This window comes from Octodon degus, unplaced genomic scaffold (assembly GCF_000260255.1).
Source record: "Octodon degus isolate 3935 unplaced genomic scaffold, OctDeg1.0 scaffold00053, whole genome shotgun sequence".
In the NCBI taxonomy this organism is placed as follows: Eukaryota; Metazoa; Chordata; class Mammalia; order Rodentia; family Octodontidae; genus Octodon; species Octodon degus.
Genome location: NW_004524629.1, coordinates 4,659,787 through 4,715,728, shown reverse-complemented (window position 1 = coordinate 4,715,728; position 55,942 = coordinate 4,659,787). Strand labels below are relative to the sequence as shown.

At 39.7% G+C, this 55,942-nt stretch overlaps 2 protein-coding genes across 4 annotated transcripts in view; one reads left to right on the top strand and one right to left on the bottom strand.

Moving 5' to 3' along the window:
- Nucleotides 1–15,797: 15,797 nt before the first annotated feature.
- Nucleotides 15,798–31,057, top strand: Ppp2cb (protein phosphatase 2 catalytic subunit beta). Its single transcript, XM_023717631.1, has 6 exons — nt 15,798–16,006; nt 19,448–19,621; nt 21,769–21,858; nt 21,947–22,108; nt 24,910–25,028; nt 30,374–31,057. Exons 1-6 carry the CDS (start codon nt 15,890–15,892, stop codon nt 30,444–30,446), a joined length of 735 nt encoding a protein of 244 aa, XP_023573399.1. The 5' UTR covers nt 15,798–15,889; the 3' UTR covers nt 30,447–31,057.
- A 2,219-nt stretch (nt 31,058–33,276) lies between these two features.
- The window catches only part of Ubxn8 (UBX domain protein 8), a 38,463-nt gene continuing 15,797 nt past the window's right edge, over nt 33,277–55,942 (bottom strand). For 2 of the 3 annotated variants that reach the window (XM_004633296.2, XM_023717624.1), the window contains 3 exons: nt 52,871–52,912; nt 47,972–48,046; nt 46,223–46,669 (listed from right to left, as the gene is read on the bottom strand). In XM_004633296.2, coding sequence (XP_004633353.1) covers nt 46,502–46,669; nt 47,972–48,046; nt 52,871–52,912 — 285 coding nt within the window. In that variant the 3' untranslated portion in view covers nt 46,223–46,501. Of the gene's footprint in view, nt 33,655–46,222; nt 46,670–47,971; nt 48,047–52,870; nt 52,913–55,942 lie in introns of those variants that run through there. The other variant, XM_023717623.1, reaches the window with a different exon arrangement.

Below are 55,942 nucleotides of genomic sequence, written 5' to 3'. Positions count from 1 at the left end.
TGGACATTCATCTGTATACCCCATTTTTTCTAAGTTCCGTTATTGAATATTATAGGTGTGTAAACTCAGCAAAATATTCTAAAAGAGTCCAGTAGCATTGGGTGTGATTTATTCTTAGTGTGTGTTGAAACTGCTTGACATACAGACACTTGATGTTGAAATGAAAGAAAAAATTCATATCTATATTAAAGGTGGGAGGGGATCCATTCTCACTTATGGAAGCATCATTTAACTGTAGAAAGACAGGTACTTTGCTTATATTAATTAATCTTACAAGATTTTAACTTCATCTAATAATTTCATCTGTTCCATCGTCTGTTTTCAGTGAATTGGCCTAGAGTGAGGCATACCACTAATGCGTTGTAGCCCGTGATTTATAGAGAAATAGAGGGCAGGAAAAGAATTTGTGTACTACCAAGAACAAATGCTATCGTGGTAGTGCTGCATGCTTGTAATCCCAGCTTTCTGTGAGACAGAGGCAGGAGGATCACAAGTTTTTTTTCTTTTTCTTTCTTTTCTTTTCTTTTCCTTCCTTTCTTTTTTTTTTTTTTTTTTTTTTGAGACAGTCTCATTATTGTAGTCCACACTGGCCTCAAACTTGTGCAGTAGTATGATCACAAGTTTGAGTCTACCCTGGGCAGCTTTCTGAAAGTAAAGTGTTGAGGGTATAGCTCAGTGCATAGGCCCTGTATTCAATCCCCAGTACCACACGTGTGCACACACACACACAAATAAGAAGAGGGATAATACAGCTTTTGGTTAATATGACTCTGGCAGTGGCCATTTATACAAAAACAGAACATCACTGATTGGGACATAGAGGAAGAATAGAATACACTTAAATATTCTGCATTTAGGAAAATAGAATACATTTAATGTTCTGCATTCCTAAACCATGGGGAAAATATTTTATTCTTCCTGTTATATCCACAAGTTTCTTTCTTTCTTTTTTTTTTTTTTTTTTTTATTTTATTTGTGTGTGTTTATTTATTTATGTGTGTGTGTGTGTGGCCAGCTCAGCCCACCAGGGGGCAGGGCTGGCTGGCATGTGGTGCTGGGGGATTGAAACGCTGTCTCTGTGCTTTGCTAAGCTTGTTCTAAGTAGGTGCTTTAGACCACTGAACCATCTCACCAGCCCCTATCCACAAGTTTCAAACATAAATTCTCTTTATTTTTTAATTCACAAAGATAAATTTTAATTTTATAAAACAGTGAGAAAAGCTTTTAATTTCTTTCTTTTTGTGATCCTGGAGATTGAAGCCAGGGTCTTTGCACTGAGCTGTGTGCCTTGCCCTTTTTGAGATGAGATAAGCTCACTAAGTTGCCCAGGCTGGCCTGGAATTTGTGATCCTTAGCCTTAGCCTCCCTGAGTGCTAAGATTTCAGGTATGTGCCCCCACACCCTGCTCCTCCTACCTCTTTCTGTGGTGGGGGCAGTGTTTGCATGTGTTAAACACACATTCTGCCACTGAGCTACATCTTTATACCAAGAATATTTCTTAGATGGTAAGAAGGGAAACAATTTTCATTAGATATAGCCATCTATTTGTAGCCACAATAGCTTACTCCCTAGATATATTTCTACCACATGGCGTTTACCATTGCACATTTCATAGAAGAGAAACCAAGCACTATTTAAGCTTGTGCCTCTGATTTATGGTACTTAATATTATGGTCTCAAGGTGCATCCATTTATCTATGGGTGTCTCAGATTTATCCAGTAGTTCTCCATTGTATATACATACCACATTTTCTTTATTCATCTCTGTGCCCACCAACAGATGCATGACTAAATCACATTTTTAAAAATTCATAAAAATCATATGCAGAAACAAGTTAATAGCCATTCTGAGACTGCTATAGAAGGGCCTTACTCCAGGGGTCCCCTAAACTGGTATCTGGTAAGTGGGACTTGGGGAGGAGTTCCACCATTCCTGTTGTAAAGGCTCCCTGTGCCCAAAATTGTTTATGTTTGGAATTTTGTTACAAACTGGGGTGGGGGGTTACAAGTACGACAGCTCCAATTACATATCTTGGGCACTGTGTCTCCTGTGCTTCCCTATAGACAGCCCTTCACTTGTGTCACAACTGGGGCATTCAGATTGTTCTGTGTGAAAGCCCTGGGACACTTAGAAGCTCATCATAGCTGGGTCCCTCAAGATTTCACTCATGTGTTTTTACCATTATCTATTTTGTTTTGTGTGTTTTCACTGTACTAAATGATAGCCACAAATATAACTGTACGCTTTGTTATGTGAGTCCTCTCATCAGTCACTGAAGCTGGCTGGGGTGGTCTTGGAAGAGCCCTATGGGTTTTTTACATTAAGAATTAAAAGTATCCTGTAAACTGCACACTTCTGCCAGTCCAATGCATTCTTTCCCAGAACATAAACAAATTGATTTTATAGGGTTTTGTTATTTATAGGATGTTTAAAAAACATTAGGAATCTGTTATTTTTTTCTCAGTACCAGAGGCCTAACTTGGAACCTCCTTTGTGCTTGATGCCCTGAGTTACACTTGCAACACCATGCTTAGCTGCCCACTTCCCTTGGGGGAGTGGAACAGTGCAATAAATATATTTTGGGAGTCAGGAAATGTTCCCACTGATTGGTCTGACAGCACTCTCCTCACACTGTATAGATAAAAGCTAATTAAAAAGTGCATTCACATGTGTTTTTTCTGTATCATTCCTTAACTTATCTTAAGTTTTGTAGAATTCTCGCTGGGTTAGAATGAATTGAATAATTATACTTCAGTGTTTTTAATTTTTGTTGTTAAAAGTAATGTAAATAAAAGTCATGTGGGGCTGGTGAGATGGCTCGGTGGTCTAAAGCACCTACTTAGAACAAGCTTAGCAAAGCACAGGGACCGGGGTTCAATCCCCCAGCACCACATGCCAGCCAGCCCCGCCCCCTGGTGGGCTGAGCTGCCCCCCCCCACAAATAAATAAATAAAATTTAAAAAAAAAAGTCATGTGAAGACAGTTTCTATTTTAGAGTTTAAATTCTCCATCAAACATTTTGTTTTATTTTAATTGAACTGCAATTGAAGGATTTTTTTTGGGGGGGCAGGCTCAGGATGCCTTCAGGGCAGGTCTGGTTTGGCTTGAGGATCTGGGGGTGGAACCGCAGCATCCTGAGCCAGACTGCTTTACTTAAGCAGGCACTTAACCAACTGCGCTAGTGGGCAGACCCCCTTGAACTGCAGTTAAACTTTGTAGTATAATCTGTGCTCTTCAGTTTAGCTATTAGTTTATGATGTGCTACATAATGTGGAATTTTTTTACAAAAAAAAAGTATTGGGAAGCTATCTTATGGAGAGAACTTAATTTCAGGTAAAAATATTGTTTCACTTCTGACTATAGTCATTGCTTGCTTGCTTGCTTTTTTCTTTTTCTTTTTCTTTTTTTTTTTTTTTTGCGGAACCGGGGATTGAACTCAGGCCCTCACACTTGTCAGGCAAGCACTTATTCTACTGAGCCATCTCCCCCGCTCCTATAGTCATTGCTGAGCCACTTGTTGGGCCACTCATCCTACCCTGTAGGAGAAGCTTGCTATTCTCTCAAATTCCATTCAGTTCCCATTGGAATTACACCTTGTAGAAACTCCTCTATTTAGATCACATTGAGTTGCCCCAGCCAAGGGGAAATTTATGTCTGTGCTGTCCAGTGTAACATGAATACTTCACTGAGGCCTCCAGGAAGGATTTATACAGTGGACAGATGACATTGGCATGAACTCTGGTTTCCTGCCTTTTGCCTTCTAGTATCTTCTGAAATCTAAGATATGTACCTGGTATAGAGCCTAGAGATGAATGATTTTGTGGCTGTGAAATGGTAGTCTGTTTACTGTGGGTGCAATCTGGTGCCCTAATCACTGTTGAGAAGCTGGACCAATCCAGTGCCACCTACTTCCAAGCTTCTTGTTAAGTGAGAAAGATAAACCCACAGTTAGTTTAAGGTTCCCCCTTCCAAATTAAAAAAAAAAAAAAATGATTTCAGTAATGGAGTAGTATCTTGTTTTGCCACACAACTTAAAAAGAAAAAAACTTAGAATTTCCATTGGGGAAAGAATAACTATTTCTAGATTGTACATGGGGAAGAAGGGACTTCACATTTCAGAGTTTCAGGCTCCTAGCTGCCTACTGTAAAGAAACTGTAAATTGTAAAGACCTGGAGGTTACACAATTAGATTAGAACTGTGAAAAGAACCTGTGCTTTCTGTAATACTTATGTACTTTAATTATGGGATAGTAAAAAAAAAAATCTAAGATTCCATGGTTCATAACTCTTGGGAAGAATATTTGATATCCTAGAAGTAAAAGCTGTAGACCCACACTTGGGAGTTTTGCCAAAGTAAGGACAGTTAGAGATTTAGCCGAAACCATACCTCACAAACATTTTAAAATCTGGATAGAACACCTCTATGAGAATAGAACTTGCTGTTGTCCCTGCTTCTTGGGAATCATTTCAAATTAGAAGTATAGAGATGCATTAACACAGAGATTATCAGTTGTAACCCCTTTATAGCATTTAAAATGTATTAGTAATCACAAAAGAGTACTTGCATATGTGGGTTACAATTTTTTTTATGTTTACCCAATTGCCATTCAAATCTGAAATTTTAAAAGTTTTTTTTTTTTTTTTTTTAATGGTAAATCCAAGTTTGAGCACTTTGGAAACTGCTGTTAATTTATGTATCTGTATGTTAAGTGACTAAATGTAGTTTTTAAATTTCAGAGTCATAAAATATTATGAGTGTTGAAACTATGAAAGCCAACCATTACAGTATGCACACAGCAGCACAGGAGATCGAACCCAGGACCTTCACACATTTCCATCCTTTTTGTTTTTGTTTTAAATATGAGGCGAGGTCTCACAGAGTTGCTCAAGCTTGGCTCAGACTTGTGATCTGCCTGTCTTAGCCTTCCAGAGTGCTGGAATTATAGACATAACAGAAAAAAATCCTGTTTTTATTTGGGATGGAAAGTTGATTTGGTTTGGAGTATTTGTTACTTGTTTGCAAGTTCAAACCCAGGTGCTCTTACCAGTGACTACAAACCCAGCCCTAGAAAGTACCTACATTTAGAAAATTAAAATTTTCTGTTAAAATACAGAAGAAAAAAAACTTCATTACATTTTAAGCCAGTTGGTTGGGTTTTTTTGTTTTGTTTTTTAAAGGTACATCTTTTCTTTAACAGTTAGCGAGTTTCTCAGAATATGGTCCTGGAGGTTGGACTGAGGGAGCTCTGAGCTATACCCTCAACCCTTCATTTTGAGTTGGAGTCTTGCTGCGTTGCCCAGGCTGTCCTCAAACTTGAAATTCTGCCTCAGCCTCTGTATATAGGGATTGCTGGTGTGTACCACCACACACAACTCTACGGATTTCTTCTACTCCTTCCTCTTCTCCTCCTCTTCCTTTTTTCTTCTTCCTCTTTTTCCCCCCTTCTCTTTCTTTTTGAGACAGTGTCTCACTGTAACCCAGGCTGGCCTCCAATTTGCAGTGATACTCCCCCCTCTGCCTCCACAGTGCTGGGTTACAGATGTTTGCCACCACATCCAACCACTTGACGTTTAGCAGATGTCAGTTACGCTATAAGTATTTTCTAGATCTTTTAATTCTGTGTACATTTTAATTTTCTTTAATTGAGTTAGGTTGTTTGAGGCTAGAGAGATTATCTTACCACTAGTGCCTGGCTTACTGCTAACACTGGACAAATGTTCATTACATGAATATAGAAATCTTATTCTTCCGGTGATTTTGATGTGTTAGGTGATTGCTCTGTATGGTGTATATCCAAGTGAATGGTTTATCACAATAATGTCTTTGCAGATACTATATATTAAATAATCTTTCCTGTTTTGGGGAATGCTTTCTTCAGTGCATTTTAAAATAGAATTAGCTTATTAAATTCTTGTAACTGGAAGATTATGTTTTAACTGTGTGATATTGTTTATTCCAACTTGAAAAATGAATTACTTGAGACTTGATAAACAAATGACAATTATTTTATTGGGGGATTTGGCAGTTGTTTCTTAAAGAGTCTTTTTCTTTAACCTGTGTTGTACTCATGTTTCTGTTTGACATGTCTGTGGAATACTTTACTCTTGATAGAAGACCCTAACAACATTGTGGAAGCTTTTTGGGGTAAAACCCCAGGATGTTTTTCCTTATTAAATAGGTGATAATTTAGTTTTATGGGTTGTCTTTTTGACATACAATGTTAAGCCCACTTCAGTAATATCCTCAATGGTTACTTGCTATTCTGTTCTCTGACATACTATATTTTTTAATTATCCAAAGGACAGTTGTAGTTCCCAGTTTCTCCTGTTTGTTTTTTGTGGTTCTGCAGATTGAATTTAGGACCTTGCACTTGCCAAGCAGGCACTTATGCTGCTGAACTATTCTCCCTGGCCCTCAGTTTTCTCACTTGAAAGCAAATGTACTTACATCCATATGTAATCTATTCATAGCCATACATACTTATTCATAGCATAAGTGTCTAAAAGTAGAGTTGCTTGCTCAGGCAATGTAACCATGTATCAGTTAAGAGTTATATTTGGGGGTGGGGGAGATGGCTTAGTAGAATAAGTGCTTGCCTGGCAAGCACAAGGGCCTGAGTTCAATCCCCGGTTCCACCAAAAAAAAAAAAAAAAGAGTTATATTTTGGAATATGGGACAGAAGATCCAGAATAGTACATAGCAGTTTGTATTTTTCTGCTACAGGACAATCCAGAATGTGGGAGTGATGTGGCAGCTCTGCAGAGTTACCAGGAAGCAAGGCAACTTCCTGTATTGACTGGTTGGTTTTTGTGGCTGCTGTAATAAATACTATAAACTGTGGTTTAAAACAATATAATCAGGGGCCGGGGAGATGGCTCAGTGGAATAAGCACTTCCCTGGCAAGCGGTAGGGCCAGAGTTCAATCCCTGCTTCCACCAAAAAAATGAAATAGTAATCTCTTGCAGTTTTGGAGATTAAAAGTCCAAATTCAAAGTGTTGACAGGACCAACTATTTCTTTCCTATATTGCTCATTCAAGGATTCCATCATTTTTCTATTCTCTATTTTTTATCATTGTCTTCTTTAGAAGCACTTAGTAACTGTTTCATTTTAAGTTTATCATTTCTTTTTTTATGCTTCAGAGATTATTTGTGATCTGATATCCTGTATACCTTTCTGCAGTTTATTCTTTACCTCACACGCCATTATTTCATAGATTTCATTTGTGTGAGTCCCTGTGAAGGCTCCAGAAGGGAAGCCATTCATGTCTTCCAGCATTCCTGGGCCACATCGTGCAGACTGGCTATGCATCATTTGCTCTGTGAGGGCCTGTCTCAGAGTTTCCTTTGCTTGACAATATGCACATGATTATGCTTAGTACCCACCAGGGTAATCGAGGACAAGCTTCCATGGAGATCCTTAATCATATCTTTTGTCATTTGGGATAATATTTGGAAATACATCTTTGGGGAACATATTTTCAGCCTTCTACATCTTCTGTTATTCAGGCATTGCTAGGGAGAAGCTCTTGGCTTTGTGACTGCTGCAGTTCCAGTTAACATTTGTACATGCCAAAATAGAATGGGAAATGATGGAGGGCTCACCCTTCGATAAAGAATTTTCTTCTTAACACTTCTTACATCTCACCAAATCTGTTGTTTGAGCTATGGGATTTATCATAGCATCCTAAGCTGACTAAAATAGGTGAGAAATGACCATTCTCTAGCTAGAAGTATGACTATGTGGAATACAGATAGTTTAATTATTGAAAAGATGAAAGGGGAATGTATATGGAGGTAGGCAGCTGGGGTCTTTGCCTCCTCTGATCATGTTACACTTTGTTACCTACCATAAATTACTTTCCAAAGAATATGTATGAATGTAATTCCCACTAGTAATATATGAAAGCAGCTTTTCTGACAATGGGTAATTTTCATTTTTGCCCTTCTTACTTGCGGAAGAGAGCATATTACTCCATGTGTGACCTGGCCAAGTTCAAGTATAATGCACAAATATATGGGGGAGGGGGAATAGCAAAACAAAGGAGCCAGTGGTAAACCCTGTGATTCTGAGCTATTTTCGAGTATTTGCAAAACCCAATGGGTTTTCATTATTAATATCTTCAAATCTAATTTTTAAGTCATTCCTTCTTTTGTTCGAGAAATAATGTAAATGGCTAATGGGGAAAAATGAAGAGTTAGCTAGGGACAGAATTCAATGTGGGATGACACAGCAAACAGGGAGCATGTCCAAAGCCTGAGTGCTCCCCTTTGTGAATGTAGTAAGCTCCTAGGAGAGCCTCAGAAGCGAATGCTGTTTGTAGGCATTTTGGGCCCCGCACTCCCTCTATGAGCTCTTGCCTCAGCTTCAAGACTCAGGCTCATTGGAGCAAACAGACCAATCTCAGGGATGGTACTGTGGGAGTCAATAAATGACCCATAATTTTGGAGTGAAGCCATTTAGCTCAGCCACAGTGAGAAGTCAGAGCATGGCAAGTGATTTATAGAAAGAAGAAAGTAGAGGTTGGAAAGCAATATACAAAGAATGCCATACAAAGTCTGAAAAATGTTGTAATATCCTTATTTCTGCCTAATAAAAGTGTCATGACTTAAAGAGTGTATTACCTTTAAACCCTTTTAACCTTTGTTTTATACAAATGATCAGAAATTGACTATTACTCAATTTGGACCTTATTAATTGGGAATTTAATCAGTTTAACTCACTTCTACCTTTCAGTGTCTTTAATGCAAATTTTAATATGCTTCCTTTGCTTTTTTTCTTTTTTGGTTTTCACTTTTCAATTCTGAATACTTGAGAGAAAATATGTATTTTCTATTTTTGTCAACAGCTCAGTGACAAATTGACTTATGTGAACTACTGGATGCAGTAATTACTGGTTTTTCCAATCAATGTTTCAAATATATCCAACCCTCTCCAAACAGCATTCCCCTATCATACAAGGGCCTTGTTTTGGTTACCGGGGGAGAAGGATATTTCAGACAGGCTTTGAATTCACAGTGATGTTTTTGCCTCAGCTTTCCTGAGTGCTGGAATTACAAGTGTGTGCCACCACTCCTAGCTCCAATATTTAAATTTTTCAAACAGTAAAGGGGATACACAAAATTCAAACTTTGCTGGGTACGGTAGCATATGCCTTTAATCCCAGAATATGTGGAGGCTGAGGCAGAAGGATCACTGCAAGTTGAAGGCCAGCCTGGGATACATAAACAAGGTCAAGGCCAGCCTGCACTATATAGTTAGACCCTATCTCAAAATAAATAAATTTATTTATTTATTTATTTATTACATGCCAAAGACATAGGAGAAGTAGGCTGCAGAAATACTATTTTAAATCCTAGTATAGTATCAACTCTAAATTACCTTGAATTATAGTCATGCATCACTCTTAGCAGTGGGAATATGTTCTGAGAAATGCATCAAGTGATTGCATCATGGTAATGTCATAGAGTACTTAAACCTAAGATGAACTAAAACACTGAAGGAAGTGATGCAGTCAAGGAATGCAGTATATAAAGATGTATGAAGTTGCTGCCAGCATAAAGCAGTGTACTATTTTACAATAAAACATTTTTGCAAGCATAATAGAAAAGAGTATACTCTAACAAAGTATAATATATTGACTACAAACCAGTGACAGTGTGTATCAGGTATTATGTACCATATTTAATTGCCTATGCTGTCCTGTTAAATCACTGGTAGCCCGGCTTTATGCTGCCATAACCACAAACACATGGGTAATGTGTAGTGTTATGACAGCTGAAGTGTCACTAGGTTGAGAGTAGGACTTTTAAGCTCCAATATCAGTTGGGAACTCTATTGTCTATGCATTCTGTTGCTGACCTAAAGTTAGAGACTATATGACTTGTATGTTCAACTGCAGCAGCAACAAAAAGACATTATTAGAGACAGTCATGTAACGTGATTAAAGAATAAGGGAAATCTCAGTGAATGATGATCAGTACTTTATTCATCAGTGGCAAGAGCTGGGATTTTTTTGGGGGGAGGTGGTGCTAGGAATCCAACTCAGGACCTTGCAGTGCCAGGCAGACACTGCTGCACTGTGCCACCGAGCTAACTCCCCAGCCCAGGAGCTGGTATTTTAAATATGTCCATCTACCTAAAATTAATTTGTAAATGCACTGTAGTGTCAAAGTCCCAATAAGGTTTTCATAGAACTTGAGAAGGCTTCGTGAAAAACTATCCAGGTAGTTAATACCCATGGAAGGAGAAATGTGGTATCAGTTTATTTTCTACTCTCACTCTTTGCTCTTTTTCCACCAGTCAGTGTTCACTCCTTAGGGCAGGACGAATGACACAGATTTCCAGAATTTGCCATCTGCCCTGTCTCAGTTACTATTCTCCTCATTGCTGAGACAAACACCCGACATTCAAAATGAAGGAAGGAAAGGTTTATTTAGCTCACAGTTACAGGAGGTTTCAGTTCATACTGAGCTGGCTCCAAGGCAGAGTAGAGTAGTACATGGCAGAGAGCCACCTTTCATGGCTACAGCTAAGAGTTGGAGAGGGAGAGAGGCAGTGCTCTGACAGCTTGCTAACAACTCATCTCTCCTTACATTGTAATGCAGATTACCTGCCTCAGGGCAGGTGCAACATCCACACCCACATTAATCACAAACTCCAGAAGCCACCCCATGACTGCTTGAGGCTTTGGTGGGGACACCTATACACAAACTATAACATGTCCTTTGACATTTACCAGGAAGCCAGAGCCCACATACTACCACATGAAAAAGCACCCCTGCATATAGTGAAGGTTCAGAATGAGTACCCAGCAAGCTCAGCTTCGGCTTGCAGTGTAGCCAGCTCAGGGCCCCAGGCAAGGTCCCCATTAGCAATTAGCTCTTCTAGGAAAAGGACTTTAAGGGAACTTGTGATGATGTAGTTTGTGTACAAAACGGTTTCATCCAGAAACTTACATGAATCTTTATAGTAGCAAAGCAGAGGTGACATTAATTTTGAATTAATGAGAAAAGTAATAAATAACACTGAGGTTTAAAAAAAAAAAAAACTCATTATGCCACCCAGTACGTGCCTGCTGGATTACAGACTTGTTAAATGTGAAAAACAAAACTTAAGGGTTAAAAATATGGGATATAGAAGTGCATTTCTGGTGTTTTGTTTTGTTTTGTTTTGTTTTGTTTTGTTTTGTGGAACGGGAGATTGAGCTCAGGACCTTGTGCTTGCCAGGCAAGGACTTATTCTACTGAGCTATCTCCCCGGCCCCTAGAAGTGCATTTCTGACCTTTGTGTAAGGGATACTTCTTAAAACAAGGCCCAAACAGCACAGATCCTAACAAGAGTGATAAACTTGGATACTTTAAAATGTAGAACCTGACTCAAGAGTCTAAGTGCAATCTATTTCAGCAGTCTTAAGTGCCTGCTTGGCAAGCACAAAGATCCAAGTTCGGTCCCCAGCACCACATGCTTCACTGCCCTGGAATCCTGGGTGTGGCGTGCCGGCCCTGAAACCAGGCATGGTGGCTCACACCTGTAATCCCAGTGCTGGGGAGGCTGAGACAGGATCACTGAGTCTGAGCTGTGTATTGAGACCCTGTACCAAATAAATAAAAGATTTTTTTAAAAAGGCATCTTTTAAAAAATGTAGAAACAACCCCCCAAGGGACCAGTGAGCTAGCTCCGCAGTCTAAAGCACCTACTTAGGCAGGCTTAGGCAGCACAGGGAGGAAGGTTTTGATTCTGGCACACACCACACAAGCCATACCCCCAGGGTGGGGTGAGCTGGCCACCAAAAAAAGACCCCCCCCCATGTCCCAGATAGAGAAAGTATAAAAAATTAGACTAAATTTGTGAGTAGGCATTTCACACATGAAGGAGGCAGGCAGGGAACAGTAAACTTAAAAAACTTTTAAAAAATTTATCAGGTGCAAATTAAAATACTGTTTGTATCACAACTAATGGATGAAAATGTTACATTATTAGCATACAGAGCAGTAGAAATTGATACTGTAGATATGGAAACTCAAAATTCATGTTTTTAAATGTTCTAGATTATCAAATCACTAAAGGAGCAGAGAAGCATCTGCCCCTAAAATTGCATTCTCTATTCAGCCTTAACTTGTCCTATAACAGGTTCTGCTTTATCCTTCATACTGAACGTCATCTGAGTCTATGTCACTTCTGCTATTGATATAGGGGAAAATATGAAACTTCCAACCTGAAAGGTACCAGGGACAAGTTCGTGTTCTCTAAAACCAAACAAGGAATTTTAGGAACAAACGGAGGTTATGAGGAGAGTATATTTATTGGGGGATAGAAAGTCCCTGTCCAAGAGAGAGACAGGAAGGAGGCCCTCGAGCGGGTGATCCCTTGGAAGCTGTCTCTTCCAGGGACTTTTATAGAATAAAACCATGCTGTGAGGTGAGTCTAAGGTGGTGAAGAACATGGGAACTCACCTAGGTGAGCATGTGGTGGTGGGACAAAGCTATGGTCAACCAAGGAGAGTAAAGGCACCATTGCTCAGGTAAAGTTGATTAAATCCAGTACCAAATGAGGAAGCAAGTCACATAGCAAACCGGCATGAATATGGGACAGGGTCTCTTCCTGTTAGGGATTGGGTTAGTGATTCATTTGGACTCTTTCAAGGTGATTGATACCCATTTAGAATATCAATCTCTGATGCCCATCTCTATGGAAGTATGTAGCTGTGTTTCCTCTTTTGTCTTGAGGTCTGGCCCATAAGGGAGTGTCTGTCTCTTCCAAGTTGCAAAGTCACCTTGTCTTCCATATTGTCTCCTTGAGGGCCTGGCCCTGTCTGACTGCCTATAATTTCTAATTCAGCTGTCTACAACACTATCACATCATCTGGTTGTTTCTTCTCCATTTGCATGTCTCTTTTGTCCCTGTTGCTAGCTCTTCAGTGATCTTAAATTTATCATAGACCTGGAAATACAATACATAGTTCATTGGAGTTTTGTATGTGACAAATAATCCCAAAATAGGATTTACAAGACGCTCTCACAAGTTGATGAGGGGTGGGGCACAGACACTCTCATCATATATGTTTTGTTATCTCAGAGGCCTTTTAAATTTTCCCTGAGTCTGGGCTCTTTTTCTCCTCTTAGGTAAAATTACTAGATATGTTAGCTGTTAATGACCTTGTATTTTTTTTTCCATAATTTTATTGAGAAACAAATAGCAATGAGACAGTTTCAAACCAAATTGGTAGGGCAGTTTCAATAATTAACACATTGCATACATTCTTCTTAGTGGTTAGTTGCTGTACAAGATGCGGACTTAATATCCTATTTACAAACACCATTAGAACAAATCGCTCTATTCGTTAAGAGAATGTAACTATATCTGTCCTAACCACTTTGAATATACATATACAAAATGGACATTCATCTGTATCCCCTTTTTTTGTTAAGTTCCATCATTTAAATATTATAGGTGTGTAAAATGACCTTGTATTTAGTCAATACATTTAACTTGACAGCATTTATACATAAATTCTGTATGTCAGGGCCTCCTAGTGGTGTATTCTAAACCTAATTGTAAAAATAAAAGATGGAATAAAAAGATTGAGAGTTGGGAGCAAGTGTGTAACTCAGTGTGTGCCTAGCACATATGAAATCCTGCACTAGGCTTCATGAAAAAAGGATGAAATTTGAAGCTTGGTTTAAAATTAGTATAAGAATGTGTAAGATCCAGTCCTAGCCCAGGCCCAGTGAGTGTGTGGGTGAGCTTCCAGCTACCCTGTGCTGGCGGGACCTGCTGCCCCAGCCCAGGCGCAGAGTGGGTGAGACCCTCTTCCACCTCCTTGGGATGCCCCCCACTACTCCGCAGCACGTCCCCCACCCCACACCGAGTAGGAATTTCTGCTGCGTTCTGGGAACTCCCAGATCCAGTCCTAGCCCAGGCCTGGTGAATGTGTGGGAGAACTTCCTGCTACCCTTGCCGGCGGGACCTACTGGTCCCAGCCCAGGCGCAGCATGGGTGAGACCCTCTTCTACCCCCTTGGGACGCCCACTACCACTCCGTAGCACACCCCGCCCACCGAGTAGGAATTTCTGCCGCGTTCCGGGAACCCCCAGATCCAGTCCTAGCTCAGACCCAGTGAATGTGTGGGAGAGCTGCTTCTCCCCCTTACTCCACCTTGTCCCCTCCAGACTCAGCTCAGGCCTGTCATACAGGCCTGAGGTGTGAAACCCTGCAGCTGCAATCCCTGCAGAGAGTGTAGGGGACAGAACCACCCAGCTAGTCCAGGAGCAGAACATCTTGCCAGAGGGGCACAACAGGTTCACTGGCAAGGGCAGCAGCAGGAAGGAGTTGAGCACAGCAGCCAGATCCAAGCCAGGCACAGCTGGATAAATCCAAACTTTGTAGATCTGCACCTGAACTTCAGTAGGTGCTAAGGTTATAACTGCACGAAAGCTCTACAACAAAGGTCAGAAGACAGTGCTACACAAAATGACAACGAGAAGGAGCAAAATGTAATCTCAGAACCCAAGCCCACCCATAATAAGTGCAGAGGACACTAACACAGAACAAATTGGGAATCACACAGCTGAAATCAGTGAATCAACAGCTTCTGAAATAAACAGCTGCAGAAAGGTATAGAGGACCTCAGATTGGAAATGAAATAAGAAATCCCTGAATTAATAACATCTGTAGTAAAGAATCAAATGCAGAAACATGGAGGAAACCCAATGCCCACCAAGAATGTGTTTGTACAAGTATTTGGATAATTGTAAATTATATTTCATTGACTTTTGAAACTTTAAGATTGTTGTTTCTTTTCTTCCTCCTTTCTCTTTTCTTTTTTTTTTTTTTTTTTTGCGGAACTGGGGATTGAACTCAAACCCTTGCGCTTGCCAGGGAAGTCTTTTGGTCTTTGTGAGAGAGGGTTTCACAGGCTAGTCTTAAACTTACTTGTAAGGGGCCGGGAAGATGGCTCAGTAGAGTAAGCACTTCCCCAGCAAGTGCAAGGGTCTGAGTTCAATTCCCGGTTCCACAAAAAAAAAAAAAAAAAAATTAAACTTACTTGTGGCCTGTAATCCTCCTGCCTCAGTCTCCCAAATGCTGGGATTAAAGGTGTGCACTGCCATACATAGTAGATTATTTTTAAAATACAGCTTTATTGAGGTAAAATTTCTATACTATGTGGTATACTCATTTAGAATGCACAGTGCAGTAGCTTTTAGTAGTACATTTACCTGTTTATATGTCCATCACAATCTTAGAATGTTTTCATTATCCCTAAGAGAAATCCTGAATTCCCCATTCCCTGTAGTCTTCTACCTTTATAGATGTGCTTGTTCCAAAATTATAGCATATAATAATAGCACTTCATTTCTTTATTGCTGTATACTATTTCATTGATTATCCATTTAATATATGGTAGATATGAGTAGTTTCTACTTTTTGACTTTTAGGAATAATGTTGCTGTGAACATTGTAAACGGATTTCCATTTCCCTTAAATATATACCTGAGTAGAATTAATGGGGTAATTTTGTTTTAACTTTTTGAGAAAACTGCCAAATTGTTTTCAGTAGCAGCTGCAGCCTTTCATATTCCCAGCAGCATATAAGACAGGCTCTCCATGTCTTTGCAATATTTATCAGTCTTTTTTAATAGCTGTACTAGTAAAGTGATATTGTATGGTTATTTTATGCTTTTATTAAGGCATGCTTCCAAATGCTTAACCCTAGATTTTCTTTTAGTAAGAAACAAACGTTACCTTTAAATTTGTAATAAATTTGTTTAATTGTTGTTTTTGTTTTTCTAACAGGCTAAGGAAATTTTAACAAAAGAATCAAATGTACAAGAGGTTCGTTGTCCTGTGACTGTCTGTGGAGATGTACATGGCCAATTCCATGACCTTATGGAGCTCTTTAGAATTGGTGGAAAATCACCAGATACAAACTATCTATTCATGGGTGACTATGTAGACAGAGGTTATTATTCTGTGGAGACTGTGACTCTTCTCGTATCATTAAAGGTATGATTAATGAAATTCATGTTTTTTGTTTTTTGTGGTTTGTTTTTTTTTTTTCAGACTTTGAACTAGACAAAAGTTAAGAATGATAGTATTGGGCTGATGAGATGGCTCAATGGTCTAAAGCACCTACTTAGAACAAGCTTAGTCAAAGCACAGGGACCGCGGTTCGATCCCCCAGCACCACATGCCTGCCAGCCCCGCCCTCTGGTGGGCTGAGCTGGCCACACACACACACACACACACACACACAAATAAATAAATAAATAAATAAAATTTAAAAAAAAAAGTGATAGTATTGGGGCTGGGGAGATAGCTTAGTGGAATAAGCGCTTCCCTGCAAGCGTAAGGGCCTGAGTTCAATCCTCTGTTCAGCAAAAAAAAAAAAGAATGATAGTATTACATGTCATGTGCCCATTCAATTCATAGCTCCTTAATTAATAGCTGCCTTTATATCTTTTAAAAAGAGATAGAAGAAAATTATGCCTTAAGTTTCTACTTCTGGTAAGTATATTATTCTTTCAGGTTGTCTGTAACTAAAGTTTGAGAATTTTTGACTTATTCTTCATAGTAAGTCTAGAAGTCTTAACTTTTTGTTTTGAAAAGCATTCCTGCTTTTCTATTTTTTTAAAATTTTATTTATTTGTGTGTGTGTGTGTGTGTGGCTAGCTTAGCCCACCAGGGGGTGGGGCAGACTGGCATGTGGTGCTGGGGGATTGAACCACAGTCCCTGTGCTTTTGCGAAGCTTGTTCTAAGTAGGTGCTTTAGACCACTGAGCCATCTCACCAGCCCTTCTATTTTTATTGTCCTACACAATTTATCACTTCACACGTTACTGCAATAACTTGGTAACTTGTATTTCTGCATCTTGAGATTTGATCTTTTAAATTACCTTGAATGTGCAGTTAGATGAAATCTCTTAATCAACACTTACTAGCACTTTTTTATTACCCTGCTTCCAAATTCTTTGGTGAATCTATGTTCCCTGTGGAATCAAATTTAAACTCCTTGCTGCTCTATCATCTAACCTGAATTTACATACCAGAAGTTGGTAACAAACTCTGTACCTCAGGTCAGATAGGTTTTTTTATTCAATGTTTTTTATTTTTTTATTTTTTGGCGGAACTGGGGATTGAACATGGGCCCTTGCACTTGCCAGGCAAACGCTTATTCTACTGAGCTATCTCCCTAGCCCCTAATCAGTGTTTTTTAAACTTCATTTATTTCCTTATCTAATTTCCATACAAGATTACTGTCATTACTTTCTTATCCCTTCTCCATAGGCTAGCTGTCTCTTTTCTTCTGTGAAGAATTCATATTTTCGCCATACTCCTTTTACCACAAAATTACTATAAAGAAGCTGAGCAGGATGGGGCACACCTGTAATATTAACACTCTGGGAAACTGAGGCAAGAGAATTATAAGTTTGAACTCAAAGTGAGCAACTTACTGAAACTGCCTCAAAATAAAAAGAGTCACAGATGAAGTTCAGTGCAAAGACCCAGAGTCAATCCTCAGTACCTAAAAAAAAGAGATTACTGTGTTGAAACTTCTCACATGTCCCTTATGTATGCATGTTATCCTACTGACTTATTACCTTATATTGTCACATTTCTGCTGAATGAAATAAATCTCTAAACAGTAGAGATCATATTCTTGTGTGGACCCAGCATTATCTTTGTAGCATGGTTTAGTGTCATGCATGTAAAGGGTGTTTAGCAAAAAGACATAATCAAAATATGCATTTGTAACTTTTTTTTTTTTAAATATGGCCAGTCTTTTTTTTTTTATTTTAACATTTATTTATTTTGTGTGTGTGTGTGTGTGTGTGTGTGTGTGGCCAGCTCAGCCCACCAGGGGGCGGGGCTGGCTGGCATGTGGTGCTGGGGATTGAACCGTGGTCCCTGTGCTTTGCTAAGCTTGTTCCAAGTAGGTGCTTTAGACCACTGAGCCATCTCACCAGCCCTGTAACTTCTTGATTAATTTATAGAATCTGTTGGGGTTTTTTCTTCTCAGGGAACACATACCTAACTACAAGTTGAGTATCTTTTTTTTTTTTTTTTTTTTTTTTTTTTTTTTTTTTTTTGGTACAGGGTCTCACTACACAGCTTGGACTCATAGTGATACTCCTGTTTTCAGCCTCCCCAGCGCTGGGATGACAGGTGTGCGCCACCATACCTGGACTCAGTCTGGCTCAGCTTGGGACCCTGCTTGCCTAAGCAGGCATTTAGTCTGCTAATCAATCTCACTGACCCTCCCTTTATTTTTTTGAGACAGGATCTTGCTGTGTAATTCAAGCTCGCCTTGAACTCACTATATTGTGCAGGCTGGCCTTGAACTCTTGGCAGTCCTCCTGCCTCAAACTCCCAAATGACTGGGATTATAGGTATACACCACCCTTCCTGCCTTGAGTATCCCTTACTTGAAATGCTTTGGCAGATTGTTGGGATTTTGGATTTTAGAATATTTGCATATATTTATACATGAACTATCTTGGGAATGGGACCCAAGTCTAAACACAGACTTCATTTGTTTCATATACACCTTATATAGGTAGTCTAAAGGTAATTTTATACAATTTTTTAATAATATAGTTCAGAATTTTATTTTATTTTTTTTTCTTTTTTTTGCGGAACCAGGGATTGAACTCAGGCCCTTGCGCCTGCCAGGGAATCACTTATTCCACTGAGCCATCTCCCTGGCCCCATAGTTCAGAAATTTTAACAGAATTTCTTGGTGTGGAATTTTCCATTTTTGGTATCATGTCACCACTTTAAAAATTTTTAGACCAGAGGATATAGCTAAGCTGTACAGTGCACAAGACCCTGGGTTCCATTTCTAGTACCACTAAAGGGGAAAAAGGTTCCATTTTGGATTAAAATTGATCAAACTATGGTATGCCACATTGTATGGTTTTCTGTTTTCGCGTAGAAAAGAAACTGTTCATACATTTGAAATTTTGCTCAGATTTGGCTGGGTCCAAAACTCAGTCTTCTGTGGGAAAAAGAGTTGTAAAAGTAAGAAATTAATTTATAAAGGAGCTTATTTTAGGTTGAAACGTCTTTCCAGTATCCGTTCAGCATTAAGAGGTCAGTGTGTTCTTGAAAGATTTAGAAGACTAGTAGTAGTTCAATGAAGAAAAAGATGATCGATACAAAGAATCAGCTCCAAGTTTATTATAGTAACATAGGTAAGTGTCAACTAGAGGTTCTGATAAGGGAGATATAAACATACTAAAGAAAGATGACCATAAAAAAATTTCAAAGGTTAATCAATAGGCCCTGGTTATTAATGAGAAAGTTTTTTTCCTCTAGAAACCAAAAAAAAGCCATTCAATATTTTAGAAGACAAAGAGCCATTTAAAGGAGGGTCAGAGTTAATGTTCTTAACATCATACAGTGAGAATATGATTGAACTGTGGGTTTCTCTTCCTTTTCTTCCAGGTGCGTTATCCAGAACGCATTACCATACTGAGAGGAAATCATGAAAGCCGACAAATTACCCAAGTATACGGTTTTTATGATGAATGTCTACGAAAATACGGAAATGCCAATGTTTGGAAATATTTTACAGATCTCTTTGATTATCTTCCACTTACAGCTTTAGTAGATGGACAGGTATCTATGTGTGTGATTATATCTTGGTGGCAGCAAGACTAAATGCAGAAAAGATTTACTATTAGTAACGTATGTTCTAGATTTATATTACCCGTGTATGTGCATCTTGGCCTCTTTTCCCCCCTCTTTTCAAATTTCTAAGCAGGGATTTTAGCCAAAAAATATGCTGTCATATACTTCTATTATAGATAAATATTATAAGTAAATGCTTAAGACCATAATATACAATATTAATAAAGCTAAATGTTTCTTAAAACTATTTGCACATATACTGTACACAGGGTGTTAATTACCATGAATAACTTTATTTCTATTTTCATGGTAATTGAAAGCAATATATTGTACATTAAACCTTTGCTAAGAAGTGAGTGCTTTGCTCCACCCAAAGTATTGCAGACATAAAATAGAACATGAAAAAGTAGAAAAGCAAAATACAGTCTGGGAGTGGTGGCTCATGCCTGCAATCCCAGCACTGAGGAGGCTGAGGCAGGAGAATCATTGCTAGTTTGAGACTGCTCTGGGCTACAAAGTGAGTTCAAGGCCAGCCTGAACTGAATAGCAAGACCCTGACACAAAAAGACAAACCCCAAAACTTTCCTATTCTAATTTCTGGAGGTTTCTGTATGAACTGATGTAAATTTAAATTTAAAACTTCTTTAAGTCTTGAATGTCCATAGTTGTCAAGGCTGTAATGCACAGCTCTTTTGGCCTTTGGAGGGGACTGTAATTTGGCTGTGACCCTCTGTATAATTCTGATCTACATTTTCACTGCTATGATTTTGGACACTGCAACACTATCCAAAGGATAGTATTTAGAAGATAATAAATATGTAATGCTTTGTGTATGCTTGCTAAAATGAAGTATTGATGATGTGTCTGTTATACTTACCTATATTTATTATAGATAAATATTATAAGCAAATGCTTATAAAGCCCTAGATTTTAATCCCCAGAACTTTTTTTAAAAAGCTCTGAGAGCTTTATGTATTTTTCTCCTCCTGTCAGCACCCTCCACTTTCTTACTTGTAATGAGCCATTGAGCTTTATGATTGCAGTATTTACAAGAAACAAAAAAGCAAATACACACCATTATTGACCTGTTATTATTTACAAAATGTTATTGTTAGAAGAGTTTGTATAGCTCCAAAACAAATAGGTCTATAGAATATTTGAACATGACAGGCTTACCTAATGGATTTAATGTTTGGTATATTGATATCCAGGTAACCAGGTCTAATGTTTAATAGGCTAGTTTCTCCAGACCTTTAAGGAACATGAGAAAAGATAGAATGCTGTACTGCTCACACTTAGTTCCATTCCCAGATAAGCAAAAAACAAACCCAGCTGTGTGCCTAGTATAATTTTAGTATCAAGTCATATGGCAAGTACCGAAAAATAAAATCTGACCAAGATCACTGAAAAAATTACTGTATTTATTTAAAACTCAAATTATTTTTTTAAAAAACTCAATTATTAAGATAAATATGTAATAGCATTCATGAGTTAAAGAAATTCATTAATGAACTATTAGAAACCCTTCTCAGCAAAATCAGGAGAAAAATGTTCATTCAAACTTGCTTTATGGGGCTGGGGAAATAGCTCAGTGGTGTAAGTGCCTGCCTGGCAAATGCAAAGTCATGAATTCAATCCTGCTACCTCAAAAAAAAAAAAAAAAAAACCCAACTGACAAAAGACAAACTTGGATATGAAGCTGGGCATGGTACCACCTGTCTGTAATCCTAGCACTCAGGAGGCTAAGGCCAGAGGATTGATGCAAGTTTGAGCCCCACCTGGGCTACAGAGTGAGTTCTCAACTAGCCTGAACTGTATAGGAAAACCCTGTCTCAAGCCTGACATTCATAAGACCCTACATTAAATCTCCAACATCACACACAGGAGAACAAACAAAACATCTAGTAAAACAATAAAGTAAAAAGGCAGAAGGAATGCTGTATATGAAGTGTTAATAATTTTAGCAGCACTTGGGAGGCTGAGGCAGGAAAGTAACTGTGAGTTTGAGGCCAGTGGGCTCCATAAACTTTGAAAAGAACAGCTATTAGGACCAACATATGTAACCATTATTTAGCTTTAATTGACTTTTAGTAATTAGAAAAGCAAATATAATTTCTTTTTAAATTCCTAAACAGATATTCTGCCTCCATGGTGGCCTCTCTCCATCCATAGATACACTGGATCACATAAGAGCCCTGGATCGTTTACAAGAAGTTCCACATGAGGTAAACTTTGTTTAAAAAAGAAAAAACAGTGTAACTCATGTGAGGAAGTTCAACATCACTGTCACTGATACTTTATTGTCTTGATCAGGGTCCAATGTGCGATCTCTTATGGTCAGACCCAGATGATCGTGGTGGATGGGGTATTTCACCACGTGGTGCTGGCTACACATTTGGACAAGATATTTCTGAAACATTTAACCATGCCAACGGTCTCACACTGGTTTCTCGTGCCCACCAGCTAGTAATGGAGGTAGGTACCTTTCATGACGAATGTTCTTCATTTCAAATAGTATATATGTGTTTGTGATGTGGAATATAGGACACATTGCTTCTCATTACCAAGTGAAAGGAAGAAAATTTGTATCAGGGAAAGTATTAGCCAGAGCAAAATTGTAACTCATTTTTTAAATAAAAATTTATAAAAATAGTACCCTAGAATTCTCTTCTTTCAAAGTCTTGAATATAAATATCTTATTATATTTGCTTTATGACTTCCTGCCTCCAACTTTCTTCTGAATGTCATTTATAAACAAACACCTCCTTACCTTCAAATTTCCACTTGTATTTTGTTAATGGTGTTTTCTTATGTAGCCAGGAAATCTTCATTGGTATAATTTTACTATCTAAACACTTAGTCAAATAATGCTAATTAATGTCACTAATACTCTGTTAAGCAAAATTCCGTTTTTGCCTATACATAATCTTAGATTGAATTATATTCACTCTCCTTTAATAAATAGTCCTATTTTATTTTGTGCTTTTTTGTTTAAATTATTTTTAAATTTTTTTATTTTAATGAGAAAAAAGATAAAATAACAATAAAACAGTTTCAAAAACAGGTTAGTAGGACAGTTCCAGTAATTAATACATTGCATATTGTTTTCTTGTTTATTTTTTTAAAATTATTTACAAACCCATCTCACAGTAGGGGCTGGTGAGATGGCTCAGTGGTCTAAAGCACCTACTTAGAACAAGCTTAGCAAAGCACAGGGACCGCAGTTCAATCCCCCAGCACCACATGCCTGCCAGCCCCGCCCCCTGGTGGGCTGAGCTGGCCACACACACACACACACACACATATAAATAAATAAAATTTAAAAAAAAAAATTAAATGAATGTAACAGTAAAAATTGTCCAAAATAAAAATGAAGAAGAAAGAATTTACAAATCAGTCATATAGTTAGAATTCTCAAAGTGTAGAAAGGGGTAGGCAATAAATATTTAAAGATTTAAAATTTCTGAATATAGTTGAAATTATAGCACTACATTTCCAAGAAAAATGAACTGTTTGCACAAGAAATTTGAATAAAATTATATCAAGATACACAAAAATGAAATTGTCCAAAATTTGTTTTGTGCTATCTTGACATTTTGAAATAATATAAGCAATTTATTTTATAGAAATAGCCCTCAATTAAGATTTAATGGGTGTACTCCTGTAATCCCAGCACTCCAGAGGCTGAGACAGGGTTATTGTGAATTTGAGACCAGCCTAGGTTACAGAGTGAGCTCCAGGCCCATCTGAATTGCTGCATAGTGAGACCCTCTCTCAAAAAAGAAAAAAGATTTAACTGATGCTTTCCTTAATAGGATTCGGAGTATGCATTTTGGCAGGCATACCACAGAATGATATTATGTTCTCAGTGCATCTTATCAAGGGTTATGAAATCTGCATGTCCTAGTACAGGTGGATTAACTGATTACTGCCTTTCTCCCCTGTAATGTTACTGTTTTGTAACTACTCCAGATTTTTTTTTTTTTTCCCAGTACCAGGGATTGAACTCAGGACCTTGAGTTTGCCAGGCAAGCGCTTACTCTACTGAGCTATCTCCCTGATCTGTTTTGTAACTACTAAAGGAATGAAAATAGAGCATAATCCTTCCAAAACAGTAAGAAGTTACTTCATGTTAAAAAGAAAAATTTTACCAGCTCAATAGAAGCAAGAAAAAGGGGCATGATAGAGAAATAAGACAACACAAATTTATATGGTAAAAATAAATTGTATCAGTCATAAGAAATATAAATGGGGACTGGGAAGGTAGCTCAGCAGCAGTACCTGCTTGGTAAGTAGCATAAGGTTCTAAGTTCAGTCCCCAGAACAAAAGCAAAAAGAAAAGAGAAGAAATGTAAATAAATGGTAAATTTTTGTGTGTGTATGATTGACCCCCAAGTTGGATAAGTCAGAGTTCAACTATTATTTGGAACATATGTAGAACATAATGACACCACAAATTAGAGACAAACAATTGAATATAGTACTGGTGTAATAAGTTTATCCAAAATATAACCAATGTGAATCAGAATGAAACTCAAGGAGAAGGTACCATTACAAGCAAAATTTCATCATTGTTGATGAAAACTGGCCCCAGTCTTTAGGAAGAGAGTATTCTGAGTTTACTCATAATAGTTTGAAACTATATAAAGCAAAAGTTGACACAGTTTAAGAGGGAAAATTGAATTATTGTGGAAGAAATTTCGACATATACTTCAGCTATGATCTCAGAAGTTTAGCACAACTGCACAATAACAAGTTCTGTGTAACAAAGCCCTATGCCCAGTAGTTACAGCATTCTGTGCAGATGGATGCACTGTGAAAGATGGAGACCATATGATCTGTATATAAAACATATGTAAAATAACGTAATTTTATAATAAAAATGTGTTATTAATGCTGCAGGGATACAATTGGTGTCATGATTGGAATGTGGTTGCCATAGATGGCTATGTATCTGTAAGAGGTATTTGGCTTTTTATGGTCAAGATCCTAATTTTAATGGGAGAATGGAAAAAAGGAAAGGAAAAGAAAAAAACGTGTGTATATATATATAAATACTAATTACTGTTCATTGAAAAGAAAGGTTTTTGTGTGCTAATATTATTTAGACAATAAATGCCAATATCTTGTATTCTGAGTAACTGATTTAAAGATGACGGTATACAATGTCTTAACCATTGTTACCTTCTATTATCTTTTTTTGAAATTTTGAGGGGTTTTTTCCTCTAAAATAAAAAATATATAATTTTATAATAAAAAATGTTTTTATGCTTCAGGGATACAATTGGTGTCATGATCGGAATGTGGTTACCATATTTAGTGCACCCAATTACTGCTACCGTTGTGGAAACCAGGCTGCTATCATGGAATTGGATGATACCTTAAAATATTCTTTGTAAGTAACTAAGTTGTAATTGTATATAATCAATTTCCCATACAGTTTCTAAAATTTTAGTTTATTAGTACACATGTATAATGTTTATATTCCCTGTGTGGAATTGGTACATGTACAGAACACATCACAAGTCCTTATTTTCATCTCTTATCCTTCCCTTCCTCCCTCATTCCCTTTGTTCCTTCCCTCCTCCCCTCCTAAGCTCTTGATCCCCTTCCCCTCCCCCTCTGAGAACAATCCATCTCGCTACTTCCTATTATCTGTCTTTTACTTTGGTGTTTATTTTTACTTTGCATTTTTCATATAAGAGGGCCAATGTGATATTTAAGCTTGTGCATCTGATTTGTTTCACTTAATATTAAGGTCTGAAGATGCACATATTTTCTTACAAGTAACTCACATCAATCTTTTATAGCAGAATAATACTATTATAGCAGAATAGTACTATGGGGTATAAATAACATTTCTTTCAATTCATCTTTTGATGGTCACTTCTGATATTGAGGTATTGTGAATTGTTTTGCTGTAAACATAGGTATGCATGTCTCTCTTAATGTGATGTCTATAAATCTTTGGGGAAGATACCTAGAAGGGGAGTATAGCTGGGTCAAAGAGAATTTCTAGTTGTAGGCTTCCATATTGATTTCCTCAGTTAGTGGTTGTTATCAGTTTAACCCCCAACAGTGGAGAAAGATTCCTTTTCTCCCCATAACCTCTCCAGCATTTATTATTTGATTTCCTGATGACGGTCATTCTTTCTGGAGCATGGTAGAATCTGTTGTTTTGTAATGGTCAGCAAAGTTGAGCATTTTCATGTATTTGTACTTCATCTGAGAACTGTCTATTCATTTTGTTTGCCCATTTTTTGATTGGATCTTTTATTTGGAGGATCTCTTTTTTGTAATTCTCTCTGTATACTAAATATGAGTCCTCTGAGGAATCACTGGCAAAATTTTTTTTGTGTTCTGTAGACTCTGTTCGTTTGTTGTGCAGAAGCTTTTTCATTGAATATGATCTCATTTTTTGATTCTCAGAAATATTTCCTGTACAAATAAGGTTCTTTCAGAAAGTCCTTGTATATGCCTAAGACTGCAAGAATTATAGAAGTGCTTATTTGGTAATCATAAATTTCTTTAGGTGCTCTTTATCGTGAAAATATTTTTTCATCATTTTGAAAGAGATTTTTCAGAATATATCAGCTTGAGTTGGAAATTATTGAGTGACTTGCTGCTTTTCTCTGACTGCTTCTTTTTTTTTTTTTTTTTTGTATTTTAGGGAAGCATCTACAGGGTGTTCAGGTGGACTCTTAGTGATCCGCCTGTTTACAGCCTCCCAAGAGCTGGGATTAAAGGTGTGCCCCACCAACCTTAGTCTCAATTGCCTGTCTCAGTGGGCCCCCGGGGGCAGGGCCAAGGGCTTGAATTCCTGAAGAGGTTCTTTTGTAATCATGACTGTTTGAGAGTCTGTAGCCCTACTTAATCTGTATGTTAAATTTTTCTTACCTTATTTAGAAAGTTTTCATTTCAGTAAGCAGGTTTTTTGTTTTGTTTTTTGTATGTATTTAGTACAGTGTTTCACTACACAGATAGGACTTGTAGGGATCCTTCTGTTTTCAGCCTCCCAAGCACTGGGATTATAGGTGTGCGCCACCACGCCCAATCTCAGTCACCATCTCAGGCGACCTGTGGGTGGGTCCTGTGGGTAGAGCTGGCATGGCACACTGGGGATCAAACCCTGTCCCTGTGTCTGCCTAAGTAGGCGCTGTAATCTGCTGAGCTAGCTGGCTGGCCCTAGCAAGCAGGTTTTTTGTTTGATTGGGTTTTTTGTTTTTATTTTTTTTAAGACATGATCTCATTATGTAGTATAGGCTCACCTTGAACTTACAATAATTCCTCACCCAAGTGCTGGAATTACAAGTGTGCCGTATGCCCAGTGAGTAAACAGTTTTTTATTGTCTTTGTGCTGTTTTTCCTCACTAATTCCTGTTAATCTTTTCATTATCTAGTTGTTGAATCATTTTTCCTTGTTTTAAAGATGTCTCTTATTAAGTAGTTCCTGACAACAGCACTTTCAGATCTGACTCACATTGATCGCTTCTGGGCTGGGGAGATGGCTCAGTAGACTAAACACTTGATTGGCAAGTGCAAGGGCCTGAGTTCAATCCCCAGTTCCACAAAAAAAAAAAAAAGCATTGATCACTTCTGCTGCCATACTTTCAATAGATTTTTTTTTTTTTAATCTCCTGATTTTTCGATTTGGAGCCTTTCAAAGGACTATAGCCCTTTGCTTATCATGCATGTTCTATATTGTTTTGTCTAGCTCTTTTTTTGTTGTTGTTAATGTGTTCTTTAGACTTGCTGATTTTAGTTGGCCCAACATTTTGTAACTTAATATCTTCTGTGATCTTACCAATTTCCTTACTAACCTGAGGCTTTTAGTTTCCTTTCCTCAGATGCCCTATAAATTAGTTAATGTCTACTCTTCAGGGGTGGTCTCTGGGTATGACTGACTGCTGACCTTTGCCTTTGTCCCAGGATCCAACCACCTATGTTGACTTGAGATATGTTGATTCTCCCATAATGGACCACAGTATTGTTAATGACCCATGGGCAATCTAGATATTGCTATCTCAAGAAAATCAGTTAATTGTAGCAGCTGTAAAACTTTTGCTATTATAATAAAATTATAGCATGAAACACATGCTGATTATTTGTAAAGTACCACTCTTGTCCCTAGAAAAGAGATCTGTAATTATAGTGTGAACACTATAACAAACCATATATTGACCTGCTGCTGACCTACAGAAAATATTTAGTAAATGGACACTTTACCTCTGTCAGCACAGTATTCAACAGGAGTAGCATAAAGTTAACTATCTGGAGATTCATAAAGTTTAGTATGCAAAATTTACTATGTTGGTAAAGGTGGAGGGGTGGGGACCTGGAGAATGAGGGGAACGAAATTTGCAAAATTAACTGATGGGATATGAGGAGAGAAAAGGAAGACAGTCCTAGTAAAGGGTGAAAGCAAATGAATAGTGATAGAGAACTTACTGGAAAGCATGAACAAGGAAAAGAAAAAAAGATAAACAGCAAAAATAAAGAGAAAAATTGTAAGAGAAAGTGATAAAAAGGAAAAAAAACTAAAAGAAGAATAAAAAGATTAGGCCAAGGAAAAAATTCTGGGTTCTGAATGAGTGGTTGCTTTCTATGATCTGTGGTCTTGAGAACCAGCCAGTCAGAATTTTCTGTGCCTGGCTTTAGGGCCTGTGCATCCTAGGAGTGCACTAGATTTCCTCTATTCATGCCCCTCAAACTGTGTGACTGTTCAAGCCAAGGCAAGTCCTTGTTCCCATTGGTCAATAGCTCTCTGTTCTTGGCTGGGTGTAGGCTGGGTGAGGATTCATGTGGGCTCTTGGACTTAATTTTGACAGTTGTGAGAGCTGGGTGCTCCTTCTCTCCCTGGATGTCCTCTTTGTGCAGGTCAGATCCCCAGTCTTTGCCTCTGCTGTGCCAGGCTGTGCTGCCCTGGAGCCTGAAACACCATTCTCTCGTCCAGGGCCAGCTGGGGGTGGGACTGCCCCCCCTCCAAGGGTATCCACCAGGTCTGCGTTCCTAATAAGAGTTTTAGGAGAGAAGTTTTCAGCTGCTGGGTTGTGAAAGAAGTGTGGCATACTCTATCCACAACAAAAATAACCATTTACCTGGGAAAAAGATTTTTTAAAGGGTTTGGAGGAATGTCTCAGGGACTTGTAACAAATGAAGAGATAATTATTCACTAAAAACCTTCTGAATTTCAGTGATAACATTTGGAGGCTATTGCCTGAGGTACTTACCCTTACTGCTGTGTCCATCTTACAGAAACTGTTCCAGCTACTCTGTCCTGGCCAGGTGTGGTTAGGAAGCATGGGGTTTCCACAGTTCCCAGTCTAGGCCATACTTTTTATCCCAGAGATGAAACACATCCCAGTTGCCCTGGTCCTGGGTTACAAGAAGCTGTACTCTTGCTAGGTGATTAAGTGACCAAGGAACGCCTTCTTACCTCAGCCTCTAGGGTGGATGCTGTCCCCTAAAAATTCAGGACAGGGTGATAACGCTGAGTTCCCAGGTGCTCTTGCCATAGCATATTCTGTGGATTAGATGTCTCAGAAGTAGGCTATGCCTATCCCAAGCAGTGGCACAGAAGTTCTGCTCAAAGAGTAGAGAGAGAGACTAGAAAAGTTCCTCAGCTCTGACTTACTTAGAATAGAGAGTAGAGATTTCTTAGTCTGAGTACTTCATTGAAAACAGTGGCTATCATGGTGGAGACCAGTTATGAGTGTTCTCATGGTTCCCATGATACTTGTAGTGACAAGCAAAAGTATGGAGCAACAAGAAGTTAACAAATGAAACCAGGGAAAGAGTCAGCCAAGATAAGCCTCTTGGGGTCACAGTGAACACTGGGTAGCAAGCAGCTGTGTGCACGTACTAGCTGTACTTACTCAGGTGCAGACTCAAAACCTTAATGTGGTGTTACTTTGAGTTTCTGATTTGTTTCTTGGTACTGGGAATTGAACTCAGAACCTTGTGCTTGCCAGGCATGCACTATGCCACTGAGCTATCTCCCCAACTCCCTTGGTGGTGAGAATAGATTTTTGCACATTTAATCAAGATGAGGTCGCACTGCATTAGGGTTGGCCTTAAATTTTTTTTTTAATTTTTTTTTTAACGTTTATTTATTGGGGGGGGCAGCTTAGCCCACCAGGGGGCGGGGCTGGCTGGCATGTGGTGCTGGGGGATCGAACCGCGGTCCCTATGCTTTGCCAAGCTTGTTCCAAGTAGGTGCTTTAGACCACTGAGCCATCTCTCCAACCCCAAATTTTGTATGACTAGTATCCTCACCAGAAAAAAAGGTAGCATAGATGTATGAGAGAGACATCTCATAAATAAAAACACTAAGCAGCATTCATAAGTGAAATTTCTCCTAGAGTGGTGTGTCTACAAACCAAGACTGTTTGATCTACCAAAAAAGCCAGGAAGAATCAAGAATTTTTCCCTAGGGCCTACAAAGACATCAAGACCAAGCTAACACCTTTCAGACTCATAGCTAACCCTAACGGAATTTTTTTTTTTCTTTTTTGCCAGACTCTGGAGTAGACCTGTTTCCTGCATAGCTTAGTGAAGTGCTGAGGGGTTAGGCCCACCCTTAGTAATTTGCCTAGGATCATCCCAGCCTAAGATAATAGAGTAAATAAAGTAGCATTGGGAAGCCTAAAACCACTGTTTCTATTCAGTGTCTTTTTTTAATTATTTGTTTACTTCTGAAGTCAAATATTTTAATGAGTTCCTTCCATTTGCCATTTACAGTCTTCAGTTTGACCCAGCACCTCGTCGTGGAGAGCCTCATGTTACTCGACGCACCCCAGACTACTTCCTGTAAATTCCTCCTGGGAAAAACTGCCTTTGTATGTGAAAGTATACCTGGCTTTTTAAAATATATTTAAAAATTTAAAGACGCGACAGTAATCTTATGTTTCTATAACAAATTGTGATGTCTTGGCATTAAACCACATCATGGACCAAAATGTGCCATACTAATGATGAGCATTTAGCACAATTTGAGACTGAAATTTAGCACAGTATGTTCTTCTAGATTGGTCAACCTAACAGTTTGCCTGCTGTATTTGTAGTAACTATTTTCCTCTGGACTATTCCAGCAAAAAGGTAACTAACTACTTTATCTCCTTTTGTGCTTATTTGGAAATTTTAGTTATAGTGTTTAACAAGCATGGATTAATACAGTTGGAATTTTATTTTTAAGAAAAATTCACAAGTTGAATTCCATTTAATCCATTACCCTTTATGTTATTGAAATGTTTAATTAACTGAAGAAAAGATCCTTCCTGGGAGTATGTTGTCATAACATTAAAGAAATGGCCCTTCATTTCCATTACTGTTTTGTTGAGCTACATGTTTCTGTATATTTGTCATGACAGTGCTTGCATCCTATTTGGTGTACTGAGCAAATAAACTTTTCATTTTAAACCAAAATGTTGATTTAACTGTGATGTGCATAAAATGGGAACTTCATTATTTTAAACTTTGTATAAAATCTCAACACAGATGAGCATGGTAGCACACATGTGTAGCCTCAGCATTCTGGAGGCTGAATCAGGAGAGTCACCATGAGTTTGAGGACAGCCTCAGCTATGTAGTGAGTTCAAGAATAGTCTGTACTACATGTGAGACCTTGTCTCAAAAGCAAAACAAAATATCCCTTATAACATATAGAAAGTGATTTAAATATAATGCTCTTAGGCTGGAGATGTAGCTGATCAGTGGAGCACTTGCCTAGCACACGGGTGAGGCCCTGGGTTCAACACCAAGCACAGCCCCTAAAAATGTAATTTTTTTCCTGATACCTACCATTGAACTCCGAGGCATTCTGCCACTGATCTACACCCTAGCCCTAAGCCTTTTTTTTTTTTTTTTCCTGAAATAGGATCTTGCTAAGTTGACTGGGCTTATCTTGAACTTGCCATCCAAGTTCATTTTCAGAGGGGAAAGGAATCCAAATATTAGGTGATAATTGTTAGACCATTAAAAGGCCATTTTTGTTTTTAGACATTTCATTAGGTGATTTGTGTTAATTTATGATTTTAAGCATAAAATATAGTTTGTCATAAATCACTTAGATTTATGGAACTAGAAAGGAAAATATTTTTTTAGTTAATACATGTTTGCAGTACATACTGATTACATTCATTATGGAGAAATGGTACATGTATATAACACATTGAGAAGAATTTTAAAGCTAAATAGTATCTCTTTTATCTAGGTGTGGTGGTGCTCACCTATAATCCCAGCACTCAGAACGCTGAGCAGGAAGGTCACTGCAAGTTCCAGCCCAACTCGGGGTACATAGCAAATTGAAGGCCAGTCTGAATTAGATAGACCCTAGCTGAATCAGTCAATAAAGTCTACTTTTGATTTAGAAACAAAAATAGATCTCTGAGAGGTTAGTAAGAGTAGTAGTGAAAGTATTATTCAAATGTATAAATTTCATGTTTTAAGAGTAGACTAGCCGTGATGGCACATAACCTGTAACTTCAGCATTTGGGAGGCTGAGGCAAGAGGATCTCTAGTTTAAGGCCAGCCTGGGCTACAAAGTGAGCTCAAGGCCAGGCTAAACTACATAATGAAACCAAGTCTCAAGAAAGTGTAGATTAATTGTGCAGGGTGACAGACCAGAGAGATAGTTCACCAGCATAGCGCAAGGCCCTAAGTTCCCAGTACAAAAAAAAAAGGTGTTGAGGGTAGAAGTGGAAAATATAAAGGGAAAAAAGAAATTTTTTAAAGAGAATATTAGAAATAATATAAATGCTATATTTCTTACAGATGAGTTCTGTTCTGAGAAGATGTTTTGTAGGTCAAATTCATTTCTAATTCCACCATAGTCTTACAGATTTTTGACCCGAATATTGCCTTGGGTTTCCTAGCAGTCCTCTTCACATCACCACTGCTTTTTTTTTCTTGCTTCTGGATATCTTCACCTCTGACTAAGCACCGTGTTCATGTATACCATTCCACTGGACAGTGAGCACACAGCAGCACAACCCTTGACTGTTCAGACATGTGAACTACTTCACAGTTTGTTCACATCTACAAGTGTTTGTAATGCAAAGTGCTCTGAAAGTTTGCACCTTGAATATTCCTAAATCAGCTTGCTGTATGTCAAAATCAGAATCAGAGGGCTGGCCAAATAGCTCAACAGATTAAAGCACTTGCAGGCAGGTACAGGGGCTGGACCTTTAATACCTGGGCCTGCAACAAATGAGACTGGGCATTGTGGCACACACCTGTAATCCCAGCTGTTGGACAGCTGTAAACAGGTGGATCACTACGAGTCTGATCTAGTAGTGAGACCCTGAACACCCTGTAGACCTTCCCTAAAATACAAAAAAAAAATCGGAATCAGTATAAATGGACTAATTTTTCTTGTTAAAAGACAGATATACACTTGACAGGTACCAAAAGCAAAGGGTTTATTGGGTATTAAAAGACCAAAAAGATACTAAGCAGCAAAAGAAATCTCCAGGGGCTGGTGAGATGGCTAAAGTGGTCTAAAGTACCTACTTAGAACAAGCTTAGCAAATCAGAGGGACCACGGTTCAATCCCCCAGCACCACAAGCCAGCCAGCCCCACCCCCTGGTGGGCTGAGCTGACCACACACACACACACACACATATAAATTTAAAAAAAAAAATCTCCATATATGTAATATTAAGTACACTGGAAAAAATTTAAGGAGAGTATCAATACATGTAAAACTGAGTTAACTCATTTCTAAACCCATATGTACCTACCAAAATATAGTGTTTGCTATAGTTTTGATACATACCCCCATATTCATGTATTGGGAGCAAGTCCCAGATTAGCTGTTGAGTGGTAGAACTTTTAGGAGGTGAGATGTGGAAGTTGCCCTGATGCATAGGTTGTACCGTTGTTTCAGAAGAGGTTTGTTTTCATGTTTATGAGTAGTCTTGCTTTTTCAAGCTCTCTTCCTCTTCAGCCTTCAGAGATGATGCAGACAGCAGGCCTCACCAGATGCCTGTCACAGTTTCTTGGGTTTTTCTGACCTCCAGAACTGTGGAAGATAGGTTTTTTATGAGTTACCTTGGCTCTGGTACTCTGTTATAGTAACAGCACAGACAAAACTATTCCTGAAAGTGGGGTTTCTGTAACACTTAATGATGTGAAAATGCTTTTGAACTGGGTAACAGGCTAGACATGTCTTGAGCCTAGAAAAGGCTCAAGAAAATCAGCATTAAGCTGTAATCTGATAAGAGCTCAGAAGAACTGTAGGGAAACCTAGAATTTAGAGATTACTTGAGTGGCAATGTTAGGAAAAATAAAGCCAATAAAGGTCATGTGGATGAGTTCAGATGGAAACGAACAAGGTATTGGAAACTAAAGGAAAGGCTGTCTTTATTACAAAAGGCTAAGTTGTCTTAATGCTTATGGGTTTTATATAAGAGAAAAATTAAGAGCAGTAAACCCTGTGTGCAGGCCAGCACTACCACCCACTGAGTTGTACACCCCGTCGCATTCTTCAGTCTTTGACTTCTTACATGGTTCATACGGCTTTGGCTAGGATGACTGGTGTTTCCTATTAGTTTGGGGGTAATGGTGGAGATACTTATCCCTTACTGCTGTGTGTCAGTCACATTACTAGGACACAGTACTCACACTGTAACTTAGAAGAGGCTTACTAGACTCAGTTTCCAGCATGTTCAGTCTAAAATTGCCAGCTGCAAGGCAGAAACAGCATGGTGTGAGGACCTGGCATACAGCAGCTGCAGGGAGGAGAGGAGCTGCGGACAGGCATGCTCTCCAAGCTGGGTGTGGTACATACCTGAAATCCCAGCACTTGGCGCTGGGGTGTGCTCAGTGGCACAAATGCCTGCCTGTCAAGCACATGGTTCTGAGTTTGAGTCCCAGTACCAAAAAAGGAATTCCAGAACTCGGGAGGCTCAGGCAGGATTGCCAAGAGTTCAAGGCCAGCCTGAATTACATAGCAAGACCCTCCCTCAAAAAACAAAGTACTACTTAGAATATTCCCTCAGTACCTCACCTCCAAACAGCACATTTATTTACCTACTGAACTCGATGATACACTGATAGAGCACGACCTATGATCCAGTCACCTTACATACGCAAGAGACTTCTTTTTTGTCTCTTTTGAGACAGGATGTCACTATGCAGTTCAGCCTGGCCTTGAGCTCACTTTGTATTCCAGGCCAGTCGCAAATTCACAAGATCCTCCTGCCTCAGCCTCCCTAGTTCTGGGATTACTGCATGCCACCATGCCTGGCCATAAAGTTAAATTTTTTAAATTGAGCTATGTGCTTCCCGTAGGAAACAGTATAGATCTAAAAATGTCCACCAAAAGTCTCCAGTGAGCAGGGCCTGGTGGTATACCCCTATAATCCCAGCATTTTGGAGGCTGAGGCAGGAGGATCTTGTGAGTTTGAGACCATCCTGGAATACAAAGTGAGCTCAAGGTCAGCCTGAACTGCATAATGAGATTCTGTCTCAAAAAGACAAAAATAATAATTTTGTTTGTGTTTTGGTAGATCTCTGTGTTGGCCAGGTTGGTCTGGTCTTAAAACACCTGGAAGTCAAGTGAGCTTCCTTGCTTTGGCCTCCCAAGTAGTTAAACTGTAGGTGCATACCACTGCACCTGACCTAACAGTCTTTGCTTTTATCTCAGGATATGTAGATTATTTATATTACTGTGATTATTGGTATAGTTAGATTTTAATGTGTCATTTTTATGTCTTATATCCATTTCTGTTTTTCTGAAATTTGGGTTAATTCAATCGTTTTTATTCTGTTTATCTCATGGCAGGTTAGGTATAACTTTTTTCAAAATGTATTTTAGTACAGGGTCTGCAGAGTCTCACTATGTAGATTGGACTCATAGTGATCCTCCTGTTTTCAGCCTCCCAAGTGCTGGGATTACAGGCATGCGCCACCACGCCCAATCTCAATCACTGTCTCAGCAAGCCCCAGGATCGGGGCCAGCATGGCAGGCCAGGGATTGAGCCCCCGTCCCTGTGCCTGTCTAAGCAAGCAGGTGCTTTAGTCCACTGAGCTATTTGGCCGGCCCTAGGTATAACTTTGTTACTTTAGTAGTTCTTTAGAATTTATGATTCACATTTTTAACAACATAGTGATATTATATACCTTTCCACATATGGCATAAGATCCTTACAATGGTATACTTCCCAACTTCATGCTTTTGTAGTCATATGTTTTTGTTGTACATGTATTATAAGCTTCATGGAATATTACTTTTGTTCACACAGATTTATCTTTTCATGAGCGTGTACTGTGGAGACCTGCACCCAAGGCCTCAAGCTTATTAGGGAAGTGCTCTACCACTGAGCTACGTCCTTCAGCCCCGAAAGATTATCTTTAAAGTAACTTAAGCTTTTCATGTATTTGTGTAAAATATATCCTATTTGCAGTATTCTTTGTATAAATAAATATTTCCACTGGGCATAATTTCCTGCTATAAAGGACTTAAATTTTTTGTAGTGCTAGTCTCCTGATGAACTGCTGCAGCTTTTGTGTTTTTAAATTTTGGAGAGAGATTTGTTGCTGTTTTTGCTGGGTGTGGAGATACATATCTAATCCCAACTGAGGGAAGATGAAGCAAGAGACAAGTTCAAATCCCTCTTGGGATTAACAAGAGCCTACTTCAAAATTAGAAGAAAAAACAGCTGGCCTGGGATATAATGAACCTTGGTGGTAGAGTGCTCCTGGGTTCAATCATCAGTTCCAAAAATAAAGGGGCTGGGAGTGTAGTTTGTCTAGCATCCAAGAAACCTTTGGAGGTTTAACTCCTCACAATAAAGTATTGGTTTGTGAAAGACAACTGTTTAGTGAGTATAAAGTTTTGTCATTATCCAGAGTCAGAGCCCATGACCTCAAGTGGCTCCTGTGTGCAGAGGGCAGAGGTTGAGGTGCTAGGTTGTTCTCAGGTGCTTTGACTTCCTTCAGCTTCAAGCTGCCCACACGTACCTGTGTAAAAGAGGGTCTTTCTGCTCTCATCCCTTCCCTGGTTTCCCCAGGAGCATCCACAGCTGCTACCCATCACTCAGTAGGAGCCTGTGTAATTCTTTGCTGTTCATATTCAGCCACGATCTTAGGCTAGTCCTTGGTGCTTTGATTTCCAAGGAGAGATTTCCTCAACATTCCTGGCCTCCCATCTAGGGCTGCTTGCCTTGTCTCCAACTGATTAGAGCTTGAGTTTTCAGCCCCAGATTGGTTTTTTCCACCCTTTCTAAGGCAGAGAATCTTTGCATCTCCTCTTCTCCCAGCAGCAGTACGTATTTGCCGAAGTTCTGAGAAAGGAAGATGGAGTTAGGTGCTGGTCTTTGGTAGTTACACAGAAGAATCACAAGGGCTGGGGAGACAGCTGAGTGGCTAAAGCACCTGCCAGGGAAGCACAAAGTTGTGAGCTTGCTTAATTTCCGGGACCAAAAACAACAAAAATGAGCTCAAGGAGGATCAGGAAAAATGGAACTTTTGTGTGGCTGCCCTGCAGCTACCATTAACCATCTAATTAGTCTGTTCCAAGGCTGGATTTCTTTGGGGTGTCTCTCTCTAACTACAGGGTACTTCTGACCATTTTCATTACATACTGTTTTGAAAATACTCCAAAGCATTTTTTTTTTCTTCTTTTCTTTCTGAGATAGGGCTTGCTGAGTTATCCAGGTTGGGTTTGAATTTGTGATCCAACTGTCTCAGCCTTTCTAGTGCTGGGATGTGGGGCATCATCACACCACATTCTCCACACCCTTTAAAATTATTTTTATATTTTGAGACAGGGTCAGGTTAAGTCTCTCAGTTGCCCAAGATGGGGCTGAATTTCTGGTATCATATTGTGTAATCTACTTAATATGTAGGCATTTTACATTTTCAGTTTCAATGTTTCACTGAAGGATATTAAAGAGTAGCAGCCAGGTGTGGTGATGCATGGCTGTATTCGAAGCACTTGGGAGACTGAGGCATGAGGATCATTGTGAGTTCAAGACCAGCCTGGGCTACAAAGTGAGCTCAAGGCTAGTCTAACCTGAACTGCATAACGAGACCCTGTCTCAAAAAAAGTCCAAAAAAAACCAAACAAAACGTAATAACCAGGCTAAATTGAAATAGGTTTAAGAGTCTTGCCTGGGCAATTTAGCAAGACCTTCTGTTGATGACCTTAACATTTAACCATGGAAACTTTTACACAACTGGAATATAGTATGCCCATGTATTTATCACTTAGCTTTGATATTATTCTCCCTTTTTTTTTTTTTTTTTTTTTTAACCAGAGATTGAACTCCACACCTTGCACTTGCTGGGCGTTTATGCCATTGTGCTGTCTCCTAGGCTTGTTTTTGTCTTTTTGAGACAAAGTTTTGCTCTGCAGTTCAGACTAGCTTTGTGCTCACTTTGTAGCCCGGGCTGATCTTGAACATGCAACGATATTCCTGCCTCAGCCTCCTGAGTGCTGGGATTACAGGTGTGCTGGCTCTCCCTAAATTATTTTGAAGCATATTTTAGCCAGTTCCCAGCATACTGTGATGTGTATCTTTAGAGATGTCTCTTCCCTTCCCCTCTTCATCCTCCCAACTTCCTCATCATACTGTAAAAATTTAATTCATTAATCATGTTTCCAATTTTTCCAGCTCATTGCAAGAGGCTACAGTTTAAAACAAATGTGCATACACACATGTAGGGAGAGAGAAGGCATCTAAAAATTTGAGTCAGTAGGTTCTGGGGCCAGTGAGATAGCTCAGTAAGCTAAACAACCTGCTTAGGCAAGTGCAGGGACCTCGGTTTGATCCCCAGTACCACATGCCATGCCAGCCCCACCCCAGGGCAGGCTGAGCCAGCCACAAAATCTGGGCATAGTGGCTTACACCTGTAATACCAGCGTGGGGGAGGCTGAAAACAGGAGGATCACTATGAGTCCGAGCTGCCTAGTGAGACCCTGTGACAACCAAATAGATTTTTTTTTAAATATTTCAACAGTTTTCATCTGGTCCAAGATGCTAATGATCATTCAAAAAAGTGAAAAGTCAATACATTCTTTCCTGAATAGTAGAATACTGCTTTTGTAACCAAGGAAGCAATTAAGAATCTGTTTAGGCTAGAGAGATAGCTCAGCGGTCTAAGTGATGCCTGGCTAGCAAAAGGACCTGGTTTCAATCCCTGGTACCGCATGCTGTGCCACCCCAGGACCATGGGCATACCATGCCACCAAAATCAGGTGTGGCCAGCCATGGTGGTATACACCTGTAATCTCAATGCTGGAGGGACTGAGACAGGAGGATCACTAAGAGTCCCAACTGCATAGCAAGACCTTGTACCAAATAAATAAATAGAATCTATTTAAATTATTGTTATTTATTAAATCAACAGCTCAAAAGCTGTTGAGGTTTTGTGTGTGTCTGTGTGTGTGTGTGTGTGTGTGTGTGTGTGTGCAGGGTTGTAAGGGTCGAGTCACCGCAAAGGAAGACCCCAAGAGTCAGTCTCTCATGCAAATCACAAAGGGGAAGTTTTATTATCTACCTATACGTAGGGCAGTCTGCACACGCAGTAGCAGAGCACGCCTTCAGTGTAGCAGGCATAGTTTTTTAAAGGCAAAAACCACAAAATGGGAGGGGGGAGCAAGCAAGTTACAGAAGCAAATCGCATTGGTTAGTGTAGGTTGCCCTTTACAATAATTGGTGAGTTACAATACTGGATGACCAAATGGAGTAAGTCTGGGGGTAGCTGAGGGGTCTAACCTTGTGGTTGTCATGTTCCGGGAACATTTTTAAGAAATCGAGGCATTGTGACCTGGGACATCCTGTAGTTATGGCTTTCTTTTTTTTTTTTTTTTTAATTTATTTTATTTATTTATTTATTTTTGTGTGTGTGTCCAGCTCAGCCCACCTGGGGGTGGGGCTGGCTGGCATGTGGTGCTGGGGGATTGAACCATGGTCCGGGTGTTTTGCTAAGCTTGTTCTAAGTAGGTGCTTTAGACCACTGAGCCATCTCACCAGCCCCTGTGGCTTTCAATAGTGAGGCCTTGGGCTTGGGAATATATGTCTCTTGCAAGAGTTTAAACAAGGGGAGGGCCAAGGGCAACTTCTTGGCTGACTCAGTTGTTTTAGTTGTTTTCCAAGGTTTTCTTATGTCCTCTTTGTTTTAGGAACATGGATTTCTCAAGCTCTAGGGCCGTAAACCAGTGAGTGGGTCCTTTTAATTGAAACACATTTTATCTATTTCTATATGTGATCTTAAAATTATTTGGGCTTTACAGGGTCTCACTACGTAGGTTGTAGCAATCCTCCTGGTTTCTGCTTCCCCATGCACCACGGCGCCTGGACTCCATTGCCAGCTCAGCGAGCCCGAGGGCAGGGCTGGCGCAGCAACCGGCACCAGGGATCGAACCCTGGCCATGGCCCCTGTGCTTTGTGGAGCAAGCGCTTAGTCCATTGAGCTATTCTGCCGGCCATTATTTAATTTTTTTTTTTTTTTTTCCGGAACCGGGGATTGAACTCAGGCCCTTGCGCTTGCCAGGGAAGCGCTTATTCCACTGAGCCATCTCCCAGGCCCCTATTTACATTATTTTTAACATGCAACTTAGTTTTTTCTTTAAAAGTATCTGCATTGTCATGCCAAATGGTTCTAGTGGTTTTTGCTTTAGAAACTGGTGATGTGGAGGGAGACTTTATTCCACAAAGTTTAGGAACTACTTAAGTATTAAAATTGGTCCTGTTAAAATAATGAGATTTTTCTTGGAAATGTATGTATATGACTGAAACTAGAGCCTGTGAGTCTCTGATCAAAAACAAGTGAGTTTAGAAATGTCCAACCTTTTTCTTTTGCATTTCCAGTTGCCTTTGAGTATTTTCAAAGAATAATAGAAGCTTACTGAATCTTTGAAAGGAGAGGTCTCCCTGATTAGGAGTACATAGAAAAGCTAAAAGCATCTATCTTGACAAGTAGAAGTCATTCCTAAGGTCACTTTATATCGTTTGGGGAAAACTCCTGAGTATTTTCTGTACTAATTAGCTAGTGCCACATAACAAATTCCCCCAAAACTCAGTGACTAAAAATAGCCTTCATTTTGCACAGTTGCTGTGGGCCAGGAATACAGACACGGCTGAGCTGGCTTCCTCTATGAGGTTGCTGTCAGCCAGAGCCCAGCATGGGGGTGTACACTTGTAATCCCATCTCTCAAGAGGTTTATGGATAGCAGCTGAGCAGGAGATCAATCCTATGGGCAGGGCTAGAGCAAGGCCAGCCTCGAGAACATGAGGTGCCCAAGGTGAGCCAGGTGAGGGAATTAAGTAGAGCAGTTTCACTTGACATCAACCTGCTGCCTGTATAAAGGCATGCACTGCAGGCCGTAGGCAGTTCTTTTCTCCCACCAGCAGAAGGAACGGCCTGTCCTCAGCTTTGTGTGTTCTGATTTGTCTTGGTTGGTTCATGCTCCACCGTCCTCCCCACTGGGAATTTCAAGAGTAGCACTGGATACAGCAAAGGCTGAAGCAGGTGAGCTATGTGTTCCAGGCTGGCTGAAGCCATACAGTAAGACCCTATCTCAAACAGTAGCAACAAGGAAGATGTCAGCCAGGCCCACTGTCTGAAGCTATGCTACGGGCTAGAGGATTAACTCAGTGCACCCTTAGGTGTGACAGGGAAACATTTAACCTGTCAACTGTCAGATGTGCAAATTTGTGGTCTCACAACAGTTGTAAACCTAAGAGGAGGTTGTTTTATTGGAAAGAACAGCTGCTGGATTTCCAAGAAAGGTCCTGAGTTGGTGGCCAGTGAGACTCCTTGTTGGAGGTATTCTGTACAGCAAAACCGAAATGTGGGCTGAACTACGATCAGCCTACAGAATCGAAAGTGTAGTAGCTTAGTTACTGTTGATCCACTAGGAGAACAAGGCATGTAGCAAGGGTATCTGGAGAACATCGTTAACTTTAGCTCATTATATCATCTCAGAACAAAGGCATTCCTGGAAAGGGACGGGAATATGGGTTCAGATGGTCTGGCCACCCCCCTAGGTGTCTGATGCATGGCTAGGCTTGCTCGACCAGGTGGTGCTAACTGCAGTATAATCTCCAGCTGTTCTTTATGTCTAGGGAGGCTTATCCAGTTTAAAAAACTGGATATTGAGTCTCCATCATGAGGCCTGCGTGGCTCTCTTTTTTTTTCTTTTTAATTTTATTTATGTGTGTGTGTGTGTGTGTGTGTGTGTGTGGCCAGCTCAGCCCACCAGGGGGCAGGGCTGGCTGGCATGTGGTGCTGGGGGATTGAACCGCGGGCCCTCTGCTTTGCTAAGCTTGTTCTAAGTAGGTGCCTTAGACCACTGAGCCATCTCACCAGCTCCATTGCGTGGCTCTCTTCAGATTGGCCTTCAGCCACAAGCTTGGTGTGTCTCATCTTCTGCATTGACTCCCTTAGAGGCCCCATCCCTCTTTGACTGCCTGTCAATTTCTAATTTCGCTGTCTATAACATAGGCCTCTTGGATAAAGCTTTAAAGTTCTAGTCTGATGGTTCTAGCAAATGTGTTCCTCTTGTTTTGGTTCTGGGTTTGGGATCCCTCCACTGGATGGCTAAGGGCATGGTTTCCACCAGAACAAGGGATCAGAGACAAAGGGACAAGCAGGGTAGAAGCGCAGTCCTTTGTAATCACTGAAGGGATGTACCATTACTTCTTACTAGTTCTGATCACAGATGTCCACCCTGATGCATGGTAGGAAGGGACAGCACAAAGTGAATGCCAGGAGCAAGCTCAGTGCTGCCTTGCATGCGGCTCCCTGTCTGCCCGCTGACCCCCAGGGATTTCCTTCCTCCCAAGGGTACAGAAGCCTCATGCCAGTACATTATGAGCCCAGAAGTCCCAGATTTTATTTTTTATTTATTTATTTATTTTTGGTGGAACCGGGGATTGAACTCAGGTCCTTGCACTTGCAAGGGAAGCACTTATTCCACTGAGCCATCTCCCCGGCCCCTTCCAAATTTTATTATCTAAGTCTAGGGACAGATGAGAGACTCCTAGGTACGATTTTCCCTCTCCCCCAGTGCCTAGGATTGAACCCAGGACCTGGCATATACTAGGTAAGATGTCCACCACTGAGCTACACCCCCAGCCCCAGGCACAGCTCACAAATACAAGTTCTGAACCACAGGCCTAACAGGACTAGTTAGGGCCACTCCCCATATCCAGCTTACCATTGTGGGACCGATAGGAAATTCCAAGGGATATTTGGGCTCAAAGTTGTTGAAAATGAGGGCCAGGGAGATGGCTCAGTGGAATAAGTGCTTCCCTGGCAAGCGCAAGGACCTGAGTTCAATCCCCGGTTCCCCCAAAAGGAACAAAAAAACAAAAAAAAAAAAAAACTCAAAACGAAAATGAAGGCCAGATAGCTCAGTGGATTAAAGCACCTGCTTAGGCATACGCAGGGGCTGGAGGTTTGATCCCTGGCCTGCCCTGCCGACCCCAACACCGCGGCATGCTGAGCCTGCAACTGAGACTGGGTGTGGTGACGCGCATCTGTAATCCCAGCACTTTCAAGGCTGAAAAACAGGAGCATCACTATGAGTCTGATCTGTGTAGTGAGACCTTGTACTAAATACATAAAAAGTTGTTGAAAATGAAAGTCATGCACAAGTTACTGAACCACAAGTGATCCTAAAATCATTAGGCAAGTGTTAGAAGGACTCAGTCCTACTCCTGCCAGGAAATGACTCTGACTCTTGACTTTGTCCTGGAAAGCTTGGTTTCACCTTTGTAATCATTTTATATGAAAAGTAACACAACTTTATAGCAAAACATTTTTCTCACTTCATTTCTTGCCAGTAGGATTTTGGGAATCAAAAAGGCTTTTTTTCCTGAAGGAGTTTAGATTGACCACGTTGCTACTGATGTGATTATTTTCTTACTTTTAGAAACAAGATCTTGCTGCCCAGTCTGGCCCTGAACTCCTGGGCTATAGTGACCCTGCCTCAGCAGTCCCTAGTACCTGGCCTTACTTTTGGGGGCCATCACACACAGCAGGTAATGTAATTGTTTTTAAAACTTTGAGTTTTCTGTAAATTTTATTCTATGGCATTACCATTTCTACTTCTCAGGCCTAGACCAGGATTTTTTTTTTTTTTTTTTTGGGGGGGGGAAACCAGGGATTGAACTCAGGCCCCCTTGCGCTTGCCAAGGAGCGCTTATTCCACTGAGCCATCTCCCCAGCCCTAAACCAGGATTTTATAGGCAGACCTTTACTTAGTTTTAACTGATGTTTGCCCAAGCATGCCCTGGGTTTGATCTCTGCTCTGAAGCCATTTAATGTTAACATTATTTGTTAAATGGAGAAGCTGGCTTCTTCTAGGTGAGCCCAGTTGTTTTTTTGTTTTTTTGTTTTTTTTTTCCGGAACTGGGGATTGAACTCAGGCCCTTGCCCTTGCTAGGCAAGCACTTATTCTACTGAGCCATCTCCCCAGCCCAAGCCCAGTTGTTTTTGTTTTTGTTTTTTTTGGCGGAACCGGGGATTGAACTCAGATCCTTGCATTTGCCAGTCAAGCGCTTATCCTACTGAGCCATCTCCCCAGCCCGAGCCCAGTTGTTTTTTTTTGTTTTTGCCCAGTTGTTTTTTAACGATCCTTTCTTTAGCTCATTTCTCTTATTTTACTGTAAGCACCAAGAAGAAAGTGGCCCTTTCACTGCTCTGACTGCAAATGTATTTTTAGCTAAACCAGTTAATTCATTAGCTGCATTTTCCACTTTCCAGTGCTGGTTGGTTTTTCTGAACTTCTTCCAACTCTCCCCTGGCAGCTTTATCAGGTTGTTTTGTTTCACAAAACAAAACTTCAGGCGTCCACTAATACCCCTCAAAGCCTAGTCCTGCCCCTAAAGTCACTGCAACATTTTAGAATTTTGTTATGGTAACACCTCACTGATCAGTACCCAAATCCTTATGTAACATATTGCTGCATTACAAATACACTCAAACCCCAGCTGCCCAAAGCATTTATAATCTCGAATCATGATGCATGAGGATCCCCTGGAAGCGTCCTATCCAGGTGGTACTAAATGTTCTCATGAAGTTGTACTTAAGCTTGTTGGCCTGAATTACAGTCTCCATGCTAGAAATGCTTATTTCTGGGTATAGGATTATGGAAGGTGTTTTATTTTTTTACTTACAAGGTTTTGAAATTTTTTATAATCAGAGTCAGGTTAGCCAAAAGGAATGAGGTGAACATGGGAAATGAATGACAAAGTTCATAGCCTTTTATACAAGGTTTCAACATGGTAATTATAGTTCATGAGTGTACTATTAATAGGTTTGTGGTGGTTGATACGTTGTGTCAACTTGAGATGTGGGAAGCTTGGCTGGATCAGTTTGGTGATTTGATGCCCTGGGGTGTGAGGGGGCCCACCCTAGGGCAGGGACTGCCACCCTAGAGTGACTCAGCACAAAAAGGACATATAAAGGGGTTGAAGACAGCTTCTCTGCCACTTCCTTGGAGGAGTTCGGATCTTCACAGCAGCCACTGCCCGCTTTCTCAGAGGAGCTCCAGTCTTCGCAGTCAGTGTAAAAGAGAGGCTTCGCAGACGCTGCAGCTGCTGCTCCTCTGCTCTTCGTTGTTTTCTGCCGCCATAAACTGTTGTCATTTGCCTTAAAGTCAGCAGAGTATGGACTAAAACCTCCACTAACTGTGAGCTAAATAAACCTTTCCTTCCTTCATTTTGAGTGTGGGATATTTGTCCCAGCAAGGAATAAAAAGTAACTGAGACAAGGTTCATGAGCATAAAAAGGAAATGCTGAGATACGCTAAAAAATTCAATGTTTTAATGTTTTCATAGTTTTCCACCTGAAATTTTATAAATATTGCAATTAATACAAGGTAAAAATCATATGCACTGCCGACACTGCAGATAAATAAACAGTAGTATGTACCCTTCAAAAGAACAGTAAAGTCTCAAAACACGTCAGTGTTAATTTTAAAGCCTTAAGGAAAGGGCTGGGTAAATAGCTCAGTAGAATAAGTGCTTGCAGGGGGCCGGGGAGATGGCTCAGTAGAATAAGCGCTTCCCTGGCAAATATAAGGGCCTGAGTTCAACCCCCGGTTCCGAGAAAAAAAAAGAAAGAAAGAAAGAAAAAGTGCTTGCCTGGCAAGCCAAGGGTCTGAGTACAATCCCTAGTTCTGCAAAAAAAAAAAAAAAAAAAGCCTTAAGGAACTTCAGCGTTTAATTTCTAAAAATATTGTAGAATAAAGATTCCTGGGCTGGGGAGGTGGCTCAGTGGAATAAGTGCTTTCCTGGCAAGCATAAGGGCCTGAGTTCTAATTCTTGGTTCTGAAAAAAAAAAAAAAAAGATTCCTACTTGACATTATTTTGAAAGGTTTGAAAGAATTGAAAAATAGTCACTGCGTAGTTAAGTAGCATCAAAGAAACAGAAACCAAAGCCCTATGACTCTGTTTTTTTAACATACAGAGAAATGGCAGTTGGGGGCCCGGTGTGGTGGTGCACACCTATAATCCCAGCACACAGGAGACTGAAGCAGGAGAGCCATTGCACATTTGAGACCAGCCTGGGCTACAAAGTAAGCTCAAGACCAGCCTGAACTGCACAATGATACCCTGTCTCAAAAAGCAAAAAAAAAAAAAGCATGACAGTTGGGAAGAAATATAAATTGAGTGCCTTTTTGTATACATTTGTTACCCCATTCCTATTTGGTATAAGATGACACATCCCAAAATTTACCTTCATAGAAGAATCCTTTAAAATTCTTTACATTAATATATTCTTATGTATATCATTTAAAATGTCTACTGTCTTATGCTTAAGGTACAGTATGATTTTAACATGAATCTATTATTGAACAGTTAAATCATAATGTAACCAATTTTATTTAGAACAGGTAGTTCTCATCTCTACTAGTTGCTGTGTTCTTTCTCTCCCACAGTGAGCAGAGTATCCATAGTTATTCCTATATCAGCCAGTGACCAGCCTCCCTCCACTTCTAGAAGTCTTCTGGGAAAGGAAGTAAAAAGGCTGTACAGAGATGTGTGGTACCCAGTTTTCATCATCCAGGCAAACAAGACCTAGAAGATAAAAAGCTCACTGTCACCAAATGCCATATACACTTGTGTTCCTTTGGATCACTGTAATAACTTTTACACTGTGAAATGGCCTAGGAGTAATGAGACGGAACTTTCCATCTTTTGAAGAAACTTCATCTAGACTTTAAAGGAAAACAACGTTCTCTACATTCTGTGTCCCATGCTATGAGCGGCTCTCCTCTGCCATGCCTCTGTGCCGTGCTGTCCTGCCTTAGCCAACTATAGGCTCAAGCCTCTACAAACTTCCCCTCCTTTTATTTGTGGGTATGGGGTATTGTGTTTCAGCGACAAGCGACAGACAGAATTCAGTATTGGAGAAATGGGATTGTTGCTGTGATACTACCTCACCACATGATTCAGGAGCCTCTGGAATGAGTCCATGGAAGGCGTTTGCAAAGGTTTGGAGATGGCAGCTGAAGCAGGCCTAGAATGCCGTCAACTGAGCTTTATGGGAGATTCTGGGCAGAGCTCAGAAGACGAGAATGCCAATAGACACACAGGTGGTAAAGATGAGTATGGTGTAATCCTAGCTAGTCCAGGAGAAGGAGGGACACAAGATCAGGCCAGCCCGGTCAACTGAGCAAGACCCTATTTCAAATTGAGGTATGAGATCCAGAATGTGTAAGGCCTTATGTTCAATTTCTAGTACTGTAAAAAACAAAAAAAAACAAAAAAAAAACAAAAAAAAAGCAGAGGAGAGAGGGAGGAGGGGAAATAATTACACTAAAGTGAAGAACTTAGCAAACTTTGAAGGCAACTCAAAAGCTGACTCTGTCTACTTTCCCAAACCTGTGTAAGACAACCTTTGATCACACACCTGTGACTCCTACTCTGAGAGGCTACAGCAAGAGAAATGCAAGTTTAGAGCCCAGCCTGGGTGACTTAGTGAGACCCTGTTGCAAAATTTTTAAAAATACTAATAATATAAAAAGGGCTGTAAGGTCAGCCAGATAGCTCCACGGACTAAAGCGCCTGCTTAGGCAGAATGCAGCAGCTGGAGTTCTATTCCTGGCGTGCCATGCCGGCCGTGCCCCAGGGTCGCACTGAGCCAGTGATTGAGACTGGGCATGGTGGTGCACCTATAATCCCAGCTCTTGGAAGGCTAAACACAGGCTGATCACTATGAGTCTGATCTACGTAGTACAACCCTGTAGACCCTGTACTTAAAGGGGGGGGGGTGCTGTGAATGTAGCTTCATACAAAAGGCCTTAGTTTGATCTTCAGTAATAAAAAAAAATAAATTAAAAAAAAACACCACCTCAAAATACAAATTCTCTCACTTACCTGTGAACTACAAGACTTAAGAAACCTTCTCCTCAGGATTCTCCCATTTGGACATCGCAGAGCCACAGTAACTACCTGAGGAAATAAAATGCTCAGATCAGAATTCTAATCCAAACCAAAAACTCAATTCACCATTCTTTATATTCATTACTACTCCTAGGAGACATCTGTAATCATAAAAGCTCACTTGGAGATTTGTAGGAATTTAGCTCTGAGACTAATAGAACAACATCATTTTCAGATGACGTTCACCTTAAACACAGAAATAACTGAAAATAATTAAAAACAAACATCATCTTACTGAGGTCAGAAACAGGCTTCCAAAGAGGACTCCAGAGACTACATGCATCTTTCAGCCCGCACACTATCCAGATTGCAGCTGGCCTTAAAAGTGACCCACCACACCAAGGGGACCTAGTGCCACCTCACATTCTGCAGACAAGAAGAACACTAGATTGTAAAGAAAGCCATAGCCACCCAGCTCTCTGCTGTAGCAGGCTGCCTAGCATCTCTGTCTTTCCAAGCAAAGACACAGCCAGAGTTGGTCTTAGGTGACGGAGCTCAGGAAACACTGTGCCTCGCAGCACCTCTGGCTGATTTAAAAGCAAAAACCAAACGAACAGAAAAAACAAGCTAAAAAGAGCTTGCAAACTGCTACTATATCAAGACAATTTTATATAAATATACATATATATATATATATATATATGGACAATGCATTTATCCTGAAATGCATTGTACACCTGACAAGAAACCCTTTCTTAGGTCTAACACCATCAACCATCCTGGGAGCTACTGGGCATCATGCTGTGTATCTGTGGGGTTTAAGAGCAGCGCCTCCCCCAGGAAAGTCAAATGCATCCACGCCAGCGGGGTGCTCAGTGGTAGAGTACTGGCCTGCCACTAGGGATGCTGAGTCCAATCCCAGCTTCACACATACAAAAACTTCCACTTAAGTAGCTTAGATATCTGATTTACATCCAGATCAGTATAATGTTCTCTCCATAATAAATGTAATCATTATACTGCAAACATGTACTAATAAATTTTTTTTCAAAAATCAGGGAAAAGCTGAACACATGATCTCTATTAAGGAAAAAATTCTGTAATAAAACAAAATAACTGAATCATATTTTTAAAAACCAAGTTTGGCTGAAGAAACAAAATTTTTACATTAAAGTTTTGTTTAAACTGTAATAATCTGACAAGAAAATTAAAGCCAATTGCCTTATGAGAAACTAAGATTAAAATTTAGTGAATATTTTTCATTATGACAAATATTTGAGAGAATTGAAATTCAGTAATTACTCTATTACTAGGAAGGCTGGCTGTAAAACTCCTACTACTACTGACAATATAGTAGGCTGACAAACAGCTAAAATGTGGGAGTTGTAATTCATACTGGAAAAAAAAAATCTATGTTCTAAGCAAATGTGTTGGCGCACGCCTGTAATCTCAGCACTTGAGAGGCTGAGTCAGGAGGACGACCAGCCAGGCCTATAATAGACCTATATATAGATAGGTCAGCCTGATCTACATAGTAAGACCCTGTCTCAAAAGAACAGAAAGCCAACAAAAGAAAAGCCAACAACAACCCCCCAACCAATCAGTGTCCCAAATGCAGACTGTTAAGTGAAATTTAAAATTAAAATTTAAGGCAGCATCCCAATAATGAAAATACTTGCTGTAGTAATATTATAACATGACAATTTACACAATTATTTTCAAATTAAAATGTAAAGTTACGGTCTTTAAAAGCAGAACAAGGGCCAGCCAGGTAGCTCAGCTGATTAAAGTGCCTGCTTAGGCAGACTTGGGGACCACCATTCCATTCCCTGCCTGCTGTGCCGGCCCTGCCCTTGAGGCGCACTGAGCTGGCAACTGAGACTGGGCGTGGTGGTGCAGACCTGTAATCCCAGCATTTGGGAGGCTGAAAATAGGAGGATCACTACAAGTTGGATCTGTGTAGTGAGACCTTATAGACTCTATACTAAATACATTAAAATAATAAAAATAAAAGCAGAACAGTAACATGTAGGGACTATTTGATGAGTTCTATATTCTGATTATTTCCTCTCAGATTGAAAAATCTAATAAATCAGGGATCCAACTCAGGACCTTGCGCTTGCCAGGTAGGCACTTAAGCCACTGATCTATCTCCCCAGCCCTATCTCCGTATTTTAGAATTCTGTAGATAACTACCATACTAACCACTTAAATCAGGTGTACTGCTTAAGTACTGCATTAGTTTCCAGAACCCACCCTCCACCATCAAAAATTCATGTTTAGAGAGCCAGCAAGATAGCTCAGTGGACTAAGCACCTGCTTACGCAAGCACAGGGACCAGGATTCAATTGCCGCACTGGCCCCATCCCTGGCCGCACTGAGCCAGGTAGTGAGACCCTGAATCAAATATATTAAAAAAAAAAAAAAATCCACATTAGTCCTTATTTCCCTCATCTGTTAGTCTGTTCCTTTTCATGCAGGCTTCCAGTAACAGGAATTTTCTGATAGTGCTTATTATAGTCACAGTTACTTCATATGGAGAAAAACACTGATATAGATAGATGATAGTGAAAGCTTCATCTATTTCTGATATCCTTTAAAATGAGTGTTAGTCCTTTTCCCCTAAAAACAAAGCATAATTATGAAAATGTCCCTCTATTTGTGAATGCTCCCATACAGTACATCTCACTTTAATAAGGCAACAGATGCCAGGGATGTAGCTTCATGGCACAGAGCCTGCCTGGCAAGCACAAGGTCATGAGTTTGATTCCCAGTTCCAAAAAATAATAATAGAATTTCCTAGAAATTATTTCCAGTATTCTTAAAAGCAAAACTATTCTTTTACCTATATATCATAAAACTTAGGTAGCTTTTTTTTTTCCTTGAATTTTTTTATTGGTACATTTTATATATACATAGTGATAGCATTCATCATAGGGACTAGAAATGAAAAGCTCTAGGTCCATGAGTAGAAAAGAAGAATCACTGAAAGACAGAAGAGGACATCTGAAGTCATCCAGGCTTGTGATGGTGAATGGGGCACTAAGGACTGCTGCAATGAAGTCTTGGAAACATGCAGTAGTAACTGCACAGAGAGAAAATGCCTTGCCCACAGAACAGTCCATTTTTTTTTTCCTCAAAAGATTTTTCATTTCAGTCTTCTTTTAAATGACAAAACAGTATATTTTCATTGTAATAAGTGAAACAACCCCAAATTCCAAGAAAATAAGGTTAATAATCTCTCTCCTTGTATACAAAATGAGGCACTTGTAAAAGAGAGATCACATGTGAAATAATTTCCCTAATTATATATATATATTTTTTTTTCTATTTTTTTTCCATAATTTTATTGAGAAACAAACAGCAATGAGACAGTTTCAAACCAAATTGGTAGGACAGTTTCAATAATTAACACATTGCATACATTCTTCCTAGTGGTTAATTGCTGAGAACAGTCCATTAAAATCAAAATATCCCAATATTTCTTAGCCTTTCCAGGCTCACTAACCTGAGAATCTGAAGAAAAAAGCTACCTATGACCAGAAAAACGTACAGTTTCAAAAGATTCCCTCACAGCCTGAGGTTTGTAATCTGTGGACCTTTGGTGATAAACTGCTGTTCCACAGGAACAACAGCACATGCTTCAAAGCCAGGGTAAATTAAAAAATTATGTTTCCTGAAGCTATATTTAATTACTTGTGCTATAAAATGGTTGCCATGGATACCAGAGCATCTTGAGAGGTGGTGATCAGGCCAACATATTTAACGCATGGATCTGTCCAGTATAACAAGAAATTTGAAGTTTAAAAACATCTAAGTGTGCTGGTGCAAACTGTAATTACCACACACAGGAAACTGAGGCAGGAGGACTACTGTGTGCTTAAGGCCAGCCCAGGCTAAAAAGTGAATTCAAGGGCCAGGAAGATAGTTTAGCAGTATAAGCTGTGCCTGACAAGTACAAGGTCCAGAGTTTGATCCCTGGTTCCACAAAAAAAAAAAAAAAAGTGAGTTCAAGGCCAACCTGAACTGCATAGTGAAAATATCTCAAAACAAACAAAAACCAACTTTTCTCCTAGGAGTTCAGATCTATATTGCTCACTTTATCTTTGGATGATTTACAGATTTTCTCAGCTATCCAAAGTAGTAAACCATGTCGGGTATATAGCTCAGTGGCACAGTGCCTGCCTGGCAAATGCAGGGTCCTGAATTCGGTTCCTGATACCAAAAAAAAAGTACTAAACTATGTGTCAGAAAATATAAGACCCTTGCAACTGCCTTCAAGGTTGATTCGAATAAGTTTTCTAAGAAGTACAGTATAATAGTTGCTAACCTCTGAGAAATAGAAAGCTAAACAGTTCTCCTTTTGGACTTATTGCCCAAATGACTAATAGGCTGTGGATATGTTTCCCCTGCATCTGACAAGGGTCTAACTAGGCTAGCCCGGGCAGGAAAGCAGTACAGATGAAAACATAGCAGCCGGGAGGAGGGTAGCTCAGTGTGGGAAGGGGTCAGTCCCACCCACCCCCATAATGGCAAGCCATGCTGAAAAAATAAGTAGCCACCATCTTCATCTCTAAACAACAGTTAATAATTTGAAGCTTCTGCCTATTTTGGTTCTGTTTTAATGAACACTTCACTGCTGGCATAAAGTTCTAAAAAATCTATCTCTGCCTCAGGCAGTGAGTGGGCTCTAAAAGACAATGCAGCCAACAGAAGGCTTCCAAAATAGGACTCAGCTGAGCAATCTGAAATTATGCCATATTCAGAGCAACACTTAATTACCATGCAATCACATGAACATGCTATTTTTTCTCTCTTAAGTTTAGATAAGATATATTTACTTAATGTTAGATAAAATGGAAAATACAATTTTTTGAAAATAAATAAGCTTACCGCATCAGCTGTTTCAGAAGGTTCTTCAGGTAAGTCAGGAACCTGAAGGAATACAAATATTGGTGAAAGGAATATAAACAAGTTCAAGAAGCCTTTATAAATAATTGCAATGAGAAAAGCTCTTATGGATTTCAGTATAAGCGAGAGCTGTGGCGGGGGTGTAGCTCAGTGGTGGAACCCTGGACTAGCATGTGCAAGGCCCTGGCTCAGCACCCAGGGACGAAAAGGAAAGGCCCAAGGGAAGGCAATGAGAGTTCACTAAACAGCTTCAGATAAGCAACCCTGTGCTAACAATACATCATAAAACCAGGATTTGAGGTGACAGCTACCAATCTATGTTCTCAGACATAAAAATGTAGTATTTAAAGAAACAAGGAAAGCACCTGTCTGACAAGTGCAAGGTCCTGAATTCAATCCCCAGTACCGCAAAAAAAACAAAACAAGCAATCAAAAAGTAAAAGTAAAGAAACAAGGAAAAATATTAACATGAATAAAGTTCAGTAAGATCCCACAATTTTTTATTTATTTATTTTTTTGTGGAACCGGGGATTGAACTCAGGCCCTTGCACTTGCCAGGCAAGCGCTTATTCTACTGAGCCATCTCCCCAGCCCCCCACAATTGTTTAATACATAGATATACATTTCAGTGAACACCATTTTTTATTTTTCCTCATTGACATTCCTAGGGGACTGGGGAGCAACCATTTGCTTTGGTTGCTTTTGTCATTTACTCGTGTTTTCCTGTTTCTGTTAATCTACTAAGAAATCAAATGTTGGCCACGCATGGTGTTGCACACCTGTGATCTCAGCACTTCAGAGGCATACTGAGACCCTGTCTCAAAAACACAGAAAAGAGGGCCTGGCCCTAGCTCAGTCCTTTAAGTGGCTACTTCCACAAAGCTGTCAGCCTCAGGTTCCTGGAGTTCGAACCTCTCCCGCTGGCCAAAAGTGCCCTGAAGGCATTCGAGGAAAAAAAAAACAAAAACCCTTATTCCATTTGGGCTGGTGAGATGGCTCGGTGGTCTAAAGCACCTACATAGACCACGGTTCAATCCCCCAGCACCACATGCCAGCCAGCCCCGCCTCCGGGCGGGCTGAGCTGGCCACACACAATAAATAAATAAATAAATAAACAAATAAATAAACCACAGAAAAAAAAGAAAAGAAAATGCAATCAAATGTTGAGACCATTAGCTCTTATAACATTAATTCTTATTAAGAGCTTCACTTTCAAGGACCCTCTTTTTATTTTTTAATGCCACCAGACTCCATTCTTACACTATTCTAACAAACATGACTTCCATTTACAAAATAACCCATCTGCTTTTCCTTGGTATCACGAGTACACAACTGTCAACCAGAATTTCCCATCAGCATGAGGGTTATTAAAAGAAAGAATGAATGAATTTCAAATTTTTGGCAGGCATAATCGCTCATGCCTATAATCCTTTCATCACGCTGAGCTACACAGTATACTTAAGGCCAGACCAAACTACATCAAAAAAGATCAAATTTTTAATTAGTCCATAAAGTTCATTTCACTTTTGAAATGACAGTAAAGTTTAACTACCTGATTACTCCCTTCAAGTTCTACTCTGGGGCTAGGGAATCTCAGACTGGGAAACTGTGTATGGTACTAGAGTCAACTTGCAGAGACTCACAGCTTTCCCTAAGTAAAAATAGTTTTATTTTTAATCTTTTATAGCTCCAAATCAGAACCAATTAGAAAATTTAAGATTTGAGAGAAAAAACAAAAAATAAATAAATTTAAAAACCCAGGAGAAATATGCCTGGGCACTATTTCTAAGCAACAAAATTGCAAACCCATTCCCTGAGGAAAATTATATACTTAAATTCATACGGGCTAAAGCACTCCTAATCTGAAATCTGAAATGTTCCCAAATCTGAAAGTTCTTCAGGGCAAACCTAATGACACACGTGAAAAATTCTATACTACAAAACTACAAAATTACTTCAAAAGACCACATAAAAGGAATACTCCACCTGTGTGGCACATATTAGCCAAACGTGGCATAATAATGTCTTAAAACTACCTAATAGAGAACCAGGCATGGTGGCACATGCCTGTAATCTCAGCACTCAGAAGGCTGAGGCAGGAGGATCACTGCAAGTTCAAGACCAGCCTGGACTACAAGTGAACTCAAGGCCAGCCTGAACTACATAGTGAGACCCTGTCTCAAAAAGACAAAAAACGAAAAAAAATAACAAACAAAAACTATCCAATGGAAATATTTCCCTTATCTTATACTATATCTTTCATTTCCACATAATCAAATTACTTCCTCAAAAAGAACTATCCTCTCAAATTATTATAATTTGGCTTGTTGTTCTCCTCTGAAGTTTGGTTCAAAACCCTAATATTAAGTGAAAAAAGACAAGTGCGTCTAGTGAAGATGGCTACTTTCTCGGGTGGTAAGGTGTCTTCCCCCAGCAAACCACAGACAGCATGAACACAACGCAGTAAAGCAGCATCACACAACAACCTCCTTCTGCAGGGACTGGTCAGCAGGTGGCAGATCTCTGATGACAGCATTAGGCAGGTTTCGGCTCTTAGCAGCTTCTCTATTTGGTGTTTCCAAAGATGTCTGGCTCATATCTTCAAGCACCAAATTTTCATCACGCTGATCAAAAACAGCAGAAAATTCCCTTTCATCAGTTTATTCTATACTCAATATAGAATTGGTTATTTGTTTTACTATAATGGCATTTCCATTAAAAAATAAAGTGTTAAGTCATCATTAGACCCCCCCCCCAAAAAAAAAATTAAAGCATTGGACATTTGGGCATTGGACATTTACATGGGGCTTAATATTTCACAGAGAATACCATAAACTTATCCAGTTCTGGGGTCTCCTCCGCTAGACAAGAGGCTGGTGGGACACTTCCCATCTCTAGTCAGCCCCTAAGCTTTGCAGTAGGATGGGAGAAAAGAAAAAAGCCTGAAGCAAGCCAGTACTGGGATACGCTTGCAAAGGCTGTGAAAACAGAACACATTTAAAACCCTGTGTCTTGGGGCTGGTGAGATGGCTCAGTGGTCTAAAGCACCTACTT

Excerpts from the sequence above, each read along its gene's own strand:
- Ppp2cb (XM_023717631.1), top strand. The coding sequence starts at position 15,890 with ATGGAGCTCTTTAGAATTGGTGGAAAATCACCAGATACAAACTATCTA. Across the intron at positions 21,859-21,946 it reads TACAAGAAGTTCCACATGAG|GGTCCAATGTGCGATCTCTT; the intron begins GTAAACTTTGTT and ends TGTCTTGATCAG. Across the intron at positions 22,109-24,909 it reads CCCACCAGCTAGTAATGGAG|GGATACAATTGGTGTCATGA; the intron begins GTAGGTACCTTT and ends TTTATGCTTCAG.